The sequence below is a fragment of the Coregonus lavaretus genome, assembly GCF_964263955.1.
Source record: "Coregonus lavaretus genome assembly, contig: HAP1_SCAFFOLD_424, whole genome shotgun sequence".
Taxonomy (NCBI): domain Eukaryota; kingdom Metazoa; phylum Chordata; class Actinopteri; order Salmoniformes; family Salmonidae; genus Coregonus; species Coregonus lavaretus.
The window spans coordinates 335,635-407,723 of NW_028166348.1; the positions used below are offsets into that span (position 1 = coordinate 335,635).

Genomic DNA, 72,089 nt, shown 5'->3' on the forward strand with positions numbered 1-72,089 from the left:
ACTTCATAATGTTGCTAGTGGAAATTACCCAGAATGCGCTGTGATTCCGAAAACAACCGGGTGGTGATTTTATAATATTTATTAATGTGCAACTTTTACAAGTTTTAAACCACAGTGTTCATATTCGTAAAATGATCTACGTAATGGTTTTGCAGTTTTGTTTCCTGGGTCACAGAACGCCTTTTCTGAAGCCTTTTTTGATGGGTAGCCCTTGGAATATATAGGCTCATCTCCACATTGCGTACTTCTATCCAGTCCTCTCAGATCTGTGAACTCTTAAAACCACTCTCTGTATACAATCGAAGAGTGGGCCACCAGCAACAATGTAAACCATGGAGCTGTAGTGTTTGTTTTAGCCGAGTTGATTTATACGTGTATGTGTGTCTTTATCACCGTCACGTGACTGAGGTGAAGAGGCATGAGCTGCTGGAGGCTCGCTTCATCCCCCTGAGGAACTACCTGATGAAGTACATGATGCCCTCTCTCACTGAGGGCACGATGGAGTGCTGCAAGGCCAAGCCAGATGACCCTGTTGACTTCCTGGTAATGTTGTTCGTTTTTTTTTTTTATTGAATAAACTTTATTAATCCCACAAAGAGATCTGATTTGTCACCAGAAAGGGACGTACAGAAACAACATGCATACATCAGACCAATAGACAGGGCAGTGATGGCTGGTGAAATGAGCACAAACCAAATGGGTTCAAGATAGTAGAAGCCTATTTCTTTTTAGTCTTTTTTTATTTAACCTTTTATTTAACTAAGCAAGTCAGTTAAGAACACATTCTTATTTACAATGACGGGCTACCAAAAGGCCTTTTACGGGGACTGGGATTTTTAAAAAAAAGTGTGTATGTAATGTGTGTGTGAGTGTGTGTGTGTATGTATATATGAGACCGAAGACAACATAGCAAGGTAGCAACCCAACATGGCAGCAACATAACATGGCAGCAGCACAAGACAGGGTACAAACATTATTGGGCACAAACGGCAAGACGGTAGAGCCAACAATACATCACGCGAAGCAGCCACTGCTGTCAGATTGTCCATGATTGAGTCTTTGAATGAAGAGATGGAGATAAAACTGTCCAGTTTGAGTGTTTTTTTGCAGCTCGTTCCAGTCGCTAGCTGCAGCGAACTGGAAATTGGAGTGACCCAGGGATGTGTGTGCTTTGGGGACCTTTAACAGACTGACTGGCAGAACGGGTGGATGATGAGCGCTGCAGTAGGTATCTCAGATAGGGGGGAGTGAGGCCTAAGAGGGTTTTGTAAATAAGCATCAACCAGGGGGTCTTGCGATGGGTATACAGAGATGACCAGTTTACAGAGGAGTATAGAGTGCAGTGATGTGTCCTATAAGGAGCATTGGTGGCATATCTGATGGCCGAATGGTAAAGAACGTCTAGCCGCTCGAGAGCACCCTTACCTGCCAATCTATAAAAATAAAATAAAATCTCAATTCTGTGTATTTCTTTCAGGCTGAATATTTATTACGGAACAATTCACAAGATTAGTGTGATGTGGTTAACACTCCAAACATCTAGGAGACCTTGTCGACTGGTATTTAATGTTTTGTACTGATATTGTTAAGGCTCTGTGTTGATCAAGTCTTGCAATACACCTTGTTTATTTTTCCCACGAGAAATAAACATGTATTCCTCTATTTTGACTTGAGTTTTTGTAAAGATCATTTTATGAATATGATGAACTACAACTAATGGTAAATTTTATGAAGAAAATGTGTGCGCTTGCCTCAGCTACACTCACGCTAGCACGTGACATTACTCCTGAGTGGCGCAGTGGTCTAGAGATCCTGGTTCGAATCCAGACTCTGTTGTAGCAGGCTGCGACCAGGAGACCCATGGGGCGGCGCACAATTGGCCCAGCGTCGTCCAGGGTAGGGGAGGCAATGGCCGGCAGGGATGTAGCTCAGTTGGTAGAGCATGGCGTTTGCAACGCCAGGGTTGTGGGTTCGATTCCCACAGGGGGCCAGTATTTAAAAAAATAACGTATGCACTCACTAACTGTAAGTCGCTCTGGATAAGAGCGTCTGCTAAATGACTAAAATGTAAATAATCAAATTACAAACCCACAGCCAAGTGGCACAGCGTCTGCATTTCAGTGGTTCCCGTCTTTATGATAGCTACATTAGCGGCTAATTAGCATTTCATTTGTTGGGGGTAGATACAGGTGAATATATTGATAAGTCTCCTTGTCGGAGAGAGATTTACACGGTTATCAAAACATCAGGGTAAGCCTACACAAAACACAGCCCTTATTTTAAGTGTTTGTAAAATCCCCTACGGGAAAAATTTATGATGGAAAGACTGGAACCATTTCCCTGTTTGACTGATAGGATTATGGGTATTATTACTCCTACAGTGATACTCTACTCTATTCCAGGGAACGGTGATGCTGAGATTTAGATTTTTCACTTTAAAATGTCAAACAAAAAACAATGATTGCAAAGTTAAACAAACCATACAACTTCATGCACAATGACTACTTTTAACAATTTCCACAAATTTGACAATCACATTTACTTGAACAGTGTAGATACAACGTTTAGTAACAGAATGACTGCACAAACTGTCATTCTGTTACCAAACTTTGCATCTGCGCTGTTCTTCAAGTGAATGTGTTTTTGTAAAATTGTGTGGAAATTGTTAAAAGTAGTCCTTGTATACCCACCTACTACATATTCGAATAAATCTATTGTTTAGTAAAAAATATAGGCTATGTGGCAGATGCCAAATGTCCATCTATTTTAAAAGACTACAGTTCCCATGTGATAAAAAGTGTGCTCTACATTATGACGTTCACACAACCCACTCAGGTAGCGAATTTTTGCGGTGACTGCACAGTTTGAACACGCGCCATGTTGAGTGGAAACAAAAGGTGTCAATCCCACTGCTCGGTTGCTGGTTAAATAACATAGCTAGCAAAAAAAATAAAAAATAAGAAACGAGTATGAGAAGGGAATTTTGGCGGGGCTGATTGTACTTGCTGGAGGTTGTTACAATGGCCCTGTAAGTATCTCGCTACTTTGGACAGAGAATTGTTTGGAAAGGGGATTGGGCCTACGGATGCTGGCAAACCAGTTCGTCAAGTTATGTATTTTTTGCTAGCAGGTTGTGTAGCGGGAAATGTGTATTAGCTAGCTAAAGTAGCTAACGTTGTCGTTATTACGGTCTGACTTTCAACCCCATGTATTCAAGCGTTCTTGACAAGTGGAAGTTGCAAACGGCTAGTTAGCATTTACAGGAGTTAGTTAGCATAACAAAGCTAACGTTCGCTATGTTTGCACCATATGTTTGCGCAATCTAGCTAGCACGTAGCTAGTAGGCAATTGTGATTTGGAACCAGCTAGCTAGCTAGCTACATGTTTGCTAGTGCCAAAGTTAAGCGATACAATTGATATTAGCAGTCTAACGTTAGCTGTGAGTGCTTGGATCATTTGCAATATTGGAATTTGTCAGTTGTGAACCGTTACGCTAGCTACTACTCCAGTTCGTTTCTATTTTATTTGTCCTTCGCAATTGATTTGTCAGACACAGCTAAATTACCATGCGGCTTCATTGCCAGTTTGAGAAAGTTGTCTGTTTTGGGGTCTTGCCTACTGCCATTTCGGGGTAACTCTTATGAACTGTTTTGCGTTATGATGGGTCACTAGACGTGTCAAATCAATTTGGTGCAAAAATATGTTCTCTTAGGCCTTTGTCATGTCAACATCAAACTGTAACGTTACAAAATGTAACGAAGTTGATGTTGACGATGTCCTTATTGGCTCTGTTCAGTCAAAACATTCTAGAAAATATGAGGCATGACATCAGAATCCACATATACAGTTAGGCCTTCGTGGTTTTTCCCAGAGCCCGTATTAAGATGTATAGCTGTGTCTGTTTTCCTCTACCACCACACCCACAGAATCCACAGCAAGCAATGTATGCTAGGGAGTCCGTATAGAACAAACTTTAAAGCACACACTACATGCTACATTTGTATGTGTTGTGATGCCATTAAGCTCTTTCTGTATGGTTTGTCATGTACATTTGTATTGATCATGTCCTTATCTGTATTAATGGATTGTTGATGTGTGGATATTTCTTTGTACAACACCAATAGAAATTCCTAGTAACATTTGTTGCATGGCGCATACATTTATTCAGATCACAACCTGTCCTGTCCTGTTTTCAGTCAGGTGTCGTTGGGTCGGGAGACGCCCAAGCACTATGGGATCACTTCTCCTATCAGCTTGGCCCAAGCCAAGGAGTGTGACCTGGTCCTCACACACAGGCTGACTGAGGCCCTGAAACCATACGGGGTGTTCGAAGAGGAGCTGGAACTACAGCGCAGGTAGGATGGTTGTCACTAGTAAATGGTCATTTTAGAATGGACACAAGTAGTATCACACGGCCTATGAGGAGGAGGAGAACTGTATCCAATATCTTGCCAGTACATCAGCCAATTATTCTTAGGTTGGGGTTTTGGTCAATACTAGGTAAACTGTATTTGTTGTTATAAAGTGCCATACTTATGTAGTTATTTAAAAAATATATAGATATATATGATGTGGGGAATTTTTTTTGTTGCTTTACTGCTATTAGCCCATACAAGCGCATTGAATAACAGATTCACTAGTCATTTTTAGTCATTTTTTTTAGCAGACACTCCAGAGCGACTTACATTTTCATACTGGCCCCCCGTGGGAAGCGAACCCACAACCCTGGCGTTGCAAGTGCCATGCTCTACCAACTGAGCTACATGGAACAACAGATCTGAGAGAGATAAGAAAGATCAGGAAATATATATTTATTGAACCCCTTATTTCTGGCACTAAACAGTCTCCATATACTTCCATTCATTATTTCAACTGGTACCGGGGGACCTTAAGACGACTCTTTTGAAACCTGTGGGCGTCCGTGTTCATGAGTCTCACATTTCCATAGAGAGGTCGTAATAGTTTGTAGGCCAAACCATTCGGACACTACTGACGATTTTGTGAGTAGACAGATTTTCGGGATGTCTCATGGTCTGACAAGCACCGCTCTAGCTCTGTCACCTTTCACCTCGGATGAGGCATCGGCGGATGTGGTGGATTGAAACAAATCCAATGCAAAAAAATATATCTCTCTCTCTCTAGCTTAAACTGATGGATGTTTTGTATTATGCTAATTTGATCTCCGCTGGGGTTCAACTCTAGGCGGTTAAACGTCAAAATACCACAGACTTCCTCTAAATCATGCTTTGTTTTCCATAGAATACATGTGTTGGGGAAACTAAACACACTGGTGAAGGAATGGATCCATGACGTCAGTGAGACAAAGGTATTATTTTACTTTCGCCTTTAGATAGTTCTCTCTGATACAGCAGGGGTCTGGTGACGACGTCAATGGGTAAGTCCCAAATGTCACCCTATTCCTTTTTAGAGCACTACTTTTGACCAGGGCTCTGCATTATTAAAGGGAAATAGTGTGCTAATTTGGTATGCAGATAATATTGGGTTATGACAACCGCATGGCACCGTTACCAACCCATGATGCAACAGGTTGTAAGGACTGGTTGTTTTTTTTGTCTCCTAGAATCTGCCTGCCTCAGTGATTGACACTGTTGGAGGGAAGATATTCACGTTTGGCTCCTACAGGTTAGGAGTTCACACTAAAGGTAAATATTGTGTCAACTCTTCACTGCAAAAGTTACAATAACAGTTGTTGTCCAACAGGAACGCTCGTTTTCATGTCAAAACATTTTCCTCTTTTGGTACCTGCTGAACATGACTCTACCAAACACTCGGGTTCAAACGTCCTCAAAACACCACAGAATGGACGTCTAAACACGGCCTTCTGTCCCTGTGCTCTTCTCCTAGGGGCAGACATTGACGCCCTGTGTGTTGCTCCTCGCCATGTGGAGAGAACAGACTTCTTCTCCTCGTTCCTGGACAAGCTGAAGCAGCAGGAGGAGGTCAAGGATTTGAGGGTGGGTGTATTGGGAGAGTAGGACTTGTGTTGGTCCAGTAGGTGAGAGTGAAGTGGGTATTGTATTGGGAGAGTAGGACTTGTGTTGGTCCAGTAGGTGAGAGTGAAGTGGGTATTGTATTGGGAGAGTAGGACTTGTGTTGGTCCAGTAGGTGAGAGTGAAGTGGGTATTGTATTGGTAGAGTAGGACTTGTGTTGGTCCAGTAGGTGAGAGTGAAGTGGGTATTGTATTGGTAGAGTAGGACTTGTGTTGGTCCAGTAGGTGAGAGTGAAGTGGGTATTGTATTGGGAGAGTAGGACTTGTGTTGGTCCAGTAGGTGAGAGTGAAGTGGGTATTGTATTGGTAGAGTAGGACTTGTGTTGGTCCAGTAGGTGAGAGTGAAGTGGGTATTGTATTGGGAGAGTAGGACTTGTGTTGGTCCAGTAGGTGAGAGTGAAGTGGGTATTGTATTGGTAGAGTAGGACTTGTGTTGGTCCAGTAGGTGAGAGTGAAGTGGGTATTGTATTGGTAGAGTAGGACTTGTGTTGGTCCAGTAGGTGAGAGTGAAGTGGGTATTGTATTGGGAGAGTAGGACTTGTGTTGGTCCAGTAGGTGAGAGTGAAGTGGGTATTGTATTGGGAGAGTAGGACTTGTGTTGGTCCAGTAGGTGAGAGTGAAGTGGGTATTGTATTGGGAGAGTAGGACTTGTGTTGGTCCAGTAGGTGAGAGTGAAGTGGGTATTGTATTGGTAGAGTAGGACTTGTGTTGGTCCAGTAGGTGAGAGTGAAGTGGGTATTGTATTGGGAGAGTAGGACTTGTGTTGGTCCAGTAGGTGAGAGTGAAGTGGGTATTGTATTGGGAGAGTAGGACTTGTGTTGGTCCAGTAGGTGAGAGTGAAGTGGGTATTGTATTGGGAGAGTAGGACTTGTGTTGGTCCAGTAGGTGAGAGTGAAGTGGGTATTGTATTGGGAGAGTAGGACTTGTGTTGGTCCAGTAGGTGAGAGTGAAGTGGGTATTGTATTGGGAGAGTAGGACTTGTGTTGGTCCAGTAGGTGAGAGTGAAGTGGGTATTGTATTGGTAGAGTAGGACTTGTGTTGGTCCAGTAGGTGAGAGTGAAGTGGGTATTGTATTGGGAGAGTAGGACTTGTGTTGGTCCAGTAGGTGAGAGTGAAGTGGGTATTGTATTGGGAGAGTAGGACTTGTGTTGGTCCAGTAGGTGAGAGTGAAGTGGGTATTGTATTGGGAGAGTAGGACTTGTGTTGGTCCAGTAGGTGAGAGTGAAGTGGGTATTGTATTGGGAGAGTAGGACTTGTGTTGGTCCAGTAGGTGAGAGTGAAGTGGATATTGTATTGGGAGAGTAGGACTTGTGTTGGTCCAGTAGGTGAGAGTGAAGTGGGTATTGTATTGGGAGAGTAGGACTTGTGTTGGTCCAGTAGGTGAGAGTGAAGTGGGTATTGTATTGGGAGAGTAGGACTTGTGTTGGTCCAGTAGGTGAGAGTGAAGTGGGTATTGTATTGGGAGAGTAGGACTTGTGTTGGTCCAGTAGGTGAGAGTGAAGTGGGTATTGTATTGGTAGAGTAGGACTTGTGTTGGTCCAGTAGGTGAGAGTGAAGTGGGTATTGTATTGGTAGAGTAGGACTTGTGTTGGTCCAGTAGGTGAGAGTGAAGTGGGTATTGTATTGGGAGAGTAGGACTTGTGTTGGTCCAGTAGGTGAGAGTGAAGTGGGTATTGTATTGGGAGAGTAGGACTTGTGTTGGTCCAGTAGGTGAGAGTGAAGTGGGTATTGTATTGGGAGAGTAGGACTTGTGTTGGTCCAGTAGGTGAGAGTGAAGTGGATATTGTATTGGGAGAGTAGGACTTGTGTTGGTCCAGTAGGTGAGAGTCAAGTGGGTATTGTATTGGTAGAGTAGGACTTGTGTTGGTCCAGTAGTTGAGAGTCAAGTGGGTATTGTATTGGGAGAGTAGGACTTGTGTTGGTCCAGTAGGTGAGAGTCATGTGGGTATTGGTAGAGTTGGAGGTAAAGATGCATTCCCAAAAATGAACGAGGTGCAGACTGTTCATTAACTTTTCACCCTTTATTTTCCAGGCTGTTGAGGAGGCATTTGTCCCGGTGATAAAGCTGTCTTTCGACAGCATTGAGGTGTGACATTTGAAATTATTTTTTGGTTAATTATTTCTTTTATAGGCCTAAATGTGTACATTTTGCATTATTGCAAGGAAACATGCAAAACTGGTTCTGTACATCCAATATTGAGATGTACCACGTTTTTTTTTTTTTTTTTAAACGTCCATGATCTGTTTGTTTCTAGATTGACATCCTTTTTGCCCGGTTAGCGTTGCAAACCATCCCAGAGAGTCTGGACCTCCGAGATGACGGACTGCTGAAGAACCTTGACATCCGCTGCATCAGGAGTCTCAATGGTAACACTGAGCTCTGGTCCTGATGTGGTTCAGTTGGTGAAAGTGTGGCGCTAGCAGCACCAGGGTGATGGGTTCGATTCCCGCTGCGGTCACATATACTAAAATGTACAGTGCATTCGGAAAGTATTCAGACCCCTTGACTTTCTCTACATTATGTTACAGCCTTATTCTAAAATTGATTAAATAGTTTTTTTCCCTCAATCTACACACTACCCCAATGATAAGCAAAAAAACATTTATTCAGACCCTTTACTTTGTTGAAGCACCTTTGGCAGTGATTACAGCCTCAAGTCTTCTTGGGTATGATGCTACAAGCTTGGCACACCTGTATATATATTTATTTCCCCCATTCTTCTCTGCAGATCCTCTCAAGCTCTTTCAGGTTGGATGTACAGCTATTTTCAGGTCTCTCCAGAGATGTTCAGGCTCTGGCTGGGCCACTCAAGGACATTGAGACTTGTCCCGAAGCCACTCCTGCGTTGTCTTGGCTGTGTGCTTAGGGTCGTTGTCCTGTTGGAAGGTGAACCTTCGCCCCAGTCTGAGGTCTTGAGCGCTCTGGAGCAGGTTTTCATCAAGGATCTCTCAGTACTTTTCTCCGTTCATCTTTCCCTCGATCCTGACTAGTCCCCCAGTCCCTGCCGCTGAAAAACATCCCCACAGCATGATGCTGCCAACACCATGCTTCACCATAGGGATGGTGCAAGGTTTCCTCCAGACGTGATGCTTGGCATTCAGGCCAAAGAGTTCAATCTTGGTTTCATCAGACCAGAGAATCTTGTTTCTCATGGTCAGAGTCCTTTAGGTGCCTTTTGGCAAACTCTAAGCGGGCTGTCATGTGCCTTTTACTGAGGAATGGCTTCCATCTGGCCACTACCATAAAGGCCTGATTGGTGGAGTGCTGCAGAGATGGTTGTTCTTCTGGAAAGTTCTCCCATCTCCACAGAGGAGCTCTGTCAGTGACCATCGGGTTCTTGGTCACCTCCCTGAACCCCCCTTTTCCCCTGATTGCTCAGTTTGGCCGGGCGGCCAGCTCTAAGAAGAGTCTTGGTGGTTCCAAACTAATTCCATTTAAGAATGATGGAGGCCATTGTGTTCTTGGGGACCTTCAAGGCTGCAGAAATGTTTTGGTACCCTTCCCCAGATCTGTGCCTCAACACAATCCTGTCTCGGAGCTCTACGGACAATTCCTTCAACCCCATGGCTTGGTTTTTGCTCTGACATGCACTGTCAACTGTGGGACCTTTATATAGACTGGTGTGTGCCTCTCCAAGTCATGTTAATTCAATTGAATTTACCACAGGTGTAGAAACATCTCAAGGATGATCAAATGAAACAGGATGCAACTGAGCTCAATTTCGAGTCTCATAGCAAAGGGTCTGAATACTTATGTAAATAAGGTATTTCTGTGTTTTTATTTTAAGTACATTTGCAAAAATGTCTAAACCTTTTTTCGATTTGTCATTATGGGGTATTGTGTAGATTGATGAAAAAAATGTAATCCATTTTAGAATAAGGCTGTAATGCATTGTATGTACTGTGTATATACACTGGACTGTAATCGCTTTGGATAAAATCGTCTGCTGAACGGTATCTCCGTACACTGATCCAAGTTAAAAACAGTGTGGTTTGAATGGCTGAAAGGCCTCTTAACAATTGGTTGTTGGCTCACCTCTGACCCGTACCTACAGCTGTTTGAAAGCAACTGCTGTGTTGTAGGTTTCAAGTGTTCTCTCTGCATTGTGTTGTAGCCTGACTGTCTGGCTCTATTGTGACGCCGCGTTTGTTGGGCACAATAATGACTTGACGTTGTTTTCAGGTTGCAGAGTTACAGATGAGATCCTTCATCTTGTACCCAACATCGAAAACTTCAGACTGACTCTGAGGACCATCAAGCTGTGGGCTAAACGTGAGTCGGATCTGTAGTGTTGTTGCATAGGAGCACAATCGCTTGCCTTGGTGGAAACTGAACTGTGTGTTGAATCAGTGTCTTCTGTAAGCGTCTGTGTCTACCTGCTTGTTGTCTGTACCTGTGTGTTTGAGTTGGTCTCTGTGTGTTTACTGTATCTCTGTGTGTGTGTGTGCGCGTGCTGTGTAACACTGAGTGACTGAGACTGTTGTGGCTAGGCATGTAGTGTTATCTCACTCGTTCACACAACCAACTAATGGCATGTCAATACGCTGGGCCCAAACTGACTTGCAACGCCCCAGCCCTCAGGTCCTATTCCCTAAACAGGATTATCCTGCCAAAAAAAAAAAAAATACTTGTCATGGCTTTTTAACACACAGGATAGACCACGGCACTTGTTGCCATGGTGAATTTGTTTGGCTTGCATATTCTGCCTGGCAACCAACTGTCCAATCATGTTTTGTGTTGCTGGAACAGAAGCAGCAGAGAGTCACTCACTGGCCTGTAGGCCAACCAGGTGCAGGTACTGAATGTGGTTCCCTAGCTGTGGCTGTAGGTATTTTATTTAAAATCTTGTGTAAACTAAAAGGCCAATCCAAAAACATCCCCTGCCCCTCCACCCCCAACTCTTTAGTGCTCTTTAGAAGCTAGATAGCTGTAAGCGATATGGCATAAGCATCGCCAAGCTTATTGGGAGACGAGGCAGAACCATCAAGCTGAATTGCAGGACCAGCTAAATTTCACTGTTGCCTGATGATCATTAGTGTACTGGCAAGTAGCTCTATTACCATCACAAGAGGAATCGGCTTGTATACTAAAGATGTGATAAATATACTTTTTGTCTTTACATTTAAACTACAGTTTTAATCGGTTTTCTGTTAAAAGATAAGAACAATTCATAAAATTCCAAGTGAATTGAAGTTGTCATTCTCATACTGTGCCAGACTCAAATTCTGAGAATTGATTCGGGCCAGGCAAGTCATGTTTGGAATACCATTTACATTTTAGTCATTTAGCAGACGCTCTTATCCAGAGCGACTTACAGTTAGTGAGTGCATACATTATTTTTTTTCATACTGGCCCCCCATGGGAATCGAACCCACAACCCTGGCGTTGCAAACACCATGCTCTATCAACTGAGCTACATCCCTGCTGGCCATTCCCTCCCCTACCCTGGACGACGCTGGCTACGTCAGAGACTGGATTCGAACCAGGATCTCTAGTGGCACAGCTAGTACTGCGATGCAGTGCCTTAGACCACTGTGCCACTCGGGAGACCATTTGACTTGGTTGTGGAAACTACTGGAGAATCCACTGGCCATGTGAAATGTGGAGGGTGCGAGGCGTTTCTAAAATAGGACCGCAGGAAGACTGGTAGGCTACTTCTCTGAGTCTGCATGCGTATGTTTGGAACAGTGAAAACAACACGAAACAAATTATAAGAAATCCCAGAAGGTCTATACTAACAGGTTTTAAAGGCTTTATTAGAGCAAAGATGATTTGCATTGGTGAATGTTGCAATTGCTTTAGACGACGTTGCGATTTTTATTTGTTTAATTATTCAAGGCTCCCTTTTTTTTATTTCGTTTTAAAACAGAAAATGCTTGAATTGTATTTAATGACTCGTATGTTGACATAAACTAATGGATGATTCATATTAAAGTATAGGCCCAAGTAAGTTACGTTATGCCAGCTAAACAGGACGCGCTCTTAGGCTTCTTAGATGGTTGTTATACAAGGCTATAGTATACTAAGCCTACTAATGACATTGGCTTACTTATGATGATAATTGTAGCCTAATAGTAACAATAAGAAGGATATCAAGAAGGAGGGTAGGAGAAGTGTAGCTCAGTCCCGTGTAGCTCAGTTGGTAGAGCATGGCGTTTTCAATGCCAGGGTTCTGGGTTCGATTCCCACGGGGGGCCAGTATGAAAATGTATGCACTCACTAACTTTAAGTCGCTCTGGATAAGAGCGTCTGCTAAATGACGTAAATGTAAGTGAGCGCTGTGTGCGTTTTTAGGCCAGTGTCTGTCAAACAGATGCTGTTAGATTTAGAAGGGCCTAAAATTAACCCCCGCCACCTGCCAAATGTTGGTAGATTTTGGCATTGGTAAGATGTCTATTTCATTAGCTACGTTGGCGGGTGGTCAGGGCTCCACAGTGCGAGCTTTCACTTGCATTTGTGAATAAAAATAGTCAAGTATGATCACATTTGCAGTAAAATGCTGCAGTTGCTGTTTTCAAAGTAGTTTTGTTTCATAGCTGGTTAAATTTAATCGCACAAAGTCAAAGAACTAGGAATCCTATGTAGCCTATCCCCTTGCACTGCCACACTGCCTGGCTGGGTGTGTGATATTTTGGATTAGACTCGGGTCACAAAAAAAATGAAATTAAACAATACACCACATTATTTCTCACTAGAAATGCATGTATGGTTTTAGAAACATTACAAAGCATGCTTATCTGTTTCATTTATAGTGTTGGTTTAATTTTAGCGATTATAAAAATATTTTGGCTGGTAAAAAAGTGGCTGGTGGACCCAAAACATTTTTTGGGGGCCCTGTAGATCAGGCTACATATTTCTTTTCCCTGACCGTTTGGAACAGTGTAAACACTAAATAAATTCTAAGATATCCCAGAATGTGTTCTAACAAACTATTTTTAAAGCCTTTATTACATCATGGCAAAGATTTAAAAACTTTTAAAGTGAAATTGCTTCATCCGTCAGATGTTGTGAGTCTTAGAGCTCACGGAATCAGTATTAAACATGCACTCAAAACAGGCAACGGAACCAGGATCTGTCTTTAATTTCTGAAGATATTTATGGATGCTTTATAAATCCTGGCACATTTTAACAGGTGATTTTATAACTAAGTTGGGTTTTACTCTCCTGACTTTTCTTAAGGAAAGGGCTGTTTCCTTGTCTCCTCACTCCGCTGCCGCCTCCACCACATTGTTCTCATGATTGGGACCTGTTAGTGGTAGTTGTTTCTGTTTTTAAACGTTCACACACCTATTGTATACTTTACCATATCAGAAATGTATGTACTACTGTTACGACTACTACGACTCACCTCTATCCTGCCGACTGCCTTGTAGGGCAACAGCAAAGCTAACCTCTTAGTAGTAGCCAGGATCTGCCAGCTTTACCCCAACACCATTTTATATATACACCTAATAAATATATATATATACACTGTTATGTTATTGTTCTCCCATAGGTCATAACATCTACAGTAACATCCTGGGCTTCCTGGGTGGCGTCTCCTGGGCCATGCTGGTAGCCAGGACCTGCCAGCTCTACCCCAACGCCGTGGCCTCCACCCTCGTACACAAGTTCTTCCTGGTCTTCTCCAAGTGGTGAGCAGTCTCTGTCTTTTAGACATTCTCTGTGACCTGTTTTCAGATGGTCATTCGTTTTTCTGTGCTTTGCCAGTGACGCGTCGTTTTGTCTGAAGTGATTTATGAACGAGGGTTTCCGTGGTGCCGGACAACGTGACCGGGAAGATTTATATTTACTGTCCGTTTTGAGGTCTTTACCGGACCCATATGCATTGGGTGCATAACCAATTAGGGAATCCATCCACGGTGCTCAGAATTACAGAAATCACATTTAGTTTATAGTAATGCATCTTACGAAATGGCGCCGGAGAAGATGGCTGCCCTTTTACAGCCCTCTAACCAATTGTACTATTATGTGTCTTTTTCCGCGTTATTTGTAATTTATTTTGTACATAATGTTTCTGCCATCGTCTCTTATAACCAAATAGAGCTTCTGGATATCAGGACAGCGATTACTCACCTCGTATTGGACCCAAAAAAATTATTCAACGAGGCGGCCGCGAAGGATATCCTACAGACACACGACAAGGCCCAAATCCCCGTAATTCGCATGAGGAAGAGACGGAGATATCGTGGACGTAGGTCGGGGTGCCTTGTAAGGATCCGACGGCGAGCGAGTAAACTGCCTCTTCCATCAATCCTATTAGCCAATCTTCAATCTTGGATGACCTAAGATTACGGTTATCCTACCAACGGGACATTAAAAACTGTAATATCTTATGTTTCACTGAGTCGTGGCTGAACGATGACATGGATAATATACAGCTAGCGGGCTATATGCTACATCGGCAGGATAGAACGGCTGACTCCGGTAAGACAAGGGGTGGCGGTCTGTGTATATTTGTAAACAACAGCTGGTGCACAAAATCAAATACTAAGGAAGTCTCGAGGTTTTGCTCGCCTGAGGTAGAGTATCTTATGATAAGCTGTAGACCACACTATTAACCAAGAGAGTTTTCATCTATATTTTTCATAGCTGTCTATTTACCACCACAAACCAATGCTGGCATTAAGATTGCACTGAATGAGCTGTATAAGGCCATAAGTCAACAGGAAAACGCTCATCCAGAGGCAGCGCTCCTAGTGGCCGGGGACTTTAATGCAGGGAAACTTAAATCCGTTCTACCTAATTTCTACCAGCATGTTAAATGTGCAACCAGAGGGAAAAAAACTCTAGACCACCTTTACTCCACACACAGAGACGCATACAAAGCTCTCCCTCGCCCTCCATTTGGCAAATCTGACCATAACTCTATCCTGCTGATTCCTGCTTAAAAGCAAAAACTAAAGCAGGAAGCACCAGTGACTCGGTTAATAAAAAAGTGGTCAGATAACGCAGATGCTAAGCTACAGGACTGTTTTGCTAGCACAGACTGGAACATGTTCCGGGATTCTTCAGATAGCATTGAGGAGTACACCACATCAGTCACTGGCTTCATCAATAAGTGCATCGATGATGTCGTCCCCACAGTGACCGTACGTACATACACCAACCAGAAGCCATGGATTACAGGAAACATCCGCACTGAGCTAAAGGGTAGAGCTGCCGCTTTCAAGGAGCGGGACTCTAACCCGGACGCTTATAAGAAATCCCGCTATGCCCTCCGACGAACCATCAAACAGGCAAAGAGTCAATACAGGACTAAGATTGAATCGTACTACACCGGCTCTGACGCTCGTCGGATGTGGCAGGGCTTGAAAACTATTACAGACTACAAAGGGAAGCACAGCCGCGAGCTTCCCAGTGACACAAGCCTACCAGACGAGCTAAACCACTTCTATGCTCGCTTCGAGGCAAGCAACACTGAAGCATGCATGAGAGCACCAGCTGTTCCAGATGACTATGTGATCACGCTCTCCGTAGCCAATGTGAGTAAGACTTTTAAGCAGGTCAATATTCACAAGGCCGCAGGGCCAGACGGATTACCAGGACGTGTACTCCGAGCATGTGCTGACCAACTGGCAAGTGTCTTCACTGACATTTTCAACATGTCCCTGACTACCGACCCGTAGCACTGATGACTGTAGCCATGAAGTGCTTTGAAAGGCTGGTCATGGCTCACATCAACACCATTATCCCAGAAACCCTAGACCCACACCAATTTGCATACTGCTCCAACAGATCCACAGATGATGCAATCTCTATTGCACTCCACACTGCCCTTTCCCACCTGGACAAGAGGAACACCTACGTGAGAATGCTATTCATTGACTACAGCTCAGCATTCAACACCATAGTGCCCTCAAAGCTCATCACTAAGCTAAGGATCCTGGGACTAAACACCTCCCTCTGCAACTGGATCCTGGACTTCCTGACGGGCCGCCCCCAGGTGGTAAGGGTAGGTAACAACACATCTGCCACACTGATCCACAACACGGGGGCACCTCAGGGGTGCGTGCTCAGTCCCTTCCTGTACTCCCTGTTCACCCATGACTGTATGGCCAGACACGACTCCAACACCATCATTAAGTTTGCCGACGACACAACAGTGGTAGGCCTGATCACCGACAACGATGAGACAGCCTATAGGGAGGAGGTCAGAGACCTGGTCGTGTGGTGCCAGGATAACAACCTCTCCCTCAACGTGACCAAGACAAAGGAGATGATTGTGGACTACAGGAAAAAAAAAAGAAGAGGACTGAGCACGCCCCCATTCTCATCGAGGCTGTAGTGGAACAGGTTGAGAGCTTCAAGTTCCTTGGTGTCCACATCACCAACGAACTATCATGGTCCAAACACACCAAGACAGTCGTGAAGAGGGCACGACAAAGCCTATTCCCCCTCAGGAGACTGAAAAGATTCGGCATGGGTCCTCAGATCCTCAAAAAATTATACAGCTGCACCATCGAGAGCATCCTGACTGGTTGCATCACCGCCTGGTATGGCAACTGCTTGGCCTCCGACCGCAAGGCACTACAGAGGGTAGTGCGTACGGCCCAGTACATCACTGGGGCCAAGCTTCCTGCCATCCAGGACCTCTATACCAGGCGGTGTCAGAGGAAGGCCCTTAAAATTGTCAAAGACTCCAGCCACCCTAGTCATAGACTGTTCTCTCTGCTACCGCACGGCAAGCGGTACCGGAGTGCAAAGTCTAGGTCCAAAAGACTTCTCAACAGCTTCTACCCCCAAGCCATAAGACTCCTGAACAGCTAATCATGGCTACCCGGACTATTTGCACTGCCCCCCCACCCCATCTTTTTACGCTGCTGCTACTCTGTTAATTATTTATGCATAGTCACTTTAACTCTACCCACATGTACATATTACTTCAACTACCTCTACTAGCCGGTGCCCCCGCACATTGACTCTGCACCGGTACCCCCCCCTGTATATATAGCCTCCCTACTGTTATTTTATTTGACTTCTGCTCTCTTTTTCTCAACACTTTTTTGTTTTATTTTACATTTTTATAAAAAATAAATGCACTGTTGGTTAAGGGCTGTAAGTAAGCATTTCACTGTAATGTCTGCACCTGTTGTATTCGGCGCATGTGGCCAATAACATTTGATTTGATTTAACAGAACATGCATCTCCTCTAATGAAGCAGCCAATATAACGTTATTTTCAAACATTTGCCAAAATGCAATTTGCGGGAACACCATTATAAACAGAGCACCTGGAAAAGCACAATTTTAAACAGTGCACCTGATAGCGGTTCCATATGTGACAGAGATGGAAATCTCTGTTAGAGACTTAGAAAGAGGGGGGGAATCTAAAGATGCAACAACTAGGATGGGGTTGCTGAAATGACTAGGATTGTGCCCTTTGCTTCTGGACAACGAAAAAGTTGATATGAAAACCAATAGAACAGTTGAAATGGCATAGCTGTGGGTCCAGTAGGAAAGTAAATGGAAATGTGCCAAAATTATATAATTACTCCATTCTATACATAAAATAATTCAGAAATACTTTAACAGAAAACATAACTTAGACACAGAGGAATAAATGTACCGTTAATCCGTGTCATTTGTTGATGCATGTACTAATTAGTAATTTCTCGTTCTCGGAGTGGAAACGTTCTTTGCGGAGTTCACAACTTGCTACACTTGTGAGAAACACATTTTGGTTTATTACATAACCATTTTTTAAATTATATTTTGTTTGGAGTGCTCCATATGAGCATGGGTCTGGTTTATCTGTCTTGTGTGTTTATTTAAAAAAAAAAAATATATATATATATATATATATATAATTATTTTTATTTAGGGGGTAGATCAGCTTTAATATTGCAGATAGATTGTAACTTCCGTCAATGTAATTGTCTGCATCACTTCCAATACGTTTTTTTTCTTTCTCGCATATATATATATATATATATATATATATATATATATATATATATATATACTTTTTTTAACCAGCTGAGGAGCTGCAGGATAAATCCTGCTCAAAATAGGCTCTGTGCGCGTCTGATAGTTGATGGATAATGTTCTGAACAAACGGAGTAAAAAAAACTCAAACTGACAACTAGAAAAAGCTCAAACCAACTTTATTCACCCACTGGGTCATACAGCTGCAAATAAAACATACAAGTCACACAAACACATCTTTATACCTTCCAACTAGGTGGAGTCATCTACTTGCATGGCAATTTAATTCCACTCAATTATGCATATTGTGCTGAATACCCTTGCTATAGACCAATAAGCATGACGGTCAAATGTGTTTCCATTGGCTGGTATTTCCATCAATGAATAAATAAACATTATTCTGCAATCAGATATTTTTGCTCCCTGTCATTTTTACAGGCAACTTTTATTTATCTGCAAAAAACAAACAAAAAATTGCCCAAAAGGTTAAAGTTTCCTACCGGAAACCCTGTTATGAAACGTGATTCCATAGAACACCCTTTCTATATTATGGTGAGGGATTGTTCTGCCATTCTAGTCATTGTGGCGGCCGCCTAAAGGTGTTTTCGAGTCGCCTAAGTCCAAAGTGTTTTTTGATCCAGAAAAAAACCTGATTGTCGTCACATTTTCTCGGTGCTTGTGGCAGCTGTAATTACTCCTGTATTTCTTAGGACCATAGTCAAACAAGATGGTGTGTGTAAAGGGTTGTCTGACTGATGGTATACTTGGTCCGTATCATCACACTGAACATGAGTTGTGTTGCAGGGAATGGCCCAACCCTGTTCTCCTGAAGCAGCCAGAGGACTGCAACCTCAACCTGCCAGTCTGGGACCCCAGGGTAATGTTGGTCCATAACTAGATTTGTTCATACTGATACTAGTCCTGTCCTGAGCAACACTAATACATAAAGGACTGTCATAAAAATGAATTTAACTGCTTAAAGCATTTTACTAGCAGAGCTGCCAAACCCCCCCCCCCCCCCAAAAAAAAAAAAAACCTTGTGATTTTTTTAAAGGGGTTAAACACCTGTTCCTCCAGGACACAGACACTTGTATTAACAATTTTTAAAGTCTAGGGCCAGAGGTTTTTCCTGTGACCTGTACCTCGAGTCAGTCACACTTTATTTAATCTGTTCCAGTACAAACCATTTGATTCAACTGCATTAGAGGCTGAGTATGTCATCAACTTGACTGAATTGACTCCAACCCTGCTAGAGGCCCTGTATCCCCATTTTAAGCTCTCTGAGAATGTATCACTGTGTTGTTCCAGGTGACCCCCAGTGACCGGTACCACCTGATGCCCATCATCACACCTGCCTACCCCCAGCAGAACTCCACCTACAACGTCTCCGCCTCCACACGGGCCGTCATGGTGGACGAGTTCAAACAGGGTCCGTTAGCCGTCGCCATTTCTAACTTTTATACACAGACTTTTTGCTATTTTTATACAAAACCCTTCAGGTCAGAGTCCTAACTTAAGACTTGAGTGGAAAAACGTACTCAAACATTCACATAAATGATACGTTGATGTCAAAGGGAAGTTTGCTCAAATGTATGTTTAGCGTATCAAGTAAATTCCGTCTAGTCTGGCCTTTTTCCCCCTTTTTTTTTTCTCAAGGGGTTCCTAACGTCCTCTACTTTATTGTAGCCTAGATACGTTGTCTCATCTGTAGTTTTCCTTTGGTTGTCCTCGTTGTTAAACACGTTTTCCTTCCTCCTTCCCTCCACAGGTCTGGCAATTACAGATGAAATATTGCAGAATAAAGCAGAGTGGGCCAAACTATTTGAAGCACCAAACTTCTTTCAGAAATACAAGTATGTATTAAGCAGCTTATCCTGTGGGACACACATGGTGAGACAAACCAACTATTTCAATAAAGATGTATATTTTCTAAATATACCAATATACTATATTTTCAGTAAATGTGAAGTTCTCTTCTTTATATTCAACTGTTTATGTAATCCACTCATTCAGTTTGAATTATTTTGTATTATTAAATATACATTTCAGGCTTTTAGACAAGACTCAAAAGAATCTTTCTTCTTACCTAAGCACCCTTTTTTGATTCACCAAAATTTTTTCACAAAAGCAAATACAATGTTAACGTTATGCAGGGCCTGAAGCCCAGTGTTATCAGTAATATTTAGTATAGACTGTGCCTCTAATGTAAGCACAACTCAATGTTTGTATATTTTAATATTTTACTAAAGGTAGGTACTTCAGTTGTAAGGATTCCAATATTAAACCGTCTCCTGGTTTTCCTTGTCTTGTTATATTGTGTATCAATTCCCAAATAAAATGCTTTAGTTCACAATTTGCACAATGTATTTCTTGTTAGTCTTGATTTTGTAGACATGTCTTTTTATTTTCCTTATCAAGTTTCGATCATGATAAATCCGTAAATTGTAGCACAGCGCTAGCAGGAAGCCATGTGAAGATTACCAAAAATTAAAGCGTCATTGGCACTTTCAGTTTCATTCTATGCATTGTGGGTAATGTATAGATCCAGATCACTAACTCACATCCTGGATTCCATTTTCAATATCAGTTCTGCGCAATCTTGAGAAATGTACTTGAGTGTTGAAATCTGTGTATAGAGGGAGGGATAAATAGCTAGATAAGTTGTTAATTGGTTTATCAGTAGTATGCAAGAGTGTGATGATAGGACAGTGGCCACAGTTCTGTTACCCAAGAGGCATTGTCCTTGGAAGAGGAGGCATTTCTTCTTTTGCAGCCCCAATCAGAATGCAAAGCTTTTTGCTGCCCAATCCCCTCCCCTTTGTCTTAAGTGTTCTATAGTGAATGAAGTGATCCAATCCTCTCCTTCATTTACCAAAATCTTCCATTACTGGAGTGCTCCATTTGAAGTGTGAAATACCATCAAAGTCTTCTGGGAAATCAGTTTGATCCATCCACCCTTTCTTGGCCAGAAAAGTTTCAGAAGATTTTGATATATTGCCTTAAGCACACCCTGGCTAAGCACACCTTCTCTGAGTTTCTGGAAGCACACGCTGCCTTAAACACAACTCCTCCTCCTCTGGGTTGCAGGCAGCACACCCTGCCTTAAACACAACTGGGTTGCAGGCAGAGAAAATGCAGCAGCACATTCTGGATAGCCTTTTTACAGCACTGTAGAGCCTGAAAAAATGGAGAATAATTTTAAAGTGAATAAATACATCCAGCCTGTGGATTGGACAGGAGCTTTAGAGGAGACGGTCACAATTACACTTTGATTATCATCCAGGTTAGACTCTTTTACACACACCAGGCTTGATTAACAGATTTCAGAATCAGACCATCCTGCTGACTTGGGTGGTGTCCTGCTGATTACTGCACTGGTTTCTCTGTAACTGTTGTTTTGAATAAATCAATCATTTATCCCAGGCTCAGACCTTTTATTTTCAATGTGGCCTGAAAATGAAAAAACTATCCTTTCCATTTTTTTATCTGCTTGTCCTTTGTAAAACTATTTTATATTGTTGTAACCTCATGGGGAAATAATCTGAACACAAGCTCCTGTGATTGGTTTTCAACAAGATGCAAGGTAGAGCTATTCCAGACAAAGCATAGAAAGAACTTTATGGTGCTACTGTGGTAACTGCATGTAGATTGTACACAGACACACAATACTAGTTTTGCCCAGTTATAGTACAATAGTGACTTTCAGGATACTTTTAGTATTGTGGAAGACATGTTTTATAGACTGAATCAGGTTCATTCTCTGACATTATGATTTGGAGAGTAAATTATCGTGGTACTTACAATTGGTTTTATCTGACTAGATTGATGTGCTATGGAGAATTTGTGGCTGCTACTGGGACATGTTGCTCTAAGACGGTGTCACGTCAGCTATGGACGTTTGTGTGTCATTTATTGGCTTAACACACTTTGGTATTAGTCCTGCAGTTTTTATCAGTTTTAGTTTGAGAGAAGTGTGTTATAAAAAAACGATTTCCATGACATGCTGTGAGAGTGGTGGCGATCTGGTCTGGGCCTATGTGTCTGGGGCTCTCTCCTAGCCTGGGTTCGTTGCCTGGCTGCTGTCTTTAGGGTGTAATGGGATTGTTCTGTTTCTTATGTTCCAAGGCATTATATTGTGTTGCTAGCAAGCGCCCCCACCGAGAAGCAGCACCTGGAGTGGTGAGTACTGACTGGGAAAAAACTGGGAAAACCTTCGGATGTGAATTAGATTATATGAGGGTGGAGCCAGTGTACAGCATTATTGCGTTTCAATGTTGCTCCTAAAGCAAGAAGATGGGTCTTTATCAGTCTACTGTTGGGGAATAGATAGCTGAAAGTGTTATTTTCTCTGTCGCTGCAGGGTTGGTCTGGTTGAGTCTAAGATCAGGATCCTAGTCGGGAACCTGGAGAAGAATGAGTTCATAACGTTGGCTCATGTCAACCCCCAGTCATTCCCTGGACCCAAGGAAAGTCGGGAGAAGTGAGTATATTACTTTATTTTTAATGCAAGATTGAAAGAAGCTCTTACCTGACCATGGACATGGTCTACTGTTTCTTTTTCATCAGTCTCTCCTTGTCTCTCTGTCTGTCTGTCTGTCTCTCGCTCTCTCTCTCTCGCTCTGTCTGTCTGTCTCTCTCTCTCTCGCTCTGTATCTCTCGCTCTCGCACTGTCTGTCTGTCTGTCTCGCGCTGTCTGTATGTCTCTCGCTCTCGCTCTCTGTCTCTCGCTCTCTGTCTCTCGCTCTCTGTCTCTCGCTCTCTGTCTCTCGCTCTCTGTCTCTCGCTCTCTGTCTCTCGCTCTCTGTCTCTCGCTCTCTGTCTCTCGCTCTCTGTCTCTCTCGCTCTCGCTCTCTCTCGCTCTCTCTCGCTCTGTCTCTCTCTCGCTCTGTCTCTCTCTCTCGCTCTGTCTCTCTCTCTCTCTCTCTCGCTCTGTCTCTCGCTCTGTCTCTCTCTCTCTCTCGCTCTGTCTCTCTCTCTCGCTCTGTCTCTCTCTCGCTCTGTCTCTCTCTCGCTCTGTCTCTGTCTCTCTCGCTCTGTCTCTGTCTCTCTCGCTCTGTCTCTGTCTCTCTCGCTCTCTCTCTCTCGCTCTCTCTCTCTCGCTCTGTCTCTCTCGCTCTCTCTCTCTCTCGCTCTGTCTCTCTCTCTCTCGCTATGTCTGTCTGTCTCTCTCGCTCTCTCTCTCGCTCTCGCTCTCGCTCTTGCTCTGTCTCTCTCGCTCTCGCTCTGTCTCTCTCGCTCTCGCTCTGTCTCTCTCGCTCTCGCTCTGTCTCTCTCGCTCTCGCTCTGTCTCTCTCGCTCTCGCTCTCTCTCTTGCTCTCGCTCTGTCTCTCTCGCTCTCGCTCTGTCTCTCTCGCTCTCGCTCTGTCTCTCTCGCTCTCGCTCTGTCTCTCTCGCTCTCGCTCTGTCTCTCTCGCTCTCGCTCTGTCTCTCTCGCTCTCGCTCTGTCTCTCTCGCTCTCGCTCTGTCTCTCTCGCTCTCGCTCTGTCTCTCTCGCTCTGTCTCTCTCGCTCTCGCTCTGTCTCTCTCGCTCTGTCTCTCTCGCTCTCTCGCTCTCGCTCTGTCTCTCTCGCTCTCTCGCTCTCGCTCTCTCTCTCGCTCTCGCTCTGTCTCTCTCGCTCTCGCTCTGTCTCTCTCGCTCTCGCTCTGTCTCTCGCTCTCGCTCTGTCTCTCTCTCTCGCTCTGTCTCTCTCTCTCGCTCTGTCTCTCTCTCTCGCTCTGTCTCTCTCTCTCGCTCTGTCTCTCTCTCTCGCTCTGTCTCTCTCTCTCGCTCTGTCTCTCTCTCTCGCTCTGTCTCTCTCTCTCGCTCTGTCTCTCTCGCTCTCTCGCTCTCGCTCTGTCTCTCTCGCTCTCGCTCTGTCTCTCTCGCTCTCGCTCTGTCTCTCTCTCTCGCTCTGTCTCTCTCTCTCTCTCTGTCTCTCTCTCTCGCTCTGTCTCTCTCTCTCGCTCTGTCTCTCTCTCTGTCTCTCTCTCTCGCTCTGTCTCTCTCTCTCTCGCTCTGTCTCTCTCTCTCGCTCTGTCTCTCTCTCTCGCTCTGTCTCTCTCTCTCGCTCTGTCTCTCTCTCTCGCTCTGTCTCTCTCTCTCGCTCGGTCTCTCTCTCTCGCTCGGTCTCTCTCTCTCGCTCGGTCTCTCTCTCTCGCTCGGTCTCTCTGTCTCTCTCGCTCGGTCTCTCTGTCTCTCTCGCTCGGTCTCTCTCGCTCTGTCTCTCTCGCTCTGTCTCTCTCGCTCTGTCTCTCTCGCTCTGTCTCTCTCGCTCTGTCTCTCTCGCTCTGTCTCTCTCGCTCTGTCTCTCTCGCTCTGTCTCTCTCGCTCTGTCTCTCTCGCTCTCTCTCTCTCGCTCTCTCGCTCTGTCTCTCTCGCTCTCGCTCTGTCTCTCTCGCTCTCGCTCTGTCTCTCTCGCTCTCGCTCTCGCTCTGTCTCTCTCGCTCTCGCTCTGTCTCTCTCGCTCTCGCTCTGTCTCTCTCTCTCGCTCTGTCTGTCTGTCTCTCTCTCTCTCGCTCTGTCTCTCTCGCTCTCGCTTTCGCTCTGTCTCTCTCTCTCTCGCTCTGTCTCTCTCTCTCGCTCTGTCTCTCTCGCTCTGTCTCTCTCGCTCTCGCTCTGTCTCTCTCTCTCGCTCTGTCTCTCTCTCTCGCTCTGTCTCTCTCTCTCTCTCTCTCTCTCGCTCTCTCTCGCTCTGTCTCTCTCTCGCTCTGTCTCTCTCTCTCTCTCTCTCGCTCTGTCTCTCTCTCGCTCTGTCTCTCTCTCTCTCTCGCTCTGTCTCTGTCTCTCTCTCGCTCTGTCTCTGTCTCTCTCTCGCTCTGTCTCTCTCGCTCTCTCTCTCTCTCGCTCTGTCTCTCTCTCTCTCTCTCTCTCGCTCTGTCTCTCTCGCTCTGTCTCTCTCGCTCTGTCTCTCTCTCTCGCTCTGTCTCTCTCTCTCGCTCTGTCTGTCTGTCTCTCTCTCTCTCGCTCTGTCTCTCTCGCTCTCGCTCTGTCTCTCTCGCTCTCGCTCTGTCTCTCTCGCTCTCGCTCTGTCTCTCTCGCTCTCGCTCTGTCTCTCTCGCTCTCGCTCTGTCTCTCTCGCTCTCGCTCTGTCTCTCTCGCTCTCGCTCTGTCTCTCTCGCTCTCGCTCTGTCTCTCTCGCTCTCGCTCTGTCTCTCTCGCTCTCGCTCTGTCTCTCTCGCTCTCGCTCTGTCTCTCTCGCTCTCGCTCTGTCTCTCTCGCTCTCGCTCTGTCTCTCTCGCTCTCGCTCTGTCTCTCTCGCTCTCGCTCTGTCTCTCTCGCTCTGTCGCTCTCGCTCTCGCTCTGTCTCTCTCGCTCTGTCTCTCTCGCTCTGTCTCTCTCGCTCTGTCTCTCTCGCTCTGTCTCTCTCGCTCTGTCTCTCTCGCTCTGTCTCTCTCGCTCTGTCTCTCTCGCTCTGTCTCTCTCGCTCTGTCTCTCTCGCTCTGTCTCTCTCGCTCTGTCTCTCTCGCTCTGTCTCTCTCGCTCTGTCTCTCTCGCTCTGTCTCTCTCGCTCTGTCTCTCTCGCTCTGTCTCTCTCGCTCTGTCTCTCTCGCTCTGTCTCTCTCGCTCTGTCTCTCTCGCTCTGTCTCTCTCGCTCTGTCTCTCTCGCTCTATCTCTCGCTCTCTGTCTCTCTCGCTCTCTGTCTCTCTCTCGCTCTCTCTCTCTCTCTCTCTCTCGCTCTGTCTCTCTCGCTCTCTCTCGCTCTGTCTCTCTCTCTCTCTCTCGCTCTGTCTCTCTCTCTCGCTCTGTCTCTCTCTCTCGCTCTGTCTCTCTCTCTCGCTCTGTCTCTCTCTCTCGCTCTGTCTCTCTCTCTCTCGCTCTGTCTCTCTCTCTCTCGCTCTGTCTCTCTCGCTCTGTCTCTCTCTCTCGCTCTGTCTCTCTCGCTCTGTCTCTCTCTCGCTCTGTCTCTCTCTCTCGCTCTGTCTCTCTCTCTCGCTCTGTCTCTCTCTCTCGCTCTGTCTCTCTCTCTCGCTCTGTCTCTCTCTCTCGCTCTGTCTCTCTCTCGCTCTGTCTGTCTCTCTCTCGCTCTGTGTCTGTCTCGCTCTCGCTCTCTCTCTCGCTCGCTCGCTCTGTCTGTCTCGCTCGCTCGCTCTGTGTCTGTCTCTCTCGCTCGCTCTGTGTCTGTCTCTCTCTCTCGCTCTCTCTCTCGCTCTGTCTCTCTCGCTCTGTCTCTCTCGCTCTGTCTCTCTCGCTCTGTCTCTCGCTCTGTCTCTCGCTCTGTCTCTCGCTCTGTCTCTCGCTCTGTCTCTCGCTCTGTCTCTCGCTCTGTCTCTCGCTCTGTCTCTCGCTCTGTCTCTCGCTCTGTCTCTCGCTCTGTCTCTCGCTCTGTCTCTCGCTCTGTCTCTCGCTCTGTCTCTCGCTCTGTCTCTCGCTCTGTCTCTCTCTCTCTCTCGCTCTGTGTGTCTGTCTCTCTCGCTCTGTGTGTCTGTCTCGCTCTCGCTATGTGTCTGTCTCGCTCTCGCTCTGTGTCTGTCTCGCTCTCTGTCTCTCTCTCTCTCTCGCTCTCTGTCTCTCTCTCTCTCTCACTCTGTCTCTCTCTCTCTCGCTCTGTCTCTCTCTCGCTCTGTCTCTGTCTCTCTCTCGCTCTGTCTCTCTCGCTCTGTCTCTTGCTCTGTCTCTCTCTCTCGCTCTGTCTCTTGCTCTGTCTCTCTCTCTCGCTGTCTCTGTCTCGCTCTGTGTCGCTCGCTCTCTGTGTGTGTGTCTCTCGCTCTGTGTGTGTCTCTCTCTCTCTGGCTCTCTGTGTGTCTGTCTCTCTGTCTTTTTCAGAGAGGAGGTCAGCACCATGTGGGTGATAGGGGTCATCTTTAAGAAGATGGAGGCATCAGAGAACCTCAACGTTGACCTGACAATTGACATCCAGTCCTTTACTGACACGGGTATGTATGATCACCTCACTCAATATATCTCAGTCATACGCCATGGGATGTAGAATTAGAAACATTCCAGATTGATTATTGTCCTGTTTCTATTATTTGACACACTGGCCTGCTAATGTTATATAAAAAGGACCGTAATCATTGTTATTTTCTAAATGTTTCCTGCAGTGTACCGCCAGGCGATGAACAGCAAGATGTTTGAGGCGGACATGAAGATCCAGGCCATGCATGTGAAGAAGAGACAACTACACCAGCTACTGCCCAACCTGGTCATGCCCAGACGCAGGAAGGTATGACAGACTCCCTCTACCTCTGATCAACCTACAGCTGTATGTGAAAGGAAACCATTCGCATATGCATTTTCAGCCCGTGGTTTTAACTATAGAAGTGGAACAGATATTCTGCTGACGGCTGTAACCCGTTCTGTTCTGTTCTGTAGCACTCTACAGAGGGGCTTCGTCAGATGAATGACAGTAGTCTGGACCTATCGCTGGACAGTGACAACAGCATGTCAGTGCCCTCACCCACGGCTGTGCCAGCTGCTGTGCCCATGTCGACCCCAGTGAAGAGTGGCCCACTAGGTCCCCCTCCCAGCCCTATCGCGGCTGCAGCCAGCCAGCCAGAGGTCCCAGCTTCCACCATGTGTCCCCCAGCTGTGAAAAGACCTGGTTCCCCTATGCAGGAAGAGAGGAAGAGGATCAAATCAGACGCAGAGGTATTCTATTCAATATTAATTGTCCCAGTAGAGAAATGAATAGTTGTTGTGCAGCCAGGAGTTTACAGAGTGTACAACATGTATACACCACATAGAAGTTGTTGCTGCCATTTTGGGACAGTAGACTTCAGTTATTGATCCGGTTTGATAATGTTCTCCTCCCCTCTGTTTCTTGTAGGAGTCAGCCGCTGAGAGACAGCCTTCAGGAGACCCAGTCCCCAGCAGCCAGACCCCCTCTCCTCCCGCCACCATGGGTGCCCCAGCGGCCCCCCAGACCCCCTCTCCTCCCGCCACCTTGGGTGCCCCAGCGGCCCACAAGACCCTCTCTCCTCCCCCCACCGTGGGTGCCCCAGCGGCCCACAAGACCCCCTCTCCTCCCCCCACCTTGGGTGCCCCAGCAGCCCACAAGACCCCTGACCAGGAGGTGCTGGAAGAGGAGAGCCCTGAGGAGCACCAGATGGAGGAGGACTCCTCCGTAGTCCCAGAGACGAAGAGGACGGAGGATAGTGCTGCAGCTACCTCTGTGGAGGCAGAGGTACACAACAAGCTTATCATGTCCCAATTTCATTTATGGATACCATTTTATGTCTCTGCGTCTCCTAATGTATTGCACAAGTTGACTGCAGGTATTTACTTATAAATTACAATTATTCAAATGTATTGAAAACGTCATCGTTTTTTTGGACGGTATTGAAAAACCAGCCCGTGGCTTTTTCCAAATGCCCTGGTATATACGGTATACCACCCAAGCCTAGTAGTTGTGATAAACTGTTATGTGGGTCCTGGTGTTCCCAGGTCAACGAGGACAATATATCTGAGGAGATGGCTGCTTCTGAAGGGGAAGTGAAGATGGAGGCAGACATTAAGGTAACGGTAAACATTACATTCACAAAGGAGTCTCATTTTCTCTCACTCATAATTCTAAGTAGGCTACAGATACTTTTCTGAAAATCTCCTCTTTGGTCTGTTTATATAGTGCGTTTTACAGCCAAACTACAACTTAATAATCTTTCTCTACCCTCAGAGAATTGTCAGTGCGGATCTGTCAGACGTGCCTCTCTTGCCAGCCAACCACATTCCAGTGGTGAAGAACTCCATCAAGCTTCGTCTCAGCAGATAGGAGAGGACAGACGCACCTACCCAGCCACTTCGCCCCCCCCCCCCCCCCCCCCCCCAACCCCTGAACGCTACGGTGGATGTCCTAATGTACCTACTTGTCTTCCGCCACGGAATGCCCACAGTACTGCAGACAGACGGATAGACAGACAGGGCGGACGCACAGGCTACTAGACAGACAGACAGACACAGACAGCGCTCTGTCGACCAGGGACATTGTCAGTTGACATGCAGGGCGTAGCTGCAACTATCTTCACAAGAGGGCGATGTTACCCTTCTGCTGGATTCTCCTAGGCAGCGTCCAACCTCTACCTTACTGGTTCAATTAAAGGGTAAAAGTTGTCCCATAGGCACAGATCTAGGATCAGCTCACCTTCCCCTGTGTCTTCACCTTAACCATTTGAGGGGAAAATACAAAACTGTCCCATGATCAGCGTTGAGGCATCTTCATCCTACTTCTTCCAGAGCTACTGGAAGGAGTAGGATGTTGCACAAAGATGTCACAGTGACTCTGCAGACAGATGTGCTCACATACGCCAGTTCTAATCTGTTATTTACTGTCTTCTATAACAGGTTATGTCTGCATCCCAAATATCATCCTGTTCACTATATCAGGGGTATTCAACTCTTACCCTATGAGGTCCGGAGCCTTGCTGGTTTTCTGTTCTACCTGATAACTAATTGCACACGCCTGGTGTCCCAGGTCCAAATCAGTCCCTGATTTTAGAGGGGAACAATTTTAAACGCAGTGGGAACTGGCTTGGAGGTCCAGAGTTCGAGTTTGAGGGCCCTAATATAGTGCACTATTTCAAACCCTGTTCACTGAAGGGAAAAGGGCGCCATTTGGGACCGCAGCCTAGAATCCATCACCAGGTAATCACTGTCTGTCAGACAACTGTTGGGATGTGAGGTGACCTTCAGGGTGTATAGGTAGGGTATGAGGGTGTTAAGATGTTTCTGGAAGAGTCACAAAGACATGGACGCAGTCAGACATGCAGTTGTTGACGCTTGCTAATGGAACTACATCAGGTTTAAGTACATATACAACACAATAACTGTGACCAAAAAAAGCTCACAATGTCTCTGGGAACAGAGTAGTGTAGTTTTATCTCTCTGGGATGCATGTCCTATAATCTAGAGGTGACACAGGGAGTTAGGAGTTTAGCGATCTTTCTACATTCACGCTAACGTTGAGGTAATGTCCGAGGACTGCGTACAGTAAGAGAAGGTGCCAGCAGCCAGAGAGCTGTGGGTGGAGTGTACAGTAGAGAAGTGGTCTGGTGTCTTGACTAGAGCGTTCAGATATACATGCATAGAATCACAATGATTAGAATGGGCATAGAACTCATTTTGATTCTATGTATACATGCATTGTACAGTAACCGTTAGTGTCTGTCTTGTACAATAACATTCAAATGATGGAAAAACAATGCTTTTATTTTGCTTAGAATATAAAAGCTTTAGCCTTGATGGATTTTTTTTAAAATGTTGCATTAATGGTGCAATTTGAATATAAATAATTATTGTAACATTACATAGAGGGTTTAGTGCAACAAGACCAATTTGTCTTTTGGCTATTCATTTTGGATTTGCTTGGTCACGTCATAATGGAATTGGAATTTGTGAGAATAGTCAACGGGTTAAAAACTTGTTAGTAGGGTTAGCAAAGAAAGCAAGTTATTTTTGTTCACTGTTTTTTGGAAAGTTTTATAGATGTATTAACAAAATTATATATATTTTTTTTTCGATTGTTTGTGCTAATCGTGTGGACTTGTATGTTAAACGATCAGTCTGAATTAAGACCACTGTCAACCTACGGTGCGTTTTCTTCAATGACTACGATTGAAATGTTATTTCCCCTGTTCTTACAATGTTCTTTTTCCGTTGAACGTTTTTTCTCAGGCGTATTTGTAAGGACGAGGTATTGTACTTTTTTTTTCACAAATAAAGGTCTACCTTGTTGCAAAGATATGCTTGTCTTGTTTTATTGTTCGAAGTACCCCACCACTGTGTGAGGAAAAACGCAGCAAGAAGTTCCGACGCAGCCACATAACAACACAGCGGACTCTTAACCCTGCGGTTTTTCACCGCTAGTCAATGAGTCATTTCTGTTTGGTCGGGGTTTCCCAAACTCTGTCCTCGGGTCCCGAAGGGGTGCACATTTTGGTTTTTGCCCTAGCACTGCACAGCTGATTTCAAATGATCAACTAATCATTAAGCTTTGATCATTTGAATCAGCTGTGTAGTGTTAGGGCAAAAACCAAAACGGGGCCCCAGGACTGAGTTTGGGAAGCCCTGGGTTGTTGATTTGTGCTATGAGAGACCCATGGTTAAAATGGCAGTGCATACATTATTTACATTTTACATTTTAGTCATTTAGCAGACGCTCTTATCCAGAGCGACTTACAGTTAGTGAATACATATATATATTTTTTATACTGGCCCCCCGTGGGAATCGAACCCACAACCCTGGCATTGCAAACGCCATGCTCTATCAACTGAGCTACATCCCTGCCGGCCATTCCCTCCCCTACCCTGGACGACGCTGGGCCAATTGTGCGCTGCCCATGAGTCTCCCGGTCGCGGCCGGCTGTGACAGAGCCTGGATTCGAACCAGGATCTCTAGTGGCACAGTTAGCACTGCGATGCAGTGCCTTAGACCACTGCGCCACTCAGGAGACAGGAGACAGGAGACATTATCCGATGTTTCATCACATTTCTGTTAATTTTAAAATGTGAATTACTTTTTAACTTGATTTAAAACATTTCAGTGAAATCTCAGAAATTCCTAAATTGTTTAATTGTCTGTGGTGGGAGAAAAGTACATTTATGAAGTAGGAATTACATTTCCTTTTGTTAAGTATCTCAACTCCTAGTAGACAAAGAGACTGTAATACCCAGAGAGTAGTCAGACATTAGTTTATGAAATATCACAACAGAAATGTTAGACTGGAAACCATGACTACCCAGAGAGCAGGCGCATAACTTGGCCTAGTTAAAGTTGTCTGTTATTCCAATGTGCCTCCGAATCCTCCTGTCTGCATCCCGAGCAGGTCCGAATCTCCCAAGACATTAGATGGAGCTTGTAAGAGTGTTGTTGCTTAGGAACAGAACAGTCTTCCTCCTTACTCAGCAGGTGGTCTGTCTTATGATTGTATTTGATTGGACATACACCACCTTATTCACTCCCAGATCATGTTTATCACTAGTATATGTATTGCTTCAATATGGTAAAATGTTTGCATTCGTGTCTCTGCTTTATATAGGGCCTAACTTTGACCTTATGTCCTATGTATTTACAGCAAACTGTGTCTGTGGCTCGGTGCATTCGGTCAGTAATCCCAGACGAAGTAAAAGGCAGAGGGGACATGGTAAGGAATACTTCACTTGGTAGTTCGTATGCCTGTCTTCGCTGGCTGTTTCTTTTGCATCATTATAAAAACAAGAGTCTGTGCATGTGTTCTAGCTAGGCTAATTCAGATGGATCCCCATCATCGGCAGCAGTGACCCTGCACCATAGAAAATGCATAGGAATGTCTGTTCTAGTGATTCTATTTCTATGGCTACGCCACCGTACAAACGGTCCTCCATAGAGATGCGTTAAATAACTGTTCTACGTGCTGTCCTCATCAATATTCCTCTACATTAGGCTCTCATCCAGAGGTGTGTCTGGCTGCTCTGTGGGAGAGATCCGTGCTGGACCGTGGGTCTCCCCCAGTGTTGTGACTCCTCTTTGCCCAGCAGAGTACTCTCTGTTTGGGAGAGGCCCAGTGCACGGCCCCCCTGTCTTCCTTCTGGGAGAGACCCAGGCTACCCCTGTGTTGTGTCCCCTCTTAGCCCAACAGAGTGCTCTCTGTGTGGGGTAGCGGCCTAGGGCACGGCCCTCCTGTCCTCCTGCTGGGTCTCCATCTGCTGGAGGTTGTTAGACCACCAGATTGATGACGGGACAAGCAGTAAGTGACGGTTACCATGTGAGTGACAGAGGGGTTCTGTACCACCTACTGGCCCGCCTAGTTTAGTTCAGGACGGCTCCTGTTGGGAGGACCGTAATGTCTAGAGGTAGCCTGGTTTATAGGCACGCTTGGATTCTATATCAGTGAATTAATTGAAATGTATTGTCCTTATTTTCTATATGGACTTTTCAATGAATTAATTTAATTTCAGTGTAGTCCCCTGTAGCTCAGTTGGTAGAGCATGGCGCTTGCAACGCCAGGGTTGTGGGTTCGTTTCCCACAGGGGTTGGCCAGTATGAAAATGTATGCACTCATTAACTGTAAGTCGCTCTGGATAAGAGCGTCTGCTAAATGACTAAAATGTAAATGTAAAAATGAAATAGAGCCATAGTGATGTTTTGAGTTGAAATAGGGTTACATTGACCTTAACCTCCCCTAAGTGGCACCCATTGCAGTGCAGCCTGGTTCAAATTGCAACCATGCCTAAGATGCTGTGTTCATCCACACACACAGACAATACTTTCCTTTGCCTTTGATGCCGCCTCCTCCATCTCTCCTCCTCCTCCGTCTCTCCTCTCTGAGTTGTCTGTGACAGCTGCTAAATCCTCTGGGCTCCTGACTAAAGTTAGGTTCCCTCCCAGTTAACCTGATGCTACTGTCCTTTCCTTTTAGATGTTCCCCTCTTTATCATATCATACCTGTCATTTATGTTCTCTTTATCATATCATACCTGTCATTGATGTTCTCTTTATCATATCATACCTGTCATCGATGTTCCCCTTTTAGATGCATGAATATTAAATCTCTCCTGACTGTTTTCAAGCGCCTCCACTCAACAAATCAGGTGATATAAGCTGGAGCGGCTTTCACAAACTGAGAGGTGAGGTGAAAACAATGAATGCTACTGTGCTTTCTACCTTGAAAGGGAAGGGAGACACTGTAATGTTGAGAGGTCTCCTTCTCAAGGAGAACTGAGAGGATAAACTGAGACAGTGATCAGACCAGTGCTATAAGAGGAGAGAAGACTGCTGTGCCATGGCAGACAGGTTGATGAGGTCATGTCTAGATTGGATACAGTTTATGTCAGATTTATGTCAAAAGTAGATTTTTATTTCATTTTATCTAACCCTTTTCTTAACCTTAACCTAATTATCCTAACCTGCTGTGTAAGTTCTCCTATCCTCCTAATCAATTTTGACAAGCTGTATCCTTTCTAGTCAAAACCGGTTGAGGGTGTGGATGTTTTGTTGTACTGTTGGAGGTAAGCAAAGGTACAGTTAGCAAAGGCTTGGCTCTAGAGGAGACAATAGGTAAAGGTGATACCTGGTCAGTTGTACAACTGAATGCATTCAACCGAAATGTGTCTTCCGCATTTAACCCAACCCCTCTGAATCAGAGAGGTGCGGGGGGCTGCCTTAATCCACGTCCACGTCATCGGCGCCCGGGGAGCAGTTGTTGTCGGGGGTTAACGGCCTTACTCAAGGGCAGAGCGGCAGATTTTTCCACCTTGCCGGCTCGGGGATTCGGGTAGCAACGTTATCCAACGTTTCAGAAGTGTCATGGCGTTAAGGACAGGCAGAGGAGGCTGTGGAGGGAAGTAGGAACACGCAAACTGTACTGCAGCAGGAGACATGGTGTAGAACACATGTATTGTAGCCGCAGTCTCTCAGCAGGAGAATGTTTGTGCTCCCACCTCAAGCGGTTGATTTGGCGAGCCCATTTCAGCCTTATCCCTGTACTAGCTTCCTCCCAGGTCCTGTACCATTACCCCCTGTACTCCTCTACCACCTCAGTTTCCTGGCTACCCAGACTATCCTTCCTCTGGCCACGCCCACAGATGTTATTTTCTTCTCTTCAGTGAGTCGGGATCTGAGTACCTGCCCGACCCTTCACCGAATGCCAACACATTCGGGGCCATCTAATTGGTCCAGAAACCAATGGGTTGGGCCAGAGCCAGAACACGTGGGGCAAGCGGTGGTTTGAAAATGCGTAATTGGCTTTGATACTCTGATTGGTTAGAGACGATCCAATCGCTGATTACTTTGTTTTGTACAACGCCCATCGTCACCACAAAGGACTTCAATCCAACAGCCCAGTCCTGTGCCACCTCATGGCCACTGGTCACACTCTCCCTACATGAGCGCGCTCTTTCACGGGCGCTTGCACTGCACAGAACCTAATTAAGGCCTTCATATGCAAATTAGCGTCTCCACAGCTGCTGGCACACAGCCTGGCAGCTCCGCCTCTGGAGCTTTGTCAGGAGGGGAGGATGGTGCTCGGGGTCTTGGTGACGAGGAGGTCTCCTCTCTCTCTCTTTCTCTCTCTCTCTCTCTCTCTCTCTCTCTCTCTCGCCCCATCTCTCTCTCTCTCTCTCTCTCGCCCCATCTCTCTCTCTCTCTCTCTCTCGCCCCATCTCTCTCTCTCTCTCTCTCTCTCTCTCTCTCTCTCTCTCTCTCTCTCTCTCTCGCCCCATCTCTCTCTCTCTCTCTCTCTCGCCCCATCTCTCTCTCTCTCTCTCTCTCTCTCTCTCTCTCTCTCTCTCTCTCTCTCTCTCTCTCTCTCTCGCCCCATCTCTCTCTCTCTCTCTCTCTCTCTCTCTCTCTCTCTCTCTCTCTCTCTCTCTGTAGAACTGCACAGGCCTTATTAGAGAAATATAGAGTGGCATAAGCCTTGACAGTACTGTGTCATTTCAACCAAACTCCAGAATTATCATTGTCATATAGAAATGTATCACCTGAGTAATCAGCCGATCTGGAGTACTTAGACCAGTGGTGGAAAAAGTACCCAATTGTGATACTTGAGTAAAAGTATAGATACCTTAATAGAAAGTTAATCAAGTAAAAGTGAGTCACCCAGTAAAATACTACTTGAGTAAAAGTCTAAAAGTATTTGGTTTTAAATATACTTAAGTGTCAAAAGTAAATGTAATTGCTAAAATATACTTAAGTATCAAAAGTAAAAGCATAAATCATTTAAAATTCCTTATTAATCAAATCAAATTGTATTTGTCACATGCGCCAAATACAACAGGTGAAGGAAGACCTTACTGTGAAATGCTTACTTACAAGCCCTTAACCAACAATGCAGTTTTAAGAAAAATAAGAGTTAAGAAAATATTTACTAAATAAAAAAAAAAGGGAAAAAAAGTAACACAATAAAATAACAATAACGAGGCTATATACAGGAGGTACCGGTACCGAGTCAATATGTTGGGGTACAGGTTAGTCAAGGTAATTGAGGTAATATGTACATGTAGGTAGGGGTAGAGGGGCAAAGCAGACGGCACCATTTTCTTGTTATTGTAATTTACGGATAGCCAGGGGCACACTCCAACACTCAGACATTATTTACAAAATATGCATTTGTGTTTAGTGAGTCCGCCAGGCCAGAGGCAGTAGGGATGGCCACGTGTTCTCTTGATAAGTGCGACAATTTTCCTGTCCTGCTAAGCATTCAGATTGTAACAAGTACTTTTGGTTGTCAGGGAAAATGTATGGAGTAAAAATTACAATATTTTCTTGAGGAATGTGGTGAAGTAAAAGTTGTCAAATATAAATAGTAAAGTAAAGTACATATACCCCAAAAAACTCCTTAAGTAGTACTTTAAAGTATTTTTACTTAAGTACTTTACACCACTGATTTAGACACACTAACAATGAAGTAGACTAGAGGTAGGACGTACTAGACTATAGTCTTCCAAACCTCTGTGTGACTTTCTTCTATTCAGCTACTCAAGTGTCCATAAAAACCTCCCCTTTTCCATTGTGGGTGAATGGAGCTGATATTCGCTCCCCCTCCACTTCCCAGGTCCTGTCTATGCATTGTTGGACTGTCTCCTCTACTCTCCTTTGTCCCGGTGATCTTAATTAGACACCGTGGGCCTGTGCTGCGACCCGAACGCTCTGCCCAATTTAAATCGGAACACATCTCACCAGCCTCCATTATAAGTCTGCCTATTTGGCATTTGGTCTTTGTGCCAGTTGCTCTTAAATTACATGCTGCCAATCCCTGTGGGCACTGGGTAGACTAGACCGAGGATATGGTAGAGATGAGGTGAGGGAGAGGGAGCGAGAAGGGAGAAACATGAGGGGGAAAGAGAGAAAGAAACAAAAGCTAGAGAAGGGCAAAGCCTCATCATCCACCTGACTTCCTATCCACTCTATCTCCAGATGACTTATGCTAAGCACCAGATGAAATCCATTCCTATTCACGTCACCTGATTATCAGAATAAACTTAAAACATTCCTTTGAAAATGTGATTGACCATTTGAAAGGGTTCTAATTAGGTGTCTGCTCTTTTTATATTCTTCTCTTTCTCCAGGGCTCAGAGGACGTATTAGCTACAGTCAGATTCATGCAGGCCCAAGATGAAGTGAACTCAGGCAGGTCTGATCTGAATGGCTCTGGTCTGATTGAATAATAGATTGTCTTTGTGTGGCTGTGTGTTTAAAAGGGGATAACTACACATCCTTTGGAGTGTAATGATTGTAATTACAGCGATGACTGGTCGTGTCAAATATGACATGGTGTACCACTGTAATTAACCTTTATTATCCACAACGACCATGGAGAGGAATGGAATCACACCCTGGAGCTAGCTATCCTCTGTCTCGGGTGTCGGCTGGCGTCGGTGTGTTTCACCTTTGCTGTGGCAGGGACAAGGAGCGTGGAACGCATGGGTGAACACATGGATGGTCCCTGTATGTGTTCCTCCTCTCCACACAGCCCAGGGAACGGAAAGGTATACAGTGCCTTCAGAAAGTATTCACACCAATTTACTTTTTCCACATTGTGTTGTGTTACAAAGTGGGATTAGAATTGATTTAATTGAAAAAAATATACAGTGCTATGAAAAAGTATTTGCCCCCTTTCTAATTTTCTCTACTTTTGCATATTTGTGATACTGAATGTTATCAGATCTTCAACCAAAACCTAATATTAGATAAAGGGAACATAAGTGAACAAATAACACAACAATTACATATTTATTTCATTTATTTCATAAACAATGTTATGCAACACCCAATTCCCCTGTGTGAAAAAGTAATTGCCCCCTTACACTCAATAACTGGCTGTGCCACCTTTAGCTGCAATGACTCCAACCAAATGCTTCCTGTAGTTGTTGATCAGTCTCTCACGTCGCTGTGGAGGAATTTTGACCCACTCTTCCATGCAGAACTGCGTTAACTCAGTGACGTGTGGGTTTTCAAGCATGAACTGCTCGTTTCAAGTCCTGCCACAACATCTCAACTGGGATTAGGTCTGGACTTTGACTAGGCCATTCCAAAACTTCAAATGCGTTGCTTATTAGCAATTTTCATGTAGACTTCGTTGTGTGTTTTGGATCATTGTCTTGCTGCATGACCCAGCTGCGCTTCAGCTTCAGCTCACAGACGGATGGTCTGACATTCTCCTGTAGAATTCTCTGATACAGAGCAGAATTCATGGTTCCTTCTATTAAGGCAAGTCGTCCAGGTCCTGAGGCAGCAAAGCATCCCCAAACCATCACACCACCACCACCATGCTTGACCTTTGGTATTATGTTCTTACTGTGGAATGCAGAGTTTGGTTTTTGCCAGGCATTACTGGAACCATGTCGTCCAAAAAGTTATACTTTTGAATGATCTGTCCATAGAACGTTCTTCCAAGAGTCTTGATGATCATCCAGGTGCTTTTTGGCAAACTTGAGTCAACTTTTTGGACGAGATGGGTCCCATTATGCCTGGCGAAAACAAAACACTGCATTCCACAGTAAGAACATCATACCAAAGGTCAAGCATGGTGGTGGTGGTGTGATGGTTTGGGGATGCTTTGCTGCCTCAGGACCTGGACGACTTGCCTTAATAGAAGGAACCATGAATTCTGCTCTCTCTCTCTCTCTCTCTCTCTCTCTCGCTCTGTCTCTCTCTGTCTCTCTCTGTCTCTCTCTGTCTATCTCTCTCTCTCTCTCTCTCTCTCTCTCTCTCTCTCTCTCTGTCTCTCTCTCTCTCTCTCTCTCTCTCTCTCTCTCTCTCTCTCTCTCTCTCTCTCTCTCTCTCTCTCTCTCTCTCTCTCTGCCTCTCTCTCTCTCTGCCTCTCTCTCTCTCTGTCTCGCTCTCTCTCTCTCTCTGTCTCTCTCTCTCTCTCTCTCTCTCATCCCTCCATCTCTCTCTATGTTCCCTTCCTGAGGACACTACTCTCTCCCCTTCCTACTGCTCTGGGTGGCGGCTTCAAACCTGTCTCTCTCTCCCCCTCTCTTTACTCCCTCCCCCTCTCTCCCCCCTCCCTCTCTCTCTCCATCCCTCCACCGCTCTTCCTGAGGACACTACTCTCTCCTCTACTGCACTGGGTGGTGGCTTTTTCCGTTTAATTAGATTTGTTAAAACAATTTTTGGAGTGCTTTATTCGCTAAAAGCTCTCCGGGGTTAACATCCACACAGCACTTCTGTTCGGCTTCTTTTCACCAATGGAGCATAAATTATTTAAATTATTCCGAATTGTGCGACCTTTTATCTCACCCCCTTTGAAGGCAGCAAATTAAAAATGCAAATGAATTAACTAATTAATATGTAAATGTATTCGTTCCCAGTTCACAATTAGCAATTAAACCTGCAGTGTCTAGAAAGAGCACCGACAAAATTAGCAACTTATTTTTTCATTAGAAAAATAGAAGGCAAGTCCTGGAAAAATGTATTGATGAAATGACTTTGGCTGACAATCACCTGTCCCGGTGCAAACGGAATTAATGGAATGTCATGTAGAAACTGGGGAATCTAAGAAGACGGGTGTCACAAACAAGAAAATGTCTTGTCATTTTGTATATTTCATAACTCAATCAAAAGTGAATTGAAATGTAAGTGAGTGGTAAGGAATGTCTGAGTGTGTGCATGTATGTTGAATTATTAATTTATTTTCCTGTCAAAGTGTGTGAGAGAGTGGAATTACACAAGATGAATGAATGACACATTGACTTCATGTAGCAGAGCTTTTCAGGGCACAGCCATAGGTATGTCACACTAAAGGGACTCCTATGACCATTACCAGAAACCAAGAGGAGTCAAACCTTTGAAATACATGATAAAACACCCTCCTTTCAGTTAGACAACCCTTACATGGCAACACCCTCCTTTCAGTCAAAAACAACCCTTACAAGGCAACACCCTCCTTTCAGTTAGACAACCCTTACACGGCATCACCCTCCTTTCAGTTAGACAACCCTTACACGGCAACACCCTCCTTTCAGTTAGACAACCCTTACATGGCAACACCCTCCTTTCAGTTAGACAACCCTTACACGGCATCACCCTCCTTTCAGTTAGACAACCCTTACATGGCAACACCCTCCTTTCAGTTAGACAACCCTTACAAGGCAACACCCTCCTTTCAGTTAGACAACCCTTACATGGCAACACCCTCCTTTCAGTCAAAAACAACCCTTACACGGCATCACCCTCCTTTCAGTCAAAAACAACCCTTACATGAAAACACCCTCCTTTCAGTTAGACAACCCTTACAAGGCAACACCCTCCTTTCAGTCAAAAATAACCCTTACATGAAAACACCCTAATTTCAGGCAAAGACAACCCTTACAGGAAGCTAAGATACTCTATATACTCTGCCCCACCGTATAATGCCTAATACAAAAAGATGACATCAATCACGTATGCCAGTCTGCTTGCCATGCTTGCCCTGCCTGACTGCCTGACTGACTGTCTTCCCTTCCTCTGCATGAGAAATTGAGAATCTATCCAAACCATCTCCTTTCATCAGATAGATAAGAGGCAGAGGAGGGCGGGGATGCATGAACTACACCTCATTCTAAAGGTTATCACTGATACACAGACCTCGGGGGCATGCTCTAGTCTCTCTGCAGAGATTTCATACGGAGAGAGAGAGTTCACACACACACACACACACACACACACACACACACACACACACACACACGTCGCACCCTCACTGATATTTTATCCATATGAGAACATACACAGTGTGATGTATGGAGATCACTGTACTGTCAGCCCTTTACTCATTACTATAGAGGTCAGCCAGGATAGCAGGGGAGGGATTTCTCTTTTGTCATCCGCAGCACTGTTGCTAATCAGACATTTATTGATTTTTTTTAACAGTTGGGCCTTTTTATCTCTTGTCAGCTTTGAACTTTTGTGTCAAAAATGCCTTTATCTTATTGTTAGGCTACAGTAGTTTATCTAGGCCTTCCTCCTACTATTGCTTGGTACCTCTGCAAAAAGGCTAATCTCACAATCACAAATGCCTTTATGTTCTAGTTACAGCGTTAAACATGATTATTGTGTTTCATTTACTTATATTCAAAGTACTTGTCGTCCCCCGACCATTGACTGTTATATTACCAAAGAAGAAGGATAATACACAGTATTTTATCACTATTTAATATTGTTTTTGAATGTTTGTGTGTGTTGCCTTTAGGTCTGGCTCCTAGTCACGCTATATTCTTTAATTTCTCTCTGGAATTGTATTTTATTACTATGTTTGATTTTAAAAAATGTATTGCATAAAATGTACTTGAATGTGCCGTAATTTGTACCTTAATACACCAGATGTTTGTTCCATTATGTTTAGATTAGGGTCATGTTATAGATTTATGGCCTAATTGAATTATTTGTTCATTTGAGGTGAATAACTTCCTGTATTGTTTGGGGGTGGGGCTGGGAGTGGGGTTGGGTTTTGTTGTGAGGCTGGGAGTGGGGTTTGGGTTTGGGGGTGGGGCTGGGAGTGGGGTTTGGGTTTGGAGGTGGGGCTGGGAGTGTGGTTGGGTTTGGGGCTGGGAGTGCGGTTGGGTTTTGTTGTGTGGTTGGGAGTGGGGTTGGGTTTGGGGCTGAGAGTGTGGTTGGGTTTTGTTGTGTGGTTGGGAGTGGGGTTTGGGGCTGGGAGTGGGGTTGGGTTTTGTTGTGTGGCTGGGAGTGGGGTTTGGGTTTGGGGGTGGGGCTGGGAGTGGGGTTGGGTTTGGGGCTGGGAGTGGGGTTTGGGGTGGGGGTTGGGTTAGGGGTGGGGTTGGTAATTCATTTAGAGATTAATGTAGTGTTGCAGTGGTGTGTTATTAAAACAGCATTTTAAAATTACAGCTCAGAAAACACCCCTTTGGGATTAGGGTGTGTTATTCACTGATCTCCTCTTAAATTATGGGGGAATCTCCTCAACACTTATGAGCAGTGTGTGTGTCTGTACATGTTTGTGTGTATGTGTACTCAGGTCAGGTTTTATAGCTCATGCTGCGGTGCGATGCTGGTGATTGGGTTATCTCTGCTTCACTGGCTTAGTTATTAGAAAGCCTTCATTACCAGTCATCTATTAACCCCTGTAAGTCTAAGCTGTTCGGAAGGGGGGGGTTCTAAGATGACATATGGAATTGTTTTAAGATGGTCATACTATGGATCATTTAGCTATTTGATTTAGAATTTTAGGACCCCTTTAGGTATAAAAAATATATATATATACAAAATGTAATTGAATAACACATTCATAAATGGTAAAAAAGGCAGTAAAAAAATAAATCATAAGAAACAAGGTTTTGAAGGGTCTGTCCTATATCTAGGAGATATAACAAAGCTCAGGATATATATATTTTTTCTTTACACATATTTAACCGTTTTTTGGGGTTGGCAGAAAACTACCTTTATACTTCCATTCATGTTTTAAAACCGGTACCAGTTACCTTCAGAAAAGTCCACTGACACTTGTGGGAGTCATAGAGCAAAAAAGAGACCACCATCTTGTTCGTGAGATAATAGTTTCTAGGACAAACCGTTCGGACGCTACAGACGTTTTCGTGAGAAGACCAATCTTTGGGACCTCTCATGGTCTGACAAACGTCGCTCTAGCTCTGCCACCTTTCACCGCAGAAGTTAAACATAGGCGGTGGATTGAGACACATCCAATGCAAAAAACAGATACAGTGGGGAGAACAAGTATTTGATACACTGCCGATTTTGCAGGTTTTCCTACAAAGCATGTAGAGGTCTGTAATTGTTATCGTAGGTACACTTCCACTGTGAGAGACGGAATCGAAAACAAAAATCCAGAAAATCACATTGTATGATTTTTAAGTAATTAATTTGCATTTTATTGCATGACATAAGTATTTGATACATCAGAAAAGCAGAACTTAATATTTGGTACAGAAACCTTTGTTTGCAATTACAGAGATCATATATTTCCTGTAGGTCTTGACCAGGTTTGAACACACTGCAGCAGGGATTTTGGCCCACTCCTCCATACAGACCTTCTCCAAATCCTTCAGGTTTCGGGGCTGTCGCTGGGCAATACGGACTTTCAGCTCCCTCCAAAGATTTTCTATTGGGTTCAGGTCTGGAGACTGGCTAGGCCACTCCAGGACCTTGAGATGCTTCTTACGGAGCCACTCCTTAGTTGCCCTGGCTGTGTGTTTCGGGTCGTTGTCATGCTGGAAGACCCAGCCACGACCCATCTTCAATGCTCTTACTGAGGGAAGGAGGTTGTTGGCCAAGATCTCGCGATACATGGCCCCATCCATCCTCCCCTCAATACGGTGCAGTCATCCTGTCCCCTTTGCAGAAAAGCATCCCCAAAGAATGGTGTTTCCACCTCCATGCTTCACGGTTGGGATGGTGTTTTTGGGGTTGTACTCATCCTTCTTCTTCCTCCAAACACGGCGAGTGGAGTTTAGACCAAAAAGCTCTATTTTTGTCTCATCAGACCACATGACCTTCTCCCATTCCTCCTCTGGATCATCCAGATGGTCATTGGCAAACTTCAGATGGGCCTGGACATGCACTGGCTTGAGCAGGGGGACCTTGCGTGCGCTGCAGGATTTTAATCCATGACGGCGTAGTGTGTTACTAATGGTTTTCTTTGAGACTGTGGTCCCAGCTCTCTTCAGGTCATTGACCAGGTCCTGCCGTGTAGTTCTGGGCTGATCCCTCACCTTCCTCATGATCATTGATGCCCCACGAGGTGAGATCTTGCATGGAGCCCCAGACCGAGGGTGATTGACCGTCATCTTGAACTTCTTCCATTTTCTAATAATTGCGCCAACAGTTGTTGCCTTCTCACCAAGCTGCTTGCCTATTGTCCTGTAGCTCATCCCAGCCTTGTGCAGGTCTACAATTTTATCCCTGATGTCCTTACACAGCTCTCTGGTCTTGGCCATTGTGGAGAGGTTGGAGTCTGTTTGTTTGAGTGTGTGGACAGGTGTCTTTTATACAGGTAACGAGTTCAAACAGGTGCAGTTAATACAGGTAATAAGTGGAGAACAGGAGGGCTTCTTAAAGAAAAACTAACAGGTCTGTGAGAGCCGGAATTCTTACTGGTTGGTAGGTGATCAAATACATAATGTCATGCAATAAAATGCAAATTAATTACTTAAAAATCATACAATGTGATTTTCTGGATTACAGACCTCTACATGCTTTGTAAATAGGAAAACCTGCAGAATCGGTAGTGTATCAAATACTTGTTCTCCCCACTGTATCTCTAGCTTAAACTGACAGATTTCGAATGAGTTCTTTTTTATTATGTTACTTAGATTGACGCACTGGTGCGTGAATTGACTCTAGGGGGTTTAATGTAGTGGTTCCTGTTCTCAAAAATCATCCTTTAAACTGTGCTTGATGTATGATACCAACCACTGTCTCTAGTGATGTTTCATCATTATGTGCTATCCCTGTGCTTTGCTTGCATTTTAAAGAAGTTGTTGGTATTTTGCCTGGGTCTTATGGGCTCTGGTCAAAGTAGTGTACTGTATAGGGTGCCAAAGTAGTGTACTATATAGGGTGCCATTTAGGACAAAGCATTTTTTTTTGGCAACAGCCAATCTTCATGCACAGATGTTGAACCTAAGATTGAAAGTCCATATCATTCCCATGTGATTTGATATAGGCCCTTGGATGACTCATTGTGTGAAGAGGACATCAGGGAAATAGCTAGATACACACACAGTGTTGTTCTGTGTGTCTTTAACATTAAGGCTGTGTGTGTGTGTGTGTGTGTGTGCGCACGTGTGTGTGCGCGTGTTTGCGTGTGTCTGAGTGTGAGGAGCACCTGTGGCTGTTGGCAGCGTGGCACAGCTTGTGGGTTTGACTCCGGAGGGACCTTGGGAGCCCGACGCCATGGGAGAGACGAGTCTGTCCTGTACGCTAACCGTAATTAGCATGGGCCTGTTGATTTACTGATAATGAGTGGGAATTCATTAGCGCTGCGCTAATTGCTACCTAGGCTAGCTACTCCACCACCACATACACAACACCTACCCCCCTCCATAAAGTTTCCACTTCCTATCAGCCCATAGATGGAGTTGGGTGTGGGTGGAGGTTAGTGTCCAGTCCATTGATCTCTGATAGGAGGAAGGAGTGGGCTTTACTGATTGGCCGACTACGCCATCCTGAGCTTCCTGTTTGTGGTTAGTTAAGAGTCAGGTGAATTGGGAGGATGGTCAGGTGACATGGGAGAATGGTCACGGAGTGGAATGGAGTAATTAGGGACTGTAGTTTAAGCAGTGTTACCAAAACCATTACCTTTGTCATTTTGCTGATGAAGCTGCATGTGGGCCTCATTATCTTGATCACTGTAAGAAAGGATACAGTTTGAGTGAACTTATCTGCTGTTTTTAGCTACTGTAAGGGCTGAAAAGTCTGAATTTACAACACTGCCCTGCAAGTCAATTACCACTTACAGTCAGATTTAATCTGTCAATTATGATTTCCATTTGAAATATCAAACAAACACAGATACTGTACGTGGACACACGTGCAAAGTACACACACACACTCACCATTTCATCCCATTGTTCTCCTGGCTGTTTGTCTTTGTACATGTTTTAATTAGACCTCTTAGCTAAATGATCTGTGTTGAAATGAAGGTGATTTCTATGACTGTGGGACTAGATGATAATCCCCCCTGTATCTCTACAGTAAATCACACTGGGTGGATGGGTCTATGCCGTATTCAAAGACTGTCTGTCTGCAGAGAGAAGGACACTGGTCTTGTGTGTCAATGAGAAAATGGACCAGTGCATAATGTTTTCGACCAATCAGTCCAAGTTGTTTTGATGTAGTATACTGCCACACAGACTGTCTCTATTCAAATGAGGAAATAGATAATATGTAAAGGGTCAGAGTTGATTGCATGTGTCAGGGGGAAAAGGCTATCTATTTCTACATAACGAGTGTCCATAAAGCAATCTCGCCTCAAGAGTGTGAAACACCAGCAGAAGCACTGTCTCAGAGACCATGGCTGCATCACTACACAGCCACTACACGGCCCTGATGAATTCCCATAAGACAGAGAGACCCTCTCCACTCCACCCAAGAGTGAGCATGCATTTAAATGCTTCTACCATAGCAGACGCCTTGCAAGGCACAAGGACTTCTAAACTCTCTCTGTGTCTCTGTCAACACAATAACAACACACAGCTCAACCTTACGCTCCTCTCCACTCCTTCATACGCCCCTCCCTCCTCAACTCCTGCTGGTTTTCTTGACACCTTCCCATATTTTATCCACTGACAAAAGCACCAACAGCTCCTCACACTCCTCTTTTAACATTCACTCGTCCTCCCTTCTAAAAGGTACAGTGCTTTCAGAAAGTATTCATACCCCTTGACTTATTCCACATTTTGTTGTTACAGCCTCAATTCAAAATGGATGAAATATATATTTTTTACACACGATACTCCATAATGACAAAGTGAAAACATGTTTTTAGAAATGTTTTCAAATGTATTGAAAATGAAATACAGAAACATCTCATTTACATAAGTATTCACGGTCCTGAGTCAATACTTTGTAGAAGTGCCTTTGGCGGTGATTAAAGCAGTGAGTCTTTCTGGGTAAGTCTCTAAGAGCTTTGCACACCTGGATTGTACAATATTTGCCCATTATTCTTTAAGATATTATGCAAGCTCTGTCAAGTTGATTGTTGATCATTGTTAGACAGCCATTTTCAAGTCTTGCCATATATTTTCAAGCCGATTTGAGTCCAAACTGTAACTAGGCCACTCAGGAACATTCACTGTCTTCTTGGTAAGCAACTCCAGTGTAGATTTGGCCTTGTGTTTCAGGTTATTGTCCTGCTGAAAGGTGAATTCCTCTCCAAGTGTCTGTTGGAAAACACACTGAACCTGGTTTTCCTCTAAGATTTTGCCTGTGCTTATAGCTGTTTTCAGTTTTTTTTTTTTATGCTAAAAAACTCCCTAGTCCTTGCTGATGACAAGCATACTCATAATCAAATAAAATCAAATGTAGTGGTCACATACACATGGTTAGCAGATGTTATTGCGAGTGTAGCGAAATGCTCCCATGACGAAACCACCACCATGCTTGAGAATATGAAGAGTGGTACTCAGTGATGTGTTGTGTTGGATTTGCCTGAAACATAATGCTTTTTATTCAGGACAAAAGTTAATTTCTTTGCCACATTTTTAGCAGTATTACTTTAGTGCCTTGTTACAAACAGGATGCAGGTTTTGGAATATTTTGTTCTGTATAGGCTTCCTTCTTTTCACTCTGTCAATTAGGTTGGTATTGTGGAGTAACTACAATGTTGTTGATCCATCCTCAGTTTTCTCATATTTACATTTTACATTTTAGTCTTTTAGCAGACACTCTTATCCTGAGCGACTTACAGTTAGTGAGTGCATACATTTTTCATATCACAACCATTAAACTCTGAAACTGTTTTAAAATCACCATTGGCCTCATAGTGAAATCCCTGAGCAGTTTCCTTCCTCTCCGGCAACTGAGTTAGGAAGGACACTTGTATCTTTGTAGTGACTGTGTGTACTGATACACCATCCAAACTCTAATTAATAGTCACAATGCTCAAAGGGATATTCTGTATTTTTTTTACACATCTACCAATCGATGCCCTTCTTTGGGAGACATTGAAAAACCTCCCTGGTCTTTGTGGTTGAATCTGTGCTTGAAATTCACTACTCGATTGAGGGACCTTTGAGATAATTGTGTGTGTTCATGTATCATGTTAACCACTATTATTGAACACGGAGTGAGTCCATGCAACTTATTATGCAATTTGTTAAGCACATTTTTACTTCTTAACGTATTTATTTATTATTTATGAATTTCTAAAGTGTTCTACAAAGAAAAGTCCACTTTGACATATGGGGTATTGTGTGTAGATCAGTGACACAAAATCTCAATTTAATACATTTTAAATTCAGGCTGTAACACAACAAAACGTGGAAAAAGTAAAGGTGTGTGAATACTTTCTGATGGCACTTTATGTCACATTCCACATTCGCTATCACTCAAACTATCAAACTTTAAGTCATGGCATCATCCTCCCTCCCTCCCTCCCTCCCTCCCTCCCTCCCTCCCTCCCTCCCTCCCTCCTCTTCTCTAATTGCCTTCTTGTGGAGGTGAGAGGCAGGGGCTTGGTGATCAGAGCATCAAAGCTGTCAGTGTGCCCCCCAGGCTGATACAGTGGTTAGACATAGAGCGCCAGGCTTACGTCCCTGGACCACTGCTGCTAAACGTTACTGTTCTAGGCTAGTCACTGGGCTAATTACAGAGAAAACGCTGGTGCTGTTGCTGCTCCTACTGCAGCTCTTACCTGAGAGAGGTTGACATGATGTGGGTTCACAAAATGTCAGGGTGATGATCAGTGATAATAGTGGTGGAAGAATATGTGGATAAACTCAGATCGTTGACCGCGGTTAAAAAAAGGAACGCTCTCTAAACGTTCAATGTATTTTTTCGCAAAAGGTGAGTAAACTGTTTAGCCTAAGTCAAATGTGTTTACTTGCGTTTATCTTCCACTACACCAATACGGATCCTTTAATGCCCGTGGGGTAGATGGAGATAGAAGGGCCATGTTGGCTACCGTAAATTGAGATAGAGGAGCCATGTTGGCTACAGTAGATGGAGATAGAGGGGCCATGTTGGCTACTGTAAATTGAGATAGAGGGGCCATGTTGGCTACAGTAGATGGAGATAGATGGGCCATGTTGGCTACAGTAGATGGAGATAGAGGGGCCATGTTGGCTGCTGTAGATGGAGATAGAGGGGCCATGTTGGCTACAGTAGATGGAGATAGAGGGGCCATGTTGGCTACTGTAAATTGAGATAGAGGGGCCATGTTGGCTACAGTAGATGGAGATAGAGGGGCCATGTTGGCTGCTGTAGATGGAGATAGAGGGGCCATGTTGGCTACAGTAGATGGAGATAGAGGGGCCATGTTGGCTAAAGTAGATGGAGATAGAGGGGCCATGTTGGCTACAGTAGATGGAGATAGAGGGGCCATGTTGGCTACTGTAGATGGAGATAGAGGGGCCATGTTGGCTACTGTAAATTGAGATAGAGGGGCCATGTTGGCTACTGTAAATTGAGATAGAGGGGCCATGTTGGCTACTGTAGATGGAGATAGAGGGGCCATGTTGGCTACTGTAGATGGAGATAGAGGGGCCATGTTGGCTACAGTAGATGGGGATAGAGGGGCCATGTTGGCTACTGTAGATGGAGATAGATGGGCCATATTGGCTACTGTACTATAGATGGAGATAGAGGGGCCATGTTGGCTACAGTAGATGGAGATAGATGGGCCATGTTGGCTACAGTAGATGGAGATAGAGGGGCCATGTTGGCTGCTGTAGATGGAGATAGAGGGGCCATGTTGGCTACAGTAGATGGAGATAGAGGGGCCATGTTGGCTACTTTAAATTGAGATAGAGGGGCCATGTTGGCTACAGTAGATGGAGATAGAGGGGCCATGTTGGCTACTGTAGATGGAGATAGAGGGGCCATGTTGGCTACTGTAGATGGGGATAGAGGGGCCATGTTGGCTACAGTAGATGGAGATAGAGGGGCCATGTTGGCTACTGTAGATGGAGATAGAGGGGCCATGTTGGCTATATTAGATGGAGATAGAGGGGCCATGTTGGCTACATTAGATGGAGATAGAGGGGCCATGTTGGCTACTGTAGATGGAGATAGAGGGGCCATGTTGGCTACTGTAGATGGGGATAGAGGGGCCATGTTGGCTACATTAGATGGAGATAGAGGAGCCATGTTGGCTACTGTAGATGGAGATAGAGGAGCCATGTTGGCTACATTAGATGGAGATAGAGGAGCCATGTTGGCTACATTAGATGGAGATAGAGGGGCCATGTTGGCTACAGTAGATGGAGATAGAGGGGCCATGTTGGCTACATTAGATGGAGATAGAGGGGCCATGTTGGCTACATTAGATGGAGATAGAGGGGCCATGTTGGCTACATTAGATGGAGATAGAGGGGCCATGTTGGCTATAGTAAATGGAGATAGATTGGTCATGTTGGCTACAGTAGATGGAGATAGAGGGGCCATGTTGGCTACAGTAGATGGAGATAGAGGGGCCATGTTGGCTACATTAGATGGAGATAGAGGGGCCATGTTGGCTACTGTACTATAGATGGAGATAGAGGGGCCATGTTGGCTACAGTAGATGGAGATAGAGGGGCCATGATGGCTACTGTAGATGGAGATAGAGGGGCCATGTTGGCTACAGTAGATGGAGATAGAGGGGCCATGTTGGCTACTGTAGATGGAGATAGAGGGGCCATGTTGGCTACTGTAGATGGAGATAGAGGGGCCATGTTGGCTACATTAGATGGAGATAGAGGGGCCATGTTGGCTACTGTACTATAGATGGAGATAGAGGGGCCATGTTGGCTACAGTAGATGGAGATAGAGGGGCCATGATGGCTACAGTAGATGGGGATAGAGGAGCCATGTTGGCTACATTAGATGGAGATAGAGGGACCATGTTGGCTACAGTAGATGGAGATAGATGGGCCATGTTGGCTACTGTAGATGGAGATAGAGGGGCCATGTTGGCTACAGTAGATGGAGATAGAGGGGCCATGTTGGCTACTGTAAATTGAGATAGAGGGGCCATGTTGGCTACTGTAGATGGAGATAGAGGGGCCATGTTGGCTACAGTAGATGGAGATAGAGGGGCCATGTTGGCTACTGTAGATGGAGATAGAGGGGCCATGTTGGCTACATTAGATGGAGATAGAGGGGCCATGTTGGCTACATTAGATGGAGATAGAGGGGCCATATTGGCTACAGTAGATGGAGATAGAGGGGCCATGTTGGCTACATTAGATGGAGATAGAGGGGCCATGTTGGCTACATTAGATGGAGATAGAGGGGCCATGTTGGCTACTGTACTATAGATGGAGATAGAGGGGCCATGTTGGCTACAGTAGATGGAGATAGAGGGGCCATGATGGCTACAGTAGATGGGGATAGAGGAGCCATGTTGGCTACATTAGATGGAGATAGAGGGACCATGTTGGCTACAGTAGATGGAGATAGAGGGGCCATGTTGGCTACTGTAAATTGAGATAGAGGGGCCATGTTGGCTACTGTAGATGGAGATAGAGGGGCCATGTTGGCTACAGTAGATGGAGATAGAGGGGCCATGTTGGCTACTGTAGATGGAGATAGAGGGGCCATGTTGGCTACATTAGATGGAGATAGAGGGGCCATGTTGGCTACATTAGATGGAGATAGAGGGGCCATATTGGCTACAGTAGATGGAGATAGAGGGGCCATGTTGGCTACATTAGATGGAGATAGAGGGGCCATGTTGGCTACATTAGATGGAGATAGAGGGGCCATGTTGGCTACATTAGATGGAGATAGAGGGGCCATGTTGGCTACATTAGATGGAGATAGAGGGGCCATGTTGGCTACAGTAGATGGAGATAGAGGGGCCATGTTGGCTACATTAGATGGAGATAGAGGGGCCATGTTGGCTACAGTAGATGGAGATAGAGGGGCCATGTTGGCTACTGTAGATGGAGATAGAGGGGCCATGTTGGCTACAGTAGATGGAGATAGAGGGGCCATGTTGGCTACTGTAGATGGGGATAGAGGGGCCATGTTGGCTACAGTAGATGGAGATAGAGGGGCCATGTTGGCTACTGTAGATGGAGATAGAGGGGCCATGTTGGCTACTGTAGATGGAGATAGAGGGGCCATGTTGGCTACTGTAGATGGGGATAGAGGGGCCATGTTGGCTACTGTAGATGGAGATAGAGGGGCCATGTTGGCTACAGTAGATGGGGATAGAGGGGCCATGTTGGCTACAGTAGATGGAGATAGTGGGGCCATGTTGGCTACAGTAGATGGAGATAGAGGGGCCATGTTGGCTACAGTACTGCATATGGAGATGGAGGGCCATAAAACCCTGGTTTTAGAAAGTGTTTTATAGTGTCACTGTAATGTATGTGGAAAACACCATAAAAGGAGAATATTTAGTAAAGCAGGGAGAACTTTGACTCTAGTCCCCCCTACTGTTTCCACCAGTCCAGGACCAATTTGTTTTTCACTACTGGCTACCGGGAAATTACCCATTCACTGTTGCATTTCCTCAATTAAGTCATTGTTTCAAGGAAAAACAAAATTCCAGAAAATGTGCAGTAATTATTCATAATCCCGTTCTGCTTTTTGATTTTCTTGCATACATTTGCATATTAATTCTGCCTGTTTTGAGCGGCGAGGGGTAGGAGTGTGTTATCCTCTGTGATAGCTCTCCTACGGTGGCAAGGCCCAGTTGGGTGGCGCAGAGAGCCAGCTGAGACAGAGATGATTGGTTTTGTTCTAGTTTGAGAGTGGGAGAGAGACAGAGACACAGAGAGAGAGAGACAGATAGAGACCGAGAGAGAGGGACAGTGAGAGAGAGAAATTAACTCCCAGTGAGAGATAGCCGTCTGTGTGTATTTGTATATGTACGTGCATGTGTGTGCATGTGCATGTGCAGGGCCGGATTAAGAAATCATAAACCCTGGGGCTTTGTTTTTTTTAAAATATGATTTTAGAAACACTTAAAATTAGGGCTGTGTTTCATTAAGGCTTACCCTGGCGTGACTTTTTGATAACCGTGTAAATCTCTCTAGGACAAGGTGACTTTTATCAACATATTCGCCTGTATTTACTCCCCAAAAATGAAATGCTAATTAGCTGCTAATGTGGCTATCATAAAGAACTACAAATGCCATGATGCTCTGGATGAGACTAACGAATCGAGGCAAAAGTAAGAATCTCTGGATTAACTATCTAATGTTAGCTAAATGCAGTAATTAATAAATTGGCAACATTTATTTAAATGGCCAATTCTGTGAACTGTTTTGTGCAAGTTTTAAATGGACACAATACCTGTTAGCAAAGGTGTCAGTTAGAGATGACTTGCAGGAGCTTAAAGGGATTTGTAGTCTTGCATGATGTCTACTAATTAGCATTTTCGAATCTGATAGTAAATAGAGCCGAATATATTGATAAAAGTCACCTTGTCTGAGAGATATTTACATGGCTATCAAAACGCCACGCCAAGGTAAGCCTACATGAAACAGAGCCCTTATTTTAAGTGTTTCTAAAATCCCCAATGATTGGAACCATTTCCCTGTTTGACTGCTAGGTTTTATGGGTATTGCGACACCTCCGCTGTGGGTCTCTATAGCCCAGGCCAATGAAGCAACACACAGATTACTAGGAGGAAATATATTATGTAAACTACTAAATAACATTTCCAGTGGCACACCTAATGATGAAGATAAAGGGTACTCACGGTGATGGCCAATGCGCTCGTCGTGGCAATAGCCTATCTCAAGATGAGTTACTTTGAAAAACTGTGCTGCTGTTTGCAAATAATTGGGAGTTGTTGAGAAAAAATGTGTTTTTTTGGTTCTACAGACAGATTAGTCTTCTCTTTTAAGCAGTAGGCATTTGCTTTTCAAACTGTACATTTTTCCGCGATTGTATTTTTAAATCTGCAAAAGGAAAACCTACAGCCGCAACCAACCATAGAAATATAATTCAAGTCAGGACTGGCAGCCATTGCTAGAGTCCCCATGAGTTTAACAGTCAAATTGCCAGGGTAAGAGGTTCCAAAACCCTTCTATGGATTATATGTCTATGGCCACAATGCAATTCAAAAAATTGCTGCCTTCCCGACTGAAGGCATATCGGTAACTGCCAAAATAAAGGAAACACTTGAGTAAATGAGGGATACAAAGTATATGTTATGGTGTAGGGTGCATTTTCCTGGCATGGTTTAGGTTCACTTGTAGAATCTATGCCAAGGCGCATTGAAACTGTTCTGCCAGCTCGTGGTGGCCTAACACCCTTTTAAGACACTTTATGTTGGTGTTTCCTTTATTTTGGCAGTTACCTGTATGTGCATGTGATAGACCTTAATCCACTATTCTTTTTTAGAAACTATTGCTCCTCTGTGGCTAAATTATGCTCTCTGGTGTTTTTTGAACATTGAGAGCGGGCTCCTGTGTTTGGATAAAAAAATATACAGAAAATAATGTAAAATTTATTTGTATATATTTTTGCCTCTTGGGCCCCCCACGGGCTTGGGCCAACCACGGGCTTGGGCCTGTTATGCCAAAAAGTGTCTCCCACTGCGTCACAATGGGATTCGATAAACTATTAGCATCCGTTGCTATATCAACGGTGTAATGACCTAATGATTCTAATTTTGGAGATCATTACAGCCAAATGATGTTCCTTTCATCATCGCTATGCAAACAAGGCTGATTTCCGTGACAATTTTGCTGTTTAAATGAGTTTTGTTTAGCTAATAAAATGAAAACATTACTTCGAACTACGTTTGGGTACCTTGTTAACATTACAACATTAAATCCATGTCTTAAACGTTGATACGTTTCGGAAATAGCAAAGAAAGCGTGTAATCTGCTTGACACAATGTTACTTACCTTACAGATCACAAAGTCAGCTAATTTCCATTACATTCATATGCAAATCCGTTTGATTCATACACTGGCTTGTCTGGCTGTCGTGTTATTATTTTAACCTGCCCTTCCCTTATCTACGCTGAAATAAAATAATTTCAGTAGTCCTCTATTATGATTAATATTTTTCTATCTCGCATAGCTCATTAGTGCACTTGTGGTTAAATATATTTGTATCTGTTGTAGATCCTACAAGACCATGGTGCTTGCCTACGGAGCTGTGAGGGGAACGGCACCTCCGTACCTTCAGGCTCTGATCAGTCCCTACACCCAAACGAGGGCATTGCGTTCATCCACCTCTGGCCTGCTGGCTCCCCTACCTCTGCTGAAGCACAGTTCCCGCTCAGCCCAGTCAAAACTGTTCGCTGCTCTGGCACCCCAATGGTGGAACAAGCTCCCTCACGACGCCAGGACAGCGGAGTCACTCACCACCTTCCGGAGACATTTGAAACCCCACCTCTTTAAGGAACACCTGGGATAGGATAAAGTAATCCTTCTACCCCCCTTTACCCCACCCCAAAGAAAGAAAGAAAGAAAAAAAAAAACATATTGTAAAGTGGTTATCTCACTGGCTATAAGGTGAATGCACCAATTTGTAAGTCGCTCTGGATAAGAGCGTCTGCTAAATGACGTAAATGTAAATGTAAATCCCAGGATACAACAATGAATCATGTGGAACTAATAAATACCATAAAAGGATACCTTACAACTTACAACAATGAACACCTTGTGAAACAGATGTGAAAACCAACCTGGTAATTTATATATATATAAAAAAAACTTTGATTGTTTTTTTGGTACAGTTGTGTCATTAATTTATTTTTGTACACTCACATGGCAATCATAGACTAAAATACTGAATTCTGGTGTGTGGAATATAGAGGAGGTGGTTGCTGTGTGGGTGGGAGGTTCTGCCTGTCACTTGTTCTCAACAGGCAGCCAGTCTCGGAAGGGGGACTTGAAGAGGGAGACTGCAAAGTCCAGGCACTGCTGCTCTCTTTATTCTGAGTGTTTGCAGTGCTAGTGTTTTTAGTTCATCTGTGTATCGCACATATTATGTGCCCAGTATAATAGAGCAGCAGATAATGACAACATGACAACAACAGTAGCTGTAGATGATGTAATGAAACGTTGAAGGGTGGTTGGTAATGGAGGACATCAGGTGGATCCACGTCTGGGTGTTGAGCAGAACTCCTTGGTCCTGGAGAACAGGAGCAGAGTTAAAGGGAACAGGGGAGGCGACAGAGACGTAAACAAGCAAACACACAGGTTATACTTTACTGTGAGAAAATTTGATGGATTAGTGCAGTGTTATAAATGGGAGATACACTACAGTTCAAAAGTTTGGGGTCACTTAGAAATGGCCTTGTTTTCGAAAGAAAAGCAATTTTTTTTGTCCATTAAAATGACATCAAATTGATCAGAAATACAGTGTAGACATTGTTAATGTTGTAAATGGCTATTGTAGCTGGAAACAGCTGATTTTTAATGGAATATCTACATAGGCGTACAGAGGTCCATTATCAGCAACCATCAGTCCTGTGTTCCAATGGCACTTTGTGTTTGCTAATCCAAGTGTATCATTTTAAAAGGCTAATTGATCATTAGAAAACCCTTTTGCAATTATGTTAGCACAGCTGAAAACTGTTGTGCTGATTAAAGAAGCAATAAAACTGGCCTTCTTGAGACTAGTTGAGTATCTGGAGCATCAGCAATTGTGGGTTCGATTACAGGCTCAAAATGGCCAGAAACAAATAACTTTCTTCTGAAACTCGTCAGTCTATTCTTGTTCTGAGAAATGAAGGCTATTCCATGCGAGAAATTGTCAAGAAACTGAAGATCTCGTACAACACTGTGTACTACTCCCTTCACAGAACAGCGCAAACTGGCTCTAACCAGAATAGAAAGAGGAGTGGGAGGCCCCGATGCACAACTGAGCAAGAGGACAAACACATTAGATTGTTTAGTTTGAGAAACAGTCTTCTCACAGGTCCTCAACTGGCAGCTTCATTAAATAGTACCCGCAAAACACCAGTCTCAATGTCAACAGTGAAGAGGCGACTCCGGGATGCTGACCTTCTAGGCAGAGTTGCAAAGAAAAAGCCATATCAGACTGCCCATCTTAATCTTTTCGTTTTATTGGCCAGTCTGAGATATGGCTTTTTCTTTGCAACTCTGCCTAGGTCAGCATCCCGGAGTCGCCTCTTCACTGTTGATGTTGAGACTGGTGTTTTGCGGGTACTATTTAATGAAGCTGCCAGTTGAGGACCTGTGAGGCGTCTGTTGTTGGCTTCCACAAGGTAACCCTAGGAAGACAAAGAGAAAAAGATCAGTGTTAGGGAAACTATAACTAGCTTCAGGTTATTTTGTGTGCAAATGCAAATAGTTATTATCTGAGATCTATGAGCGAAAGAGCAGTTAGGTTTCCCAGGTCTCGCCTTCCTTTCGTCCTTCTTCCAAACCAAGTAATTCGCCCGGATGTCGAAGCACTTGGTCCCCTTCTTGATTCTCCTGCGCCTTGTCGATGTTCAGTCTCACCTTGATTGATAACAGGAATAAATTCAATTATATTTCATATTACAAATGCATTTCTTACATATCTCTTGGAGGGCCAGAAAATAAATGAACAGCGGACAATCATTTTTACCTGGTCAAAAACCTCCACATCCTTCTCGGTCCGTGCCGAAAGGAGGTCCTAGAAGACGTTTTGATCTTGTTCGACAGCTTTCTTCACATCAGGTGGGGTTCAGTGATCTGAAAGTACGTTAAACAAAAATAGCAATAGACAAACAACAACACTAAGTCAATCACAAATTTGAAAGACTACAGTATATGCAATAATTGTATATACAATTGCATAGTGTACATTTACATTTACATTGAAGTCATTTAGCAGACGCTCTTATCCAGAGCGACTTACAAATTGGTGCATTCAACTTAGGATAGCCAGTGGGACAACCACATCTTGATCACAGTAAGTACACTTCTTCAAACAAGCAGCTGTGAGCAAAGTCAGTGCAATCAGGGACAACTACATCTCGATCACAATAAGTACATTTCTTTAAACAAGTCAGTGCTAGCAGGTGAAATAAGTCAGGTGATAGTTTAGACAAAAGACAGTGGTGGTAAATGGGGGGTAGAAGGATTACTATTATACTATTCCAGGTATTCCTTAAAGAGGTAGGGTTTCAAGTGTCTCCGGAAGGTGGTCAGTGACTCCGCTGTCTTTTGTACCTCAGTCAACAGCTGCGACTCCCGTCCGTACTTGGTGGAGGCCTGGATGCTGCTGTTGTGTGCAAAGATAATTACCTTTGGGTTGTTCTCTCACCGTTCCTGGTACCATGGCAGTCTTGAAGGTCTGGTTGGTCCAGTCATCCAAACCTGGAGGAGGGGGTAGGAAAGGGATATCTATTGACAATTTAAGATATTTAAATATGTCTGATTATGTACCATGGAAAAACAAAAACAAATTGTAAAACAAATATAAAACAAACCATTGGTGACAGAATATAACCTATAACATCCGTACCTTGTTCCAGTGTTCATGACCTCGGCCACTCAAGATGACCTCAGGAGAACAGTGGGTGTTGAAGATGTCCATCATCGCCTTAGAGGTGGCCTCGCCAGTCTCGAAAATCAATTTTTGGTTCCAAGCACCCGTTTTAATGGGTTACAGAAGGGAATTTAGAGTTATGCCTGTTCTCTTCCTTTACTGACCTTAATGGGTACTACCTCAACCCACTTGATAACGTGATCGGTCGCCGTCAGACACCAGCTGTTGCCATTCCTGGATTTCGTGAAGTGGTCCGATGAGTGTTAGAGAGAAGATGACTTCATTCTTACCTGTATCTGTATCATACAGTGTGCACATTTCCATATTTGTAAGGAATCAAGCACAATCAAGGCAGGGCCCCCCACTTACCCATGTGGGCCCCCTACCTCCTCTCCTCTCCTCCCCTCATCTGATGAGCAGCAGCTGTGTGACTCATTGGCTCCTGAATCCTCCTGTGGTTGGAGGTTGCAGTAAAAAAAGAGTAAATACAGTTGAAGTGGGAAGTTTACATACACCTAGGTTGGAGTCATTAAAACTTGTTTTTCAACCACGTCAATTGGAGGTGTACCTGTGGATGTATTTCAAGGCCTACCTTCAGACTCAGTGCCTCTTTTATTGGGAAAATCAAAAGAAATCAGCCAAGACCTCAGAAAAAAAGTTGACCTCCACAAGTCTGGTTCATCCTTGGGAGCAATTTCCAAATGCCTGAAGGTACCACGTTCATATGTACAAACAATAGTACGCAAGTATAAACACCATGGGACCACGCAGCCGTCATACCGCTCAGGAAGGAGACGCGTTCTGTCTCCTAGAACAACAGCAAAGGACCTAGTAAAGATGCTGGAGGAAACAGGTACAAAAGTATCTATGTCCACAGTAAAACGAGTCCTATATCGACATAACCTGAAAGGCCGCTCAGCAAGGAAGAAGCCACTGCTCCAAAACCGCCATAAAAAAGCCAGAATACGGTTTGCAACTGCACATGGGGACAAAGATCGTACTTTTTGGAGAAATGTCCTCTGGTCTGATGAAACAAAAAATAGAACTGTTTGGCCATAATGACCATCGTTATGTTTGGAGGCAAAAGGGGGTTGCTTGCAAGCCGAAGAACACCATCCCAACTGTGAAGCATGGGGGTGGCAGCATCATGCTGTGGGGGTGCTTTGCTGCAGGAGGGACTGGTGCAGTTCACAAAATAGATGGCATCATGAAGAAGGAAAATTATGTGGATATATTGAAGCAACATCTGAAGACATCAGTCAGGAAGTTAAAGCTTGTTCGCAAATTGGTCTTCCAAATGGACAATGACCCCAAGCATACTTCCAAAGTTGTGGCAAAATGGCTTAAGGACAACAAAGTCAAGGTACTGGAGTGGCCATCACAAAGTCCTGACCTCAATCCTATAGAACATTTGTGGGTAGAACTGAAAAAGCGTGTGCGAGCAAGGAGGCCTACAAACCTGACTCAGTTACACCAGCTCTGTCAGGAGGAATGGGCCAAAATTCACCCAACTTATTGTGGGAAGCTTGTGGAAGGCTACCCGAAACGTTTGACCCAAGTTAAACAATTTAAAGGCAATGCTACCAAATTCTAATTGAGTGTATGTAAACTTCTGACCCACTGGAAATGTGATTAAAGAAATAAAAGCTGAAATAAATCATTCTCTCTACTATTATTCTGACATTTGACATTCTTAAAATAAAGTGGTGATCCTAACTGACCTAAGACAGGGAATTGTTACTAGGATTAAATGTCAGGAATTGTGAAAAACTGAGTTTAAATGTATTTGGCTAAGGTGTATGTTAACTTCCGACTTCAACTGTACATACTACATCTGCATTGCTTGCTGTTTGGTGTTTTAGGCTCGGTTTCTGTATAGCACTTTGTGACATGTGCTGATGTAAAAAGGGCTTTGTAAATACATTTGATTGTTTGATTGATATATAATATATACTATAGATGCAGTACATTGGGAAAGTATTCAGACCCGTTGACTTTTTCCACATTTTGTTACGTTACAGCATTATTCTACAAATGATTAAATAAAAAACGTTCCTCATCAATCTACACACAATACCCTATAATGACAAAGTGAAAACAGGTTTTTAGAATTTTTTGCAAATGTATTTTTGGAAAATGTAAAAAACAAAGTATTCAGACCCTTTGCTATGAGACTCGAAATTGAGCTCAGGTGCATCCTGTTTCCATTAATCATCCTTGAGATGTTTCTACAACTTGGAGTCCACCTGTGGTACATTTAATTGATTGGACATGATTTGGAAAGGCACACACCTGTCTATATAAGGTCCCACAGTTGACAGTGTATGTCAGAACAAAAACCAAGCCATGAGGTCAAATGAATTGTCCGTAGAGTTCCGAGACAGGATTGTGTCGAGGTACAGATCTGGGGAAGGGTACAATTCTGCAGCATTGAAGGTCCCCAAGACCACAGTGGCCTCCATCATTTTTAAATGGATGAAGTTTGGAACCACCAAGACTCTTCCTAGAGCTGGCCGCCCGGCCAAACTGAGCAATTGGGGGAGAAGGGCTTTGGTCAGGGAGGTGACCAAGAACCCAATGGTCACTCTGACAGAGTTGCAGAGTTCCCCTGTGGAGATGGGAGAACATTCCAGAAGGACAATCATCTCTGCAGCACTCCACCAATCAGGCCTTTATGGTAGAGTGACCAGACCGAAGCCACTCCTCAGTAAAAGGCACATGACAGCCCACTTGGAGTTTGCCAAAAGGCACCTAAAGACTCTCAGACCATGAGAAACAAGATTTTCTGGTTTGATGAAACCAAGATTGCACTCTTTGGCCTGAATGCCAAGCGTCACGTCTGGAGGAAACCTGGCACCATCCCTTCGGTGAAGCATGGTGGTGACAGCATCATGCTGTGGGACCCTAAGCACACAGCCAAGACAATGCAGGAGTGGCTTCGGGACAAGTCTCTGAATGTCTTTGAGTGGCCCAACCAGAGCCCGTACTTGAACCCGATCGAACATCTCTGGAGAGACCTGAAAATAGCTGTGCAGCGATGCTCCCCATCCAATCTGACAGAGGTTGAGAGGATCTGCAGAGAAGAATGGGAGAAACTCCCCAAATACAGGTGTGCCAAGCTTGTAGTGTCATACCCAAGAAGACTCGAGGCTGTAATCGCTGCCAAAGGCGCTTCAATAAAGTACTGAGTAAAGGGTCTAAATACTTATGTAAATGTAATATTTCCGTTTTTTATTTCTATAAACCTGTTTTTGCTTTGTTATTATGGGGTACTGTGTGGATTGATGAGAAAAAAACAAATTATTTAATCCATTTTAGAATAAAGCTGTAACGTAACAAAATGGGGTCAAGGGGTCTGAACACTTTCCGAATGCACTGGAATTTTTTTTTTTTTTTGTGTGACTTTTTATTATAATTTTTTTGCTGCCTCTTGGGCCCAGGGGCTTCAGCCCTGGTAAGCCCCTGCATTAATCCGTCCCTGTGTGTGTGTGTGTGTTTGTGTGTGCTTGCGCGCATGTCTGTTCTGTTCAACGTTGTGCTCTCTATGAGATGTGCATAAAGAAGCGGTGGGTCTCAGCTTGCCCAGGCTGTTGGCCAGGTGGAGGGATATTTGCATATAGAGCTGTGATAGGGCTCCCCTGGGTTCCCGTGGCGACGCCACAGTGAGTAGGGGGCCAGCGGCGCCACAAATGAGTTCTGAATTGGAGCCTCAACCGCTGCACTGCACTGCCCTGCCCTCCATTTTGCGTGTGTGTGTGTGCGGTGCAAGGACGAAGCTACACAGACGCTGACATGAGTGACTGATAGGGACGTGTTGGCAGACTGCAGCAGTATATTGGTGAGATGTGTAATCAACTGATCTATTGACATATTTTTTGATTGATCCATTATTGATAACAATATTGATCCATTGACTATTGCAAGGTTTGTGAAATTCCAATGGCTTTTCGGTGTTCTGTTGATAAATAGTGGAATCACAATCATCATTTGGATGGGTTTTTGGTTTTTGATTTCCAGATGGTTCACACGTGGCTTTAGACAGAAGTGCCTGCTAAATGACCATATTGTTATTATTATCATTATATTCAAGGACGAGGTTGCCGATCCGACTTTTACGGACCCTGACATTGATTCAGCTTTGATCTAACTTTATTAAACAAGCACCATTTGCCAGAGTAGCCTGTTCTCTGGGCAGCCCAACGAGTAGAGCAGAGGCTGTGGGACCTTTAGCTGTCAGGAAAAGAAGATTCTGGAATAGTCTGATCTGCAGCCACTCTGTATATTCAATTCTCCTGTGAATGGGGTGACCTCCAATCCAAGGTCCAGACTGTTAGCTACCTCTGATGTCCCCACTCTCTAATGACAGTCAAAGGAGACACACTAACCAACTCTGTCCTCTCACTGTCCTAATGACGCTGGCATCAAGGGAGGGAGAGAGCGAGAGATGCATTTCACTGTTCTGGCCTCCTAACATAGTCGCTCCACCACCGTACCATTGCTCCTGATCCAGTCTCTTCTCTTCAGAGGATTCTCATTTACCCATTCTCTGTGATTTTCTGGAAACAAGTGAATAATATTCTCATAGACACGCTCATTAACCGACAGTCTGTTCCCTGCCAGTTTCAACATTTGAATATTCCTGTGTTGGCCTTGGTAAACATTGAAGGTCTGATCTCTTCCAAAATAGCCAGTTCTGACATGCCTGCCAGTGAGAGAGAGGACTCTCAGGAATTGAGACCTGGATGCTAGCAGGCAATAAGCAGTGAAAACGGTCTGAACCACAGTAATATGATCCTGACATGACATGAGAGTATAGCTGTCTATCTGAAGCTAATTATAATGTACATCTTTAGCATGAGACGTAAATGAGGTACGAATTAGGGAAGGCAAGTGCACAGGGATATATTGGACATAAATATGATAGTGTTAGAATGTAATCGTCTACAAGCAATTAAATGCGCACACACGCAATGTGAGAGGCAAATTGTATTTCCCTAATATGCTCTGCTGTAAATCGCTATTGTCTGTTGCCATTGAAATCCAGAGAATGAGAGATCAATATAATAGGTTTGGCACCGCGCCAGAATCATACCTGACAATGTGAGGCGCACGTCAGCCAGGCATTTGAAATCATCAGTGCATAACCAGTGCGTTCTGGGGATAAAAATAATTCCTCTCGTCTTTGCCAGGGAGCGTGTGTGTGTGCCAGTGTCGTGGAACGGGAGGCACAATGCTTAGGTCTGAGGGTAGGTGTGCCACCCGGGTTTGCAAATTGGCTCGGGCCATCACACACAGGCATCTCATTCAGGGGAGGAGAGAGAGAGGGGTAGAAATGGAGAGAAGGGAGGTGAGAGAGGACAGGGGGAGAGAAAAGAGAGAGGAGTGAGGGTGAGGAAAGGAGAGAGGAGTGAGGGTGTTGAAAGGAGAGAGGAGTGGGGGTGAGGAAAGGAGAGAGGAGTGAGGGTGAGGAATGGAGAGAGGAGTGAGGGTGAGGAGTGGGGGTGAGGAAAGGAGAGAGGAGTGAGGGTGAGGAATGGAGAGAGGAGTGGGGGTGAGGAAAGGAGAGAGGAGTGAGGGTGAGGAAAGGAGAGAGGAGTGAGGGTGAGGAATGGAGAGAGGAGTGAGGGTACGTAAAGGAGAGAGGAGTGGGGGTGAGGAAAGGAGAGAGGAGTGGGGGTGAGGAAAGGAGAGAGGAGTGAGGGTGAGGAAAGGAGATAGGAGTGAGGATGAGGAAAGGAGAGAGGAGTGAGGGTTGGGAAAGGAGAGAGGAGTGCGGGTGAGGAAAGGAGAGAGGAAAAGAGAGGAGGGGGGAGGAGAAGAGAGGAGGGGGGGGGGGGGGGGGGAGGAGGAGAGAGGAAAAGAGAGGAGGGGGTAAGAGAAGCAATTTAAATGAGTTCCCTAACCTGGCAGAGTCTAGGATGAGAATGACTGAACTGGATAAGAATTGCAACGGGTTTATTTGAAGCTCTGTTCTTTTCTTTTCTCTTTTGGGGGAAAATCTGAGGATTTGGTGTGTGTCAGTCTGTCTCTCTCTCTGTCTGTCTCTATCTGTCTGCCTGTTTGCCTGTCTGCCTGTCTGTCTGCCTGTCAGTCAGGCATCAAAGTAATGAGACATAGCAAGCGATGAAGGGAGGAAGATGTAGAAAACAAATGATTGTTTCATTTGGAGTAATCTGTTCTCTTGTTTTTCAGTCTCTCTGGACTGCAGATAATGTGAGTCCTCTGATATTTGTTACCCATTTGTTCCCCGATTTTTCTCAGACATGCCACTATGCATTTCTTATGCCAATTAGAAACCCTAACATGTAATCCATATTGCTTTAAAATATATACAGTGCCTTTGGAAAGTATTCAACCCCTTGACTTTTTCCACATTAGTTAGGCTACAGCCTTATTCAAAAATTGATTAAATTGTCCCCCCCTCCATCAATCTACACACAATACCCCATAATGACAAAGCAACAACAGGTTTTAGAAATGTTTGCTAATTTATATATATATATATTTTTAAATAAAACATTTACATAAGTATTCAGACCCTTTACTCAGTACTTTGTTGAATTGATTGGACATGATTTGGAAAGGCACACGCCTGTCTATATAAGGTCCCAGAGCATGTCAGAGCAAAAACCAAGCCATGAGGTCAAAGGAATTGTCCGTAGAGCTCCGAGACAGGATTGTGTCGAGGGACAGATCTGGGGAAGGGTACCAAATAATTTCTGAAGCATTGAAGGTCCCCACAGTGGCCTCCATCATTCTTAAATGGAAGAAGTTTGGAACCACCAAGACTCTTCCTAGAGCTGGCTGCCCTGCCAAACTGAGCAATCGGGGGAGAAGGGCCTTGGTCAGGGAGGTGACCAAGAACCCAATGGTCACTCTGACAGAGCTCCAGAGTTCCTCTGTGGAGATGGGAGAAACTTCCAGAAGGACAATCATCTCTGCAGCACTCCACCAATCAGGCCTTTATGGTAGAGTGGCCAGTAAAAGGCACATGACAGCCCGCTTGGAGTTTGCCAAAGGCACCTAAAGACTCTCAGACCATGAGAAATAAGATTCTCCAGTCTGATGAAACCAAGATTAAACTCTTTGGCCTGAATGCCAAGCGTCACATCTGGAGGAAACCTGGCACCAACCCTACGGTGAAGCATGGTGGTAGCAGCATCATGCTGTGGGGATGTTTTTCAGCGGCAGGGACTGGGAGACTAGTAAGGATCGAGGCAAAGATGAACGGAGCAAAGTACAGAGAGATACTTGATGAAAACCTGCTCCAGAGCTCTCAAGACCTCAGACTGGGGCGAAGGTTCACCTTCCAACAGGACAACGACTCTAAGCACACAGCCAAGACAACGCAGGAGTGGCTTCGGGACAAGTCTCTGAGTGTCTTTGAGTGGCCCAGCCAGAGCCTGGATTTGAACCCGATCTAACATCTCTGGAGAGACCTGAAAATAGCTGTGCAGCAACGCTCCCCATCCAGCTTGAGAGGATCTGCAAAGAAGAATGGGAGAAACTCCCCAAATACAGGTGTGCCAAGCTTGTAGCGTCATACCCAAGAAGAGTCGAGGCTGTAATTGCTGCCAAAGGTGCTTCAATAAAGTACTGAGTAAAGGGTATAAATACTTAGGTAAATGTGATATTTCAGTAAATATATAAACATTTCTAAAAACCTGTTTTTGCTTTGTCATTATGGGGTATTGTGTGTAGATTGATGAGAGAAAAAAACAATTTAATCAATTAAGTTGAATAAGGCTGTAACGTAACAAAATGTGGAAAAAGTAAAGGGGTCTGAATACTTTCCGAATGCACTGTATACCTCAGCCCACTTACCCACACACTTAAACCCAATTACCCACACACCCCAGCCCTGTTACCCCATGCCCTAACCCTAACACCCACATGCCAATACCATAATATTAATACAATCAAGCACCAATACCTCCATATCTTAGCCCTAAATGCCTATTTGTTACTCATAGGCCCCAGTTCCTTTGCCAATACACCTCATCCCTGTTACTTTCATATCACAACCCTATTACCCACTTTGCCTTGGCTTGTATTCCCCAAGTCACCAACAGTAACCCATATCCAGCTGTTTGCTGCGTACCCCAACCCTGTTATTTGCATATCTTAGTCTTGTGACCTCTGACCTGTATACACTAGTCATATCATAGATAAACTCATAATACAGTGGTATAACACATGTGCCCCAGCCCCATTCACTTTTTTCCTACCACAAACATGTTGCCAGAAAGGATTTGAAATGGGCAATAGACTTCCATCCAGACCCATTACCTGTATGAACCTTGTGTATCCCTACACCCATTACTCATATAAAGCAGGTAAATCCAAGGACATACTCATATAAAACAGGTCTACCCCAGTGTCCAAGCCTCAACATTCATTCAAACCACGTCTACACGTGTTCTTCAGTCCCAATATCCTTCCAGACCAGGTGAACACCTACACGTCCAACCCAATATTGATAAAAAAAAAAAAAAAAGGTTTACTGCTACATGTCAGTCCCAACTGTCATAAAAATAGGTGTACCTGTACTTCAGCTCTCATTTACATATCTACAAAGTCTACAACTGTGCTTCAACCATATTAGTCAACTAAGCCAGGTCTAAATGTGCTGAAGCCACATAAACCAGGTCCACCATTGTGCAATAAACAGTAAACAAACCTATTGACATTAAATATTTGTTACGTTTTGGAACTAATTCAGTTTATGGGTCTATACATGGCCAATTCCCCCTAAAATAACAAAATATGACGTTTTACAATCAAAATCACATATTTAAGTATATGTAAAGGCTAATGGATAATGGTAACATTCTCTGTAAGATCATCTTGATCAAGTATATCCATAACCAACTCAACTTCAATCTACTGAAAAAAGAATGAATCTGCTATGATTAAATAGACTGTATATAACACGTTAGAGCCACTGTATTCCTATTGGTCACAATTGTATACCGCAAGCATCATGGATTCAATGTATTGAAAATGAAGGGACATATGTAAACTAGACCCTTTAAACATTACATTTACAAAGAAAATATTGTAAAATTTCAACAATCTATTGGTTTTTTTAAGCTGTTGAATACAGTCTTCTGGTGCCAAATTCGTCTGTAAAAATACACCTTGGAGATGTATGCTTGTGGTCTTCAAACAATTTCGAGAAATAATATGAAACTTCTCTGAATCATACTAGACACCTTAATAATGCATAATATATTATTTATTTGTTAATAAGTACCTTAACTTCTGTAGAGCCTGTAAAGTACATATGTTTTTTTTTTCACTAGTGAAATCCGTGGACATTAGAATATCAATTGACTGTACGATTGACCGGACAACGATGAGCATATTCATAAAAGGGACATCAGGACTTAACATTCAATATTATCTGAGTGACACACACACACACACGCACGCACGCACGCACGCACGCACACACACACACACACACACACACACACACACACACACACACACACGAACATGCGCACACACACACACACACACACACCAACACACACCTCTGGCCCCCTGCAGACTGGGCTGACGCAGCACGAAGTCTCTGCGGGAGTGCTAGATTAAAAATGACAATCACTCTACGATACGTAACGCTGTAGCCTCGTTCACCACAGGCAGCACAGGTGGCTTTGTTAAGAGACATCCAGCGCTCTGAAAGGCCTAATTATCGGCAGCTATTTTTGCAGTTTCCAGGCACAGTACAACTCCCTGCCTAGTTATCAGTGGTATAACAACTCCCTGCCTAGTTATCAGTGGTATAACAACTCCCTGCCTAGTTATCAGTGGTAGAACAACTCCCTGCCTAGTTATCAGTGGTAGAACAACTCCCTGCCTAGTTATCAGTGGTAGAACAACTCCCTGTCTAGTTATCAGTGGTAGAACAACTCCCTGTCTAGTTATCAGTGGTAGAACAACTCCCTGTCTAGTTATCAGTGGTAGAACAACTCCCTGCCTAGTTATCAGTGGTAGAACAACTCCCTGCCTAGTTAACAGTGGTAGAACAACTCCCTGCCTAGTTATCAGTGGTAGAACAACTCCCTGTCTAGTTATCAGTGGTAGAACAACTCCCTGCCTAGTTATCAGTGGTAGAACAACTCCCATGCACAGCCATGACCCAGACTCCTACTGCTAGAAATTACACACTTGGGATGCAGTGAGTGAGTGAGTTGTTATACCTTGGCAGATGTATCTGATGGAATTGCAAGTCATTTTAACTACCTGAATATCTTCAAAAGCTATACAGAATATCTGTAATTATTGAGTAACTGTCTATATTATGCGTACAACTTACGTATCATCAGTACAAACTAGAAATGTCAGCCAGGTAGGTACTGGATGGAGACCGCAGTGATGGAATCAGGAAACTCTTTAAAAATACTGTTTTCACTTTGTATTATTTGAGAACGAATGACATAGCCGTAGGTGACAGAAGTCTGGAAAAAGAGGGTGAGGAGAGAGATAGATTGGGGAAGATGGAGAACTTGGCGAGTGGTGACCTTCTGCACTCCAGGGCTAGGGGGCACTGTTGGACTTTCAAACACATAAACAGCCCATCCTGATCCTAAACCCATGAATAGGTGATTGATTGGCTTTGCGGAGAATATGAACTCTGTAAGAGGAACTTAAAGTAACTGTCCAGTGTTTCCAGATTTATACGAAAGATTACCTATAATTATTGCAGTGTGAGTGAAATAGTTTTCCTAACCATAAAAAAAAAAAAAAAAAAAAGTACATTACAAAGCATATTTTCTGTAATGGTGTGGCCATACCCCAACAACAGAATGGTGTGGGTGTTTACAGGTCATAAAAAATATTAATGTACACCACTGAATGGTCGGCTCAGCCAATGAGCCAACATGACATCATGCTCTATAAGGAAATAACAAGGATTTTTGAAAAGTTTGAGGGGAGTTTTTTTAATTTATGCTTTGGCCACAAATACAATTATGGGACGAGTCAACAACATTGTTTGGGTATGAGTTAACAGAATATTAACTTTTAAAAGTGAGATTTTCACTGGACAGTTACTTTAAAGCATCTAATTATAAACTCTCAGATTATTATATTATTATTATAAGAAATGCACCGAATACAAGTACTGTAGAAGGCATTTGAAGTTGAACAAGGAAAGCCATGGTTGAAAGGAAAGTAGGACTAAAGGAATGCTGCTTCTTTAGCTACATTCAATGAACAGCAGACCTGGTTTGAAAAAAAAAAATGATGAAGCAACATCTTATGACACAAGGCCTCTCCCCTATTTGACCTAGATATTTTGTGTGTATGTATTGATATGTAGGCTATGTGTACCGTTTTTAAATGTGTGTAGTTCTGTCCTTGAGCTGTTCTTGTCTATTAATGTTCTGTATTGTGTCATGTTTTATGTTCTGTTTGGACCCCAGGAAGAGTAGCTGCTGCTATGGCAACATCTAATAGGGATCCTAATAAACTACTAAATACCATTAAGACTGATTGATATTTAAATACGTAGAATATAAGCAGCCTTAATAGAACAGCACAATGATATCTCTGTTATTCATTGCACTGATATTACTTAAAGATGCACTCTTGAATTATGTTGAACTGCCCTGCCTCTAAAGTGACTATGTTGAACTGCCCTTCCTCTAAAGTGACTATGTTGAACTGCCCTGCCTCTAAAGTGTCTATGTTGAACTGCCCTTCCTCTAAAGTGACTATGTTGAACTGCCCTTCCTCTAAAGTGACTATGTTGAACTGCCCTTCCTCTAAAGTGTCTATGTTGAACTGCCCTTCCTCTAAAGTGATTATGTTGAACTGCCCTTCCTCTAAAGTGTCTATGTTGAACTGCCCTTCCTCTAAAGTGACTATGTTGAACTGCCCTTCCTCTAAAGTGACTATGTTGAACTGCCCTGCCTCTAAAGTGATTATGTTGAACTGCCCTGCCTCTAAAGTGACTATGTTGAAGTGCCCTGCCTCTAAAGTGACTATGTTGAACTGCCCTTCCTCTAAAGTGACTATGTTGAACTGCCCTTCCTCTAAAGTGACAATATTGAACTGCCCTGCCTCTAAAGTGCTAATTTTGAACTGCCCTTCCTCTAAAGTGATTATGTTGAACTGCCCTTCCTCTAAACTGTCTATGTTGAACTGCCCTTCCTCTACAGTGCCTATGTTGAACTGCCCTTCCTCTAAAGTGCCTATGTTGAACTGCCCTGCCTCTAAAGTGACTAAGTTGAACTGCCCTGCCTCTAAAGTGACTATGTTGAACTGCCCTTCCTCTACAGTGACTATGTTGAACTGTCCTGCCTCTAAAGTGACTATAATAATAATAATATGCCATTTAGCAGACGCTTTTATCCAAAGCGACTTACAGTCATGCGTGCATACATTTTTGTGTATGGGTGGTCCCAGGGATCGAACCCACTACCTTGGCGTTACAAGCGCCGTGCTCTACCAGCCGTGCTCTACCAGCTGAGCTACTATGTTGAACTGCCTTTCCTCTAAAGTGATTATGTTGAACTGCCCTTCCTCTGTAGTGACCATGTTGAACTGCCCTTCCTCTAATGTGACTAAGTTGAACTGCCCTGCCTCTAAAGTGTCTATATTGAACTGGCCTTCCTCTAAAGTGATTATGTTGAACTGCCCTTCCTCTAAAGTGATTATGTTGAACTGCCCTTCCTCTACAGTGCCTATGTTGAACTGCCCTTCCTCTAAAGTGCCTATGTTGAACTGCCCTGCCTCTAAAGTGACTAAGTTGAACTGCCCTGCCTCTAAAGTGACTATGTTGAACTGCCCTTCCTCTAAAGTGACTATGTTGAACTGCCCTGCCTCTAAAGTGACTATGTTGAACTGCCCTTCCTCTATAGTGATTATGTTGAACTGCCCTTCCTCTAAAGTGCCTATGTTGAACTGCCCTTCCTCTAAAGTGACTATGTTGAACTGCCCTTCCTCTAAAGTGATTATGTTGAACTGCCCTGCCTCTAAAGTGACTATGTTGAACTGCCCTTTCTCTAAAGTGCCTATGTTGAACTGCCCTTCCTCTGTAGTGACTATGTTGAACTGCCCTTCCTCTAAAAAAACTATGTTGAACTGTCCTGCCTCTAAAGTGTCTATGTTGAACTGCCCTTCCTCTAAAGTGATTATGTTGAACTGCCCTTCCTCTACAGTGCCTATGTTGAACTGCTCTTCCTCTAAAGTGCCCATGTTGAACTGCCCTGCCTCTAAAGTGACTAAGTTGAACTGCCCTGCCTCTACAGTGAGTATGTTGAACTGCCCTGCCTCTAAAGTGATTATGTTGAACTGCCCTGCCTCTAAAGTGACTATGTTGTACTGCCTTTCCTCTAAAGTGCCTATGTTGAACTGCCCTTCCTCTGTAGTGACTATGTTGAACTACCCTGCCTCTAAAGTGACTATGTTGAACTGCCCTTCCTCTAAAGTGCCTATTTTGAACTGCCCTTCCTCTAAAGTGATTATGTTGAACTGCCCTGCCTCTAAAGTGACTATGTTGAACTGCCCTGCCTCTAAAGTGACTATGTTGAACGCCCTTCCTCTAAAGTGACTATGTTGAACTGCCCTTCCTCTAAAGTGACTATGTGGAACTGCCCTGCCTCTAAAGTGACTATGTTGAACTGCCCTTCCTCTAAAGTGACTATGTTGAACTGCCCTTCCTCTAAAGTGATTATGTTGAACTGCCCTTCCTCTACAGTGCCTATGTTGAACTGCCCTTCCTCTAAAGTGACTATGTTGAACTGCCCTGCCTCTAAAGTGACTATGTTGAACTGCCCTTCCTCTAAAGTGATTATGTTGAACTGCCCTTCCTCTAAAGTGACTATGTTGAACTGCCCTTCCTCTAAAGTGATTATGTTGATCTGCCCTGCCTCTAAAGTGACTATGTTGAACTGCCCTTCCTCTAAAGTGACTATGTGGTCCTCTGTAGCTCAGCTGGTAGAGCACGGCGCTTTTAACGCCAAGGTAGTGGGTTCGATCCCCGGGACCACCCATACACAAAAAATGCATGCACGCATGACTGTAAGTCGCTTAGGATAAAAGCGTCTGCTAAATGGCATATTATTTTATTATTATGTTGAACTGCCCTGCCTCTAAAGTGACTATGTTGAACTGCCCTTCCTCTAAAGTGACTATGTTGAACTGCCCTTCCTCTAAAGTGACAATATTGAACTGCCCTGCCTCTAA

At 44.2% G+C, this 72,089-nt stretch overlaps 1 protein-coding gene across 3 annotated transcripts; it reads left to right on the forward strand.

Annotated features, from left to right (window-relative positions):
- Positions 1 to 2,850: 2,850 nt before the first annotated feature.
- On the forward strand, positions 2,851 to 30,593 carry LOC311114848 (poly(A) polymerase type 3-like; the record flags this gene model as incomplete). 3 transcript variants are annotated; one of them, XM_084190074.1, is made up of 20 exons in its annotated part: positions 2,851 to 3,028; positions 4,197 to 4,355; positions 5,260 to 5,326; positions 5,582 to 5,663; positions 5,866 to 5,975; positions 8,044 to 8,097; positions 8,267 to 8,378; positions 10,195 to 10,284; positions 13,508 to 13,646; positions 18,744 to 18,816; positions 19,248 to 19,368; positions 19,708 to 19,792; positions 22,065 to 22,118; positions 22,300 to 22,419; positions 26,684 to 26,793; positions 26,962 to 27,083; positions 27,233 to 27,508; positions 27,687 to 28,043; positions 28,304 to 28,375; positions 28,533 to 30,593. In XM_084190074.1, exons 1-20 carry the CDS (start codon positions 3,021 to 3,023, stop codon positions 28,626 to 28,628), a joined length of 2,307 nt encoding a protein of 768 aa, XP_084046200.1. In that variant the 5' UTR covers positions 2,851 to 3,020. The 3 variants fall into 3 exon arrangements, with proteins under 3 accessions (XP_084046200.1, XP_084046201.1, XP_084046202.1); XM_084190075.1 differs by lacking the exons at positions 22,065 to 22,118; positions 22,300 to 22,419; positions 26,684 to 26,793; ... (3 more) ...; positions 28,304 to 28,375; positions 28,533 to 30,593 and having other exon boundaries at positions 19,708 to 20,292; XM_084190076.1 differs by lacking the exons at positions 18,744 to 18,816; positions 19,248 to 19,368; positions 19,708 to 19,792; ... (6 more) ...; positions 28,304 to 28,375; positions 28,533 to 30,593 and having other exon boundaries at positions 2,865 to 3,028; positions 13,508 to 13,650.
- Between the last annotated feature and the right edge of the window lie 41,496 nt (positions 30,594 to 72,089).